This window comes from Onychomys torridus, chromosome 12, assembly GCF_903995425.1.
Source record: "Onychomys torridus chromosome 12, mOncTor1.1, whole genome shotgun sequence".
Lineage (NCBI taxonomy): Eukaryota > Metazoa > Chordata > Mammalia > Rodentia > Cricetidae > Onychomys > Onychomys torridus.
This window is the reverse complement of record NC_050454.1, coordinates 37,767,621-37,839,709: the sequence shown is the minus strand read 5'-3', so window position 1 is coordinate 37,839,709 and position 72,089 is coordinate 37,767,621. Positions and strand designations below refer to the sequence as shown.

At 36.8% G+C, this 72,089-nt stretch overlaps 3 protein-coding genes and 1 pseudogene across 3 annotated transcripts; 3 read left to right on the top strand and 1 right to left on the bottom strand.

Moving 5' to 3' along the window:
- The first annotated feature begins 13,945 nt into the window (after window positions 1-13,945).
- On the top strand, window positions 13,946-14,866 carry LOC118594124 (olfactory receptor 5AC1-like). The gene has a single exon (XM_036203940.1). It carries the CDS (start codon window positions 13,946-13,948, stop codon window positions 14,864-14,866), a length of 921 nt encoding a protein of 306 aa, XP_036059833.1.
- A 12,645-nt stretch (window positions 14,867-27,511) lies between these two features.
- LOC118594128 (olfactory receptor 5AC1-like) lies at window positions 27,512-28,447 on the top strand. Its single transcript, XM_036203945.1, has one exon. It carries the CDS (start codon window positions 27,521-27,523, stop codon window positions 28,445-28,447), a length of 927 nt encoding a protein of 308 aa, XP_036059838.1. The 5' UTR covers window positions 27,512-27,520.
- A 15,180-nt stretch (window positions 28,448-43,627) lies between these two features.
- Window positions 43,628-44,552, bottom strand: LOC118594115 (annotated as a pseudogene).
- A 12,153-nt stretch (window positions 44,553-56,705) lies between these two features.
- On the top strand, window positions 56,706-57,629 carry LOC118594116 (olfactory receptor 5AC1-like). Its single transcript, XM_036203913.1, has one exon. The coding sequence runs from the start codon at window positions 56,706-56,708 to the stop codon at window positions 57,627-57,629; it is 924 nt and encodes a 307-aa protein (XP_036059806.1).
- The last annotated feature ends 14,460 nt before the right edge of the window (window positions 57,630-72,089 follow it).

Below are 72,089 nucleotides of genomic sequence, written 5' to 3'. Positions count from 1 at the left end.
TAAAAGCCAGGGTAACATGTCTCAGCCAGAGTACAAGCTATCCTACAGAGCAGACCCTGAATATTCCAAGATAGCTGAAACACAGGAAGACCTTAAAACAGCTTTTATGAATATGATAGAGGTCCTCAAAGAAGAAGAAGTCCATTAAAGAGGGCCATTACAAACAAACATGGTTGAAAGAAACTAACAAAACTGCTTAAGATCTGAAAATAGACATAGACACAATAAAGAAAGCTCAAACTAAGGAATTCTGGCAGTGAAAACTTTGGGATCTGAAAAGAAACTTACAGAGTCAAATTTCACCAACAGAATACAAGAGATGGAAGAATCTTGGGCACTGAAGATACAATAGAAGAAATGGGTGCACCAGTCAAAGAAAATGATAAATCTAAAAGACTTCTGATATAATGTCCAGGAAATCTGGGACATTATGAAAAGATCTAGGAATACTAAGAATAGTGGGAGGAGAAGAATACAGGCTCAAAGACCCAGAAAATATTATCAGCAAAATCATAGGAGAAAATTTTCCTAACCTAAAGGAGAGACCTATTCAGAGACAAGAAGGATGCAGCTCACCAAATATGTTGAACCAGGTAAGGAAAAATCCTTGACACATAATAATCAAGACATTAAACATGGGGGCTGGAAAGATAGCTCAGTGGTTAAGGACCCAGGTTCAAATCCCAGCACCCACATGGCAGCTAACAACTGTCTGTAAACTCAAAGATCTGACCTGCAGGCAAAACACCAATGCACATAAAATAAAAGTAAATAAATTAAAAAAAGACATTAAACACACAGAACAAAAAAATATTAAAAGCTGCAAGGCAAACAAACAAACAAAAACCAAAAAAGAAACCCAAAAACCCCCAAAACAACCAACTAACATACAAGGCAGACCTATTAGAATTATACCTGACTTCTCAATGGAGACTCTAAAAATCAGAAGAGCCTGGAGAGATGTACTGCAGAATCTAAGAAACCACAGATTCCAGCCTAGATTACTCTACCCAGTATTTTTAAATGTGAATTAGTGTTTTGCCATGAGAATTTTCGGTCCCCTGAAACTGGAGTTATAGGTAGTTTTGAGTGCTGGGAGTTGAACCCAAGTCCTCTGGAAGAGCAGCCAATGCTCTTAACTGCTGAGCCATCTCTGCAGCACCCCAACAAAATTTTTAAGCAAAATATATGGGGAAAATAAGATATTCCATGATAAAGTCAAATTTAAATAATATTTATCTACAAATCCAGCCTTACAGAAGGTGCTAGAAGGAAATCTCCAACCTAAGGATGTTGGGGAATATTATTTCAGAGTGTGCTGCATTTTTCTACTGCTTTTATTAACAATTAAGGATATGTCTAATTAAATAAAATTAACCTGCAGTAGGAGGCTGGATATCAAGTAGCTAACCTTCTCTGTTTGCTGGCATCTTCCAAAAAACCAATGTCCTTCTCTCAGCTCCCACTTAAAAAACCTTGCTACATGTGCTTCCACCCTGCCACTTCCTGTCAGATACTTGCTAACTCAGCCTTCTGCTCACAGGTTAATTTTACTTTATCAAACACATCTTTAAATTGTTCACAAAAGCAGTAGGAAAAAATGTAACACACTTTAAAATAACATTCCCCAACATTTCTCCTTTTTTTCTAAATAGGCTTAAAAGTTTTTTTTTTTTTTCCTAAAAGAATTTCCCCCATTTTTTTCTAAATGAAAGGTTTTAACCTTAACATACTAAGACTCTATACAATTAGAACAATTATCAAGTAAAGATTACATTCACAATGTACTAAATTCCAATTCATTATGTCTGGTAAATTTAAAGAAAATACTCCATAATTTATCCTATCTTAAATCCAAAATTTTATATCTAATTTACTTTCTATCATATCTAAGGACAACTACAACTATAGTTATCTAGTCTTCAACTCCATCAAAGGCCCAAAAAGGATATAATATTGTCTGAGTAAACAAAAAGAACATTGCAAACAGCTTCTAAAAACTCTAGAAATGACAGAGACATATGACTGCCTGGACAGTCACCCAAAGATCCTCTTTAACATTGGGGCATCCATCTTCAGACTACAGGTCCATAGTATATGGCAGACTTTTTAATGAAGCAGGAAATTTGAAAGACTCTCCCACCTATATTGACAAAGCTTGTCAGTCACTTTCCTCTGTGTCCTGCAGAATATCTGTCAGACTTTTCTGTGAAGCAGGGATTTTAAGGACTGTTCTGCCTTGTTTTGGCCAAGTTCAATAGTCTTTTTCCTGTAGGTCCTGCATGTCCAGTCTGCACAGCATATTGTCAACAGTCAAAGGCAAGAACAGTTTCTTTGCCCAGTGGCTAACTTTGCCACAGTGAAAGCAAATTCCATATATGGAGTTTCTTCAATGCCCATTAGCTCTGAAGTGAATTGATGCTGCCAGGAGCAGATGTGTCTCATTGTCATGGAAAACTTTGGGTTCACAAAACATTTTAAATGACATATTCTGTAGGTCTTTGAAGTGTTTGAAAACCATGTATCTATCTAAAATATACCTATTTAATCTAGAAAATATATCTAATGTGACTGCAAGTTTGATTATTATAGATTTACTACTAACCTCAATTCTTAATTATTCATTGCAATTTTACCTTTTTTTTTTTTTTTTTTTTTTTTTTTTTTGTGAGACACCGTTTCTGTGAAGCCCTGACTGTCCTGGATCTTGCTCTGTAGAACAGGCTGGCACTGAACTCACAGAGATCCACCTGGCTCTGCCTCTGCCACCACCGCCTGGCTCATTGCATTTTTAAATGACCTACATAGGCACAATATGCCCCCCCTCAAGAATACAAACATATATACAGTGTAACAAAAATAACTTTAAATTTATATCAATATACTATATTGACCTACGTGATAAACATCCACAACCTACCAAATAACCAAAGATGACCCACCCCATCTCTTGGAAATGTGGGTGTAGTATTCTTCAAACTGCTTCCTATTGTCTGTGGAAAAAGCATCTTTAGCGTCCCTGGGAAAATTTGAGATAATGGCCAAGTTCTGGGAAGATCAGCTATAACCTTTGTTGATAGATATCACCTGTCAAGGAGGTCTCACTTGGTCACACCTGATTCCCAAAGGATCCACAGTCTCTCATCTCCTATGGGAACAAAACTCCAAAGCATTTTTTGATCTCCATTTGACAAATATAATTTTCTACTTATTTTTTAAAGTTAAGTTATTTCTAAAGTTTCTGAATTGCTTCAGTTAGCAGTCTAGTTCACAATCTCACATCTCTGAGCAGTTATTGTCTGCTTGTCAGCATTCAAAAACATTCAAAATCAACACAATAACGTACAGGATTCAGACTCCCTGTATATTTACCATCTTATGTGGCTTTTTTCTTTTATATTACTTTTACTGTTTCCTTAAAGACTTCATTATTTTTAAACTATTTATTTATTTCTATGACTGTTAATACCCTTTTTCTTTCTTTCTTAAGCCTATACACATTGTTCAACACACTGAAACCTGCTTAGAGGTTTTTGTTTTTTCATCTGGACCTCTTTTACTGTGTATTCCTTAGCCTTTTTTTGATCTTGTGAGCAAAGTTTTAAACTGCTAACCTACACCTGAATCCTCCACAAGGCTCTCTAGGCTGGCTCTGCCCACCTACAGCTCTCATCCTTATCAGAGATGTGCGACCAGGAACTGCATTCAGCCATTCTAGATGTAGGAATCAGGTTTTACTAAGATTGCCATTTTTTAAATTTAGCACTGCCAGCTGAACAGCAGTACCTCTTTTGGGGGGCCTGTCACCCAGCCCTCAAATAAATTATACATAGAGTCTTGTAACTACTTATGAATGCCCGGCCTAAGCTTGGCTTGTATCTTGGCAGCCTTTCTTAACTTTAAATTATTCCATCTACTTTTTGCCTCTGAGCTTTTTCCTTTTCTTCTGTGTATCTTACTTTCACTCTTACTCTGTGACTGGGTGGCTGGCCCCGAGCATCCTCCTCTCCTTTTCTCTTGCTCTTTCTTCTTCTCTTTCCTCCCAGATTTCTCCTTTTTATTCTCTCTTCCTGCCATCTCTGTCTGTCCTTTCCCCTGCCTCACAATTGGCCAGTCAGCTCTTTATTAGACCATCTGGTGTTTTAGACAGGCAAAGTAACACAGCTTCACAGAGTTAAACAAATGTAACTTGAACAAATGCAACACTCCTTAAAATAATATGCTATAACATAAGGAAGTTAACTATACCCATGAAGACACAGAAAATAATCTCACACCTGAAAACTCAAAAGAAATACACACACACACACACACACACACACACACACACACACATATACACACACTCACACCCAACCCCACCACCATCGTCAACAACAGAATAACAGTAATCTATAATCATTGATGTCTCTCAATATCAATGATCTCAATTTTCTAATAAAAAGACAGACTAACAGAATGGGTAATAAAACAGGATTCATAATTCTGCTGCATCCCAGCAACAGGCTTCAATACCAAAGATAGACACTATAGTTTAAATCACATCCTGATCTTCACATACTGATAGTGGAAGACTTTAATACCCCACTCTCATCACTGGACAGGTCATCCAGACAAAAACTAAACACAGATATACTGGAACTAACAGACATTATATGTCAAATGGACCTAACAGAGTTTCACATGACATTTAACCCAACACAAAATCATATAAGTTTCAATCTATATCCCATGAAATATCCTACAAAATTGATCACAAATTCAGACACAAAGCAAGTCTCAACAGATACAAAAAGAATGAAACAACTCTCTGCATACTATCAGACCAACATGGGTTAAAGCTGGATATCAATGACAACAGAAAAGATAGAAAACTTACAAAATCATGGAAACTGAGCAGCTCTTTCCTGAATGAAAAATGGTCAAATAGAAAGAAAGAAAGATTTCCTAGAATTCAATGAAATAAATACACAGCATACCAAAATATATGGGGCATAATGAAGGCTGTGCTAAGTGGACAGTTCATACCAGTAAGTGCTTACATAAAAAAAATTGAAGAAGTCTCATACTGGCAACTTAACTTCATATCTGAAAGCTCTAGAACAAAAAAGAAGTAAGCACACCTAAGAGGAGTTGATCGCAAAAAACAATTAGAGGGCTGAAACCAATAAAATAGAAACAAAGAAAACAATACAAACAATTAACAAAACAAAAAGTTGGCTCTTTGAGAAACTCAACAAGATAGATAAACCCTTATCCTTGTATGTTTAGTGTTTTGACTATTGTGTGGAAAGCGGATTTTCTTTTATGATCCAATCTATTTGGTGTTCTATAAGCTTCTTGTACTTTTATTTGCCTTTCCTTCTTTAGGTTAAGAAAATTTTCTTCTATAATTTTGCTACATATGTTTTCTGGGTTTTTTGACCTGGAATTCGTCTCCTTTTTCCTCCTTTTCATAGTGTCCCAGATTTATTGGATATTTTATGTTAGAAATTTTTTAGATTTAACATTTTCTTTGATTTATGGATCTACTTCTTCTATCCTATCTTCAATGCCAGAGAATCTCTCTTTCATTTCTTTCAATCTGTTGGTGATGCTTGTATCTGTAGTTCCCTTTTGCTTACTCAGATTTTCCATTCCCAGAATTACCTCAGTTTGTGTTTTCTTTATTGCTTCTACAATTAATACTGTTTAATGAATATTTTTATTGTTAAAACTCCATGTTTGAATAGTTCTTATAAACCTAAACCTGACCAATATTGTAAAGCACTGAGGTACTTGTTATTCTAAAACTCTTTTCTAAGAAGTAACAAAACCACCAGACACCCTCCACTGGATAAGGAAATGTGCCTTGTTTCTCGGTATCCAGTGACTGCCCTATATCTGTAAAATAAATCCAACCTTCTCCACCACATGCATGTAAACCCACAACTCACTTAAAACTCAAGTTAAACTACAGAAACATTCCCAGAAGGAAAAGACCTCAGACATTTTACAGCTTTGGAATGTGATAGAATAAGACCCCCTGCAAGTCTATTTGTGTGCTGCCATTGTTGACTGCACCAGACTCTGTTGAAATTGAATGTCGTATCCCTTAATGTACATGTACAAAAGGTCAGTGAATAAGTGAAATTTTCCCTATGTGGTTATGTTAATGATGAGGCTGATACAGTAGCTATTTTGTCTCACTAGGAAGACAGTTATTAATTCACCACACAGGACAGACTTAATGAACATGTTCTCCTCAGCTATACTTTACATTGGTTCTCATCCACAATGTTAATAATATCTGTTGTAATTATTTTAGGGTTTATCCTATAATTAAGTGGTGAAACTGTTTACGTTGAACTTGCTCATCAGAATTATAGAAGGTTCTTGTATACTTTTAATCATTACTAGTTCCATAACCAATGAAATTTCTTGTACTAAATGTTCTTTTTTTATTTTTCAAGACAGGGATTTTCTATGTAACAGCCCTGGCTGATCTCTAACTCTCTTTGTAGACCAGATTGGTCTCAAACTCACAAAGATCTGCCTGCCTCTGTCACCCAAGTGCTGGGATTAAAGGCGTGTGCCACCACAGCCCAGCAAACGTTCTTTAATCCAAATTTCTAAAGGAAATCTTTCAATCCACTCAAACTTTAAACTGCTTGTTCATTTAGTTCTTCAGGAAATCAAAAAAATGTGATTGGAAACTGTCCATTTAACACATAAAAGCTTAACTTTACCAACAAGGAACAGAGCTACATCTAATGCAGCATCTTTGCACAGGACGAACTTTTAAAAACTGCTATTGTCCTGTTGGATTGGGGCCAGCAGCTCTCACTCTTCGGATATTGAACAGATATCAGACCAAATGAAACCAGCCATCCTCATTCACTTATTTCCTTAAGACCCTTTAGTATTAACTATCTCTTTTGAAACTCTGAAATATATTCATGAATCTGATATTGATGCCTCACAGATGTTAGAAATATTATGAATATCAGTTTCTACAAATAACTTCAGCAACATGGCTACTTTCCTCCAAGGCTTTAAAAGTGATCTTTCTAGCTTTGGTTCTATAGTATTACAAGATACTTAAGTCTTACCCACTCTTGAAGTCCAACAAAGTACATTAAAGATACAGTAGTTAAGACCTAGACTAACCTCAACCAAGGCCATGGTCGTGAATGTAAGTCAGCATCACCACAGTTCACCATTTAGTGAATGATACATCACACATGATCATGAACATAAGATATGATTCATATATTCAAACTCTTTATTGATGATCTATAATAAGAGGTAATGCTATTGATTTCTAAAATAATAGTGCTCATTTAAATAATTATCCATCATTTCTCTCAGAAATGATTTTCTGACAAGAAAGCTAAATATTAGTCACAAAACATGATCCTAATGTTATTAAACTTGAATCTGTAGATTGCTATTATTAAGATGTTAATCCTACCAATCCATGAGCATGATAGACCTTTCCACCTTCTGATATTTTCTATTCTTAAAGACTTGAAGTTCTTGTCATATAGGTCTTTCATTTGTTTGATTAAAGTTACCCTAAGATATTTTATATTATTTGTGACTATTGTGAAGGGTATTGTTTCCCTGATTTCTTTCTTAGCCCATTTATTGTCTGTGTATAGAAGGGCTACTAATTTTTTAAATTAATCTTGTATCCAGACACATTGCTGAAGGTGTTTATCAGCTAAAGGAGTTCAATGGTAGAAAATTTGGGGTTGCTTATGCATATTATTTTATTATCTGAAAATAATGATGCTTTGACTTCTTTCTTTCCATTTTGTATCCCCTAGATCTCCTTTTGTTGTCTTATGACTCTAACTAAATCTTCAAGTACTATATTGAATAGTTATGGAGAGAATGGACAACCTTGTTTTGTTCCTGATTTTAGTGGAATTGCTTTGAATTTCTCTCCATTTAATTTGGTATTGGCCGTTGGTTTGCTATATAATGCTTTTATTATATTTAGGAATGTTCCTGTATCTCTGATCTCTCCAAGATTTTATCTTGAAGGGGTGTTTGATGGGGTAGCATTTTGAGGTCAGGTAGAAACCTAGTGGAAAAGAAACTCCCATAAATCTACAAGGATGACTCCAGTTAAGACTCTTAGCAATAGTGGATAGGTAGCCTGAACTGGCCATCTCCTATGATCATATTGCTAACTACCCCAATTGTCATCAGAGAGCCTTTACCTAGTGACTGATGGAAACAGATGCAAAGATCCATAGCCAAGCACTGGGTCAAGCTCAGGGAACCCAACTGAAGAGAGGGCAGAAGGATTATATGAGCCAGAGGAAGTCTAAGTCATCACAAAGGAACCAACAGAAACTAATAGGCTTATTGGAGCTCACAGACTCTGGACCCATAGCTAGGGAGCCTGCATTGGACCTACCTAGGCCCTCTACATATACGTGACAGTTGTGTAGCTTGATCTACCTACTTGTGAGACTCCTAGTGGTTGGAGCCTATTAGTCCCTAATGCATTAGCTGGCTTCCAGGAAACTATTCCTTAGACTGGGTTGCCTTTTCCAGGCTTAATACAAGGGGAAGATCTTATTCCTACCTTAACTTGATATGCCATGCTTTGTTAACAACCATGGGAGGCCTACCCCTTTTTGAACAGAAACAGAGGAGGATTGAATTGGGTGGGGTAAGGAAAAGAAGGGGAGGGAATGGGAGAGAGGATGGAGGGGAAAAATGTGGTCAGGATGTAAAGTAAATGAATAAATTTAATTAATAATAAAAAAGTACGAAAATTTTTTATTAAACTTTTGAAAATACTCATACCGTTTTTTTGAAACTTTGTGTTTTTGCCCCACCTGACTTTATTTCTTCTTCATTCTCTCTTTTTCTTTTTCTTTTAAAATTATAATATAATTATATAATTTCTCCTTCCATTTCCTCCCTCCAAACCCTCCTATGTACTCTTCCTTGCTTTTATTCAAATTTATGGCCTTTTTCATTAATTGATACTAATGGGGAAGACTATTTAACCCACTCTCAGCATTCCTCATTTGCCTATCATTCTTTGTGTAAGGTTGAGACCTCATGGGCTTTCCTTTATTCCCTTTAGAATGCCTGTTGTTGTTGTCCTTTTTTGGTTATGTTTTGACAGCCATATTGGTGAGACTTTATGGGTATTGCTTCTAGACAATACTAGGAGACATTTTCTTACAAAATACTCCCTGAAACTCTGGAAGTAATCACTCTGATTACACTTTTTTGGACCCCTCTTTCATAGTCTTCCCTGAGCCTTAGGTGTAGGTATGTTTTACAGATGTATTGCCTGGGTACTACATGTTGTGGTTTTCTGTAATGGTCTCTGTATGTTGTAAACAGAGATTTTCTTGATGGGGGATGAAGACTAAACTTATCTATATGTATGCTGACAACTGTTTAGAGTTTAGTTAGGTATTAGCTAGTTTAGCAAAGTAGTAGATGTAGGTTCATCCCCATGAGACTGCCAGCACCCTAATCCAGCAGGAAGTAGTATGAGAAGCTACACCCAAATTCCAAAAATATTGTTTATGGATTTTTATTTTTATTTAAAACAGGTTGATTATAAATAAAATCTCTTTCTAAAGAAGAAAAAGGGGATAGTATAGACAATGATAGGATGAAAGGATAGATTAATGAACCTACTTTTAAAGAACAACTTGTCTAGAAATGTTTTACATTGCTACAGATTTTAGTTTATTGATACAAGTTTAACATAATTTTGTTATACTGTATTTATATATATTTCTAGTCTTGTTTGAGGTATTATGTTTATGTAACTCATTTAGATTGTAATGGTTAATTAAGAAATACAGATTAATAATTAGTCTTCTCTGATAGTCAACCTTATAGTCATATTAAGTTTTCTAGGTATACCTAGATATAACTCAATTAGATAGGTAATCATTAAATACTTCAAAGACCTACAGAATATGGCACTTAAAATGTTTTAATAATTTAGACTTTCTGGGTAGTGAGACATGTCTGCTCTTGGCAGCACTGATTTACTTGAGAGAGGAGGATGGGCATCAAAGACACTCTACATGGAGGCAAAAATAGCTATTTGGGCAAGAAACTGTTCTTGCCTGGACTTCTTGATCTACTGGACATGCAGGACCCATAGGAAGGTGACCACTGAACTTTGCAAGGCAAGATGGTCTGTCAGATTCCTGCTTCACACAGGAAAATGCCAGCCCTTCTACAGGACACAGAGAGAAGCGACTGAGAGACTAGACATGTGGGCTGAAGACAAATGCCTCAACTTTACAGAGGAACTTTAGATGACTGCCCAGTCTGCCATCTGACTCTGTCTACTCTCATAAGATTCCCAAAAGTTGCTTGTGTCCTTCTCCCATTTCTCAGGTAGTATTATATCCTTCTGAGATCTTTGATATAGTTGAAGACTAGATAGTTATGATTTTCTTTGGTTATGATAAGAGAAAAGATAGATATAAAACTTTAGATTCACAAATATAGGATAGATAGAATATTTTCTTTGATTTTGACAAGTATAAATAGACTAGATATTATTTTCACTATAATTCTTGCTGGATAGTTTTTTTTTTATGTAATTTTACTATGTTAAAGTTAAAACCTTCCTGTTTGAAAAAAGGGAAGTGCTAGGGATGTTTTTCTGTATGCTGTGAATGTGTTGTTCTGACAAATAAAGTGCTGAGTGGACAGTAGCCAGGCAGGAAGTATAGTATAGGTGGGATAAGCAGAGAAGAGAAGGCTGGGAAGAGGTAGACTGAGTCAGGAGTCACCAGCAAGACACAGAAGAAGCAAGATGTAAAATACTGGTAAGCCACAAGCCATGTGGCAACTTATAGATTAATAGAAATGGGTTAATTTAAGCTATAAGAACTAGATAGCAAGAAGCCTGCCACAGCTGCCATACAATTTATAAGTTATATAATTCTCTGTGTGTTTATTTGGGTCTGAGTGGCTACAGGAGCTGAGTGGACACAGAAAAACTCTAGCTACAGTTTGCCTTCAAAACCCATGACTTCACTAATCCTGGGTATTTAGCTAGGTTTCTGATATCATGGATTCCCCATTGTTGAGAATGTCTTAAATCAAATTAGAGAAATGTTGGGTATTGCCAAGATATGCACATTACTACTGCATGCTTAATTTTATTGTGCCATGCTGTTCATTGTTGTGGTTCAGAAGCATCATAACTAGGTAGGACTTTACTTGATTTCCTCTTTTTGAAGCTTATATGGCATCATTTGGTAAATGAGAGCCCGTTCTTAGGGAGGAGGCTTTCAAGACAGTTCTAGCTCAAGCATTATGTCTTCAGTGGTAGGAGTTTACCATCTACCTCTGGGGTGCAACCAAAGGCAACATCAATAGCTTAAAATGTTTTAGAAACTGTGTTTTGGAAAATCCTTTGATAACTCTGACCAACAAATGAAATAAAGTCTTCTTATGTTGGGATATTTGTGAAAAGGCCTTTGGCTCTCAGAAGGGAACATTAAAATTCCAGACAGAAAATTTCATTTAAACTCTCTCTATAGTTATACACAGGCTAGGAAAGTTTTAGTCTCATCAATAGTAAATGAGGGTTCCCTTTCCTCACAGTCTTTCCAGTACTTGTCAGTTGTTTTATCCTAAGCCAAATTTAGTGGGAAGTCATTTACATCTAAATTACCAGAAGAATCTCAGTGGAATACATGTTTTCATTACCATTAGTTTGTAACGCTTTTGTTTTCAAAAGAAAGAAAACATGTGGAAACAATTGTTATAATAAGTTTTCTCATAGGGACTTCTTAATTTTTACGTACTATCTGGAGACTGTTTATTCAACTGGGATTCTTTCTTTTAGTAGTATTGAGGGAATTTCAGTATTAACTTCACAAGTAGTACTTAAGGTGAAAAAAAGTCATTCAATCCAATCTCTTCTCAAGGAAAATTAAAATGAAGACAAAAAATGCCTATGTTATCTTTGTTCTTCACCATAAGAGTTCTTCATGATGACTTAAATCTTATGGCATCCACATCCATACATCTCCTTACAGGAATTAGGTGAGGATATAGAATTTGATTTGGATGCAATTAAGTTTTTAAAGCAGAATCTTTTAATACTTAGAGTTTTTTTTCATAAAATTGCTAATTTCCAAGGGATATCTCTGTTGAGGGGGTTTATCTACAAAATGGAATAGAAAGAAGTACTGATTGGATAAACCCTGAAACATCTCGTCTGATCCTCTTAACCTTTATGTATACACACTTATGTGCTTGTAGACCAGAAATTTGAAGTCAATTATGTGAATGTTTGAAGAACTCCATGCTTAGCCTTTTCACTATGCTGTTTGTTGACATCAATGAAAACCATAGACTTATTGATTCCTGAGTGTATGCTTCTTGCTGAAGCCAAAGCTTTGCAGAGAAAAATTTAAAACAAGATTCATGACTTGGATTATGAGAGATAACACAGTAATTTGGAGGTGTAATTGAGACTCAAAGATTTTGAAAGTTTTGCCTTGTTTATCTTTGTCATAGACATTTCCTATTAATTTGCTTTATTATGTTCTTCTCATCTGATTTTCTATTTAAATAAAATTTACAATTTGAACACTTAAATGTAATACACATAGTTGTTACACTTGGAATTTTTCCTACTGTGTCTTATTTCTTTATTATAAATTTTATTTTATTTTTGAGATACAATTATATTTTATTTAATCATTTATCCCCTTCCTTTCTCCACCCCTTTCCATATACTTCTTACCTCTGCTCTATTCCCAATTCATGGCTTCTTTTTCTTTAATTGTTGTTATTCACACACACACACACACACACACACACACACACACACACATATATTCCTAGTTTTATAAATATATTTATACATAATTAGTACATAAAAACAATGTTCTCAATTTATATAATGTACTTTCATGTATGTGTTTTCAAGGCCATTTAGTATTGGATAACTAATCGGTATGTTCTTCCAAATAGAAGACTGTTTTTCCCACTCAGCATTCCTTATTTGCATGAAGCCATTTGTTGCAGAGTTGTGGCTTCTTTTTTATATTCTAACTTTGATAATCCCTTTTGTACTGTTATAGGAGCAACTGGAGAAATGCCACAATCTTTTTAGAAGCATGTGTAATTAAACTATTAAAAGACATTGTCAGTTGAATGCTTTATAGAACTGGCAAGTGTAAGAACAGTTCTTGAATTGATCTTTAATATGCAAACAAATCACTAGTGTATGTATGAGCATGTGTGTTTCCTCTTATAACAGTTATTTTAACTTCTTAGTTACATCACCTCAGTTTTGATTCTATGTCATAAGCTAAGAATGGCAGTATCATAATATAGAAGATATCAAATAATTAGTTTCCTAAATGAGCCAATCATTGGTCAATATAATTTTATAGAAGAAATTAAAAACATTTGTCTGAAATAAGAGTTTTATTTATTATCATTTTGTTTGTCTTAGGAAACAATGATATATTTTATTAAAGCTAAATTTTTTTTGTTTTTGTTATTCAGTATAAAGAATGTAAGCAGTAGTTGAAAAACTGATTATGTGGTTTTGTACTTTTATCAGTATTGTTTAAAGTAACTGTAGTGCATATGCATTAAGTAATTTCCATTCCTACTTGGGGATAAAACATTAAAGCTATCTATATAACTTAGAGTGACTATGACAGTACTCTAAGACCTTATTGGTGTTTTTAGGCTATTCCTTAATATTTCTCATAAAAAATATCATTAAAATTCGCTGTACCTCAAAATCATTCTAAAAATCTTTGTATGTTAAGTGTATTTGTAAAAACAAATATTCCATACTCACATGGATTGATTAATGATTATCTGAGAGATAAGATGTGATGCTGACATCAACTCCATCTTATTTTAATCTTGCTCATTATTTATTCATCTAAATCTCTTTTCAGTGAGCAGCCTGAGGGATGTTATGGAGGTAAACAAGACCCAGCTGACTGAGTTTGTTCTCAGAGGAATAACAGATCGTCCAGAGCTGCAAGTGCCCCTCTTCCTGGTGTTCTTCTTCATCTATGTCATCACCATGGTGGGCAACCTTGGTTTAATCTTTCTCATCTGGAAGGATCCCCATCTTCACACTCCTATGTACTTTTTCCTTGGAAGTTTAGCCTTTGCAGATGCCTGTACTTCATCCTCAGTGACTCCCAGGATGCTTGTCAATATCTTAGACAGGGGTAGAATGATTTCCCTCTTTGAATGCATGGCCCAATATTATGTTTTTGGATCCAGTGCAACTACAGAATGTTTCCTCCTGGTAGCAATGGCCTACGACCGCTATGTAGCCATATGCAACCCTCTGTTCTATCTTGTGGTGATGTCCAACAGAGTGTGCACTTGCCTGATAAGTGTTTCATACATAATTGGTTTTCTGCATCCACTTGTCCATGTAGGATTATTGTTTAGATTAACATTTTGCAAGTCCAATATAATAGATCATTTCTACTGTGAGATCTTGCCACTTTATACGCTGTCTTGCACTGACCCATCTATAAATGCATTAGTGGTTTTCATTTTTTCTGCTGTCATACAAGCTATTACCTTTATGAGTATCATAGTCTCCTATGCCTGTGTCCTCTTTTCTATCCTGAAAATGAAGACTGAGAGGGGCAGAAGCAAAGCCTTCTCCACCTGCAGCGCCCATCTGCTCTCTGTCTCTTTGTTCTATGGCACTCTTTTCTTTATGTATGTGAGTCCTGGGTCTGGGCCAAGTAAATATAAGGATAAGATATATTCTCTGTTCTACACTATTGTGATTCCTCTGCTAAACCCTTTTATTTACAGCTTAAGAAACAAGGAAGTTTTAGGTGCTCTGAGAAAACTCATAGAGCCATAAATGCTTTTCAGAAAATTATTTGGTGTTTAATATTTAAATACATCAAAATTTCTAATCTTGTATTATCACCTATAGTAGGCTAATATACTGCTAAATAATGAAATGTAATTAGTCTGTGTTATTGTCATAGAAATATAGATTTCCTAATCATTAATGCACACTTTAAAGGCAGATATCAATTATTTGTTATTTTAAATCCATACAGATAGATTAAAATTAACTCAGCAAATTAAATCACTTTGTAACATAACAAACTTTAGTGTTTACAGATGTACAAATTTTAAGAGTAGTTTGAATTTCTATTTGCAGAGGAAATCCTATATTTGTATAAATCCTTTGTTTAAAATCCATTTATACTCTCCAAAATATGCCCAATATGTTTTACTACTTTTAATGCATGTTTATTTAATGTTTAAAAGTGGCAAATGTAAGCTTATTTGTCACAGTTACAGGAAAACATATATTCCATATTTGCTGCTCAGAAAGTTTTGATTTTAAGTGAAGCCCTTAATCCATGTGGTAAATTTACTTATTGCTCACAGAATGTGTGTGTGTGTGTGTGTGTGTGTGTGTGTGTGTGTGTGTGAGAGAGAGAGAGAGAGAGAGAGAGAGAGAGAGAGAGAGAGAGAGAGAGAGAGAGATATGGAGGCCAGAAGAACATATAAGTTATCTTGCTTTCTCATTCCAAATTAGTGATTTTGAGACAGGATCTCTCACTTAATGTCAGGGTCCTGTTCAGCAAGTCCCAGTGATACTCTGGTCTGGTCTCCAGCCCTTACTATGCTTTGGTTACTGGTAATCCTGACTTTTTACATGGATACTGGGGATTCAGACTCAGGTTTGCACAACATGCTTGCACAGTAAACCCTATTACCTACTGATCCACCTTCCTAGCCCTCAAATCACCATTTATCTAAGGTTTAACAGTACTTTTAAGAGTTAGATATTTCTGTCACATTTATTAAAATAATCAAATTTTAACTTTTAAATAACTAAAATAGTTTAAAGTATTTTAATATAACACAATTCTGAATCATTTCAAAACTAATTCAATTTTTAAAAAATTTTACAGGTTTTCATACAATATATTTTGCTATATTCTTCTCCTCCCCCATCACTTCCAAGATATGCCTCACCTCCTTATCTACCCAAATTAATTTTTTTCCTCATAAAACAAAACAATAGGAAAACAGCAACTAAGACAACACACTCAAAAATATATAATTTAGCAAGAGTTCTTCAAGCAGGAAAAATTGTTCCAAGCTTAATATTCTCTACTGCTGAGGCAATGACATTCTGACTAGGGAAGATTTCAACCCTGTAGGAAACATGAATTTAGCATTAAGACATTTTAATTATGTCCTCATGCTACTTGAATAAATTCTACTCAGTGTGTTTCAAATAATCCACTCCATAGATTAATAGACAGTAAAAATCTTTGTTTTTCACACTAGTCTTTTCTTTTAAAATAAATATAGAACCTTAATTTTGTAAGTGTAAATCAGGATTAATTTTTATTTAATTTTGACCAAAGGAATATTTACTAGCCTTTAATTTAGTGAACTTAATCACATACACTCTATCTTTACATTTTATCTTTTATGCAATATACAACAGAGTTAACCCTCCTAGTTTCATTCTTACACACTTACATTTTGGAAAAATCATTTACTGTTAGAGACAAACTAATTTACAATCTAAAATTCTTTTCTATTCCAAAGTGCTTCCTTTTCCTGTTAGTATTAATCAAAATATGTTTCACAACTATCATTTTATTTTTCTTTCTACATTAGATGGTCCTATTCTGTCTTTATTTGATTGAAAATGGACTCTTTTCTTATATAACACATCCTAATTATAGTTTCCCTTCCCTCTACTCCTCCCAGTTTCTCCCCACCTCCCCCCCACCAGATACACTCCCTTCCTGTCTCTCCTTAGAAAAGAACAGGATTCTAATAGATAACAATAAAAAAAATGCCAAAATACAATAAAAAGATGATGCAAAAACTTTCATAAGAAGCTGGACACAGCAACCCAACAGAAGGAAAAGAGTCCCAAGATCAGGTACAAGAGTCAGATACCCACTTGTTCTCATGGTCAGGAGTCCTATAAAGACTCTAAACTAATAGCTATAATATATGAAGAGGACCTAGTGCAGACTGATATAGGCCCTATGCTTCCTACATCAGTCTCTGTGAGCTCATAGCTTAAAGAATTCAGAGGAACTTGGTCTTCTGGTCTCCATCCTTTCTGACTGAAAATCTTTCCACATCCTCTTCCAGGGGATTGCCTGAACTCTGAGAGGAGGGATCTGATGGAGACTTCCAATTCCACTCTCTCTCTCTGCATAATGTCTGGCTGTGGGTCTATGTACACGTTCCCATCTGCTTTCAGAGGAAGCCACTCTTATGGTCACTGGATAAGGCATTGATCTACATGTATAGCAGAATAACATTTAGTTATTAATCATTTTATTCTTTTTAATGTTTATTTTTTGATAAGTTGTATGATATTTTGCTTGTTTACTGACAAATAAACCTTGCCTTTAGATCAGAGGGTGGAGCTAGCCACTAGTTAACCATAGAGGCCAGGTGATGGTGGCACATGCCTTTAATCCTAGCATTTGGGTAGCTGACACCTTTAACCCCAGCTTTGGAAGATCACAACTTTGATCTCAGCATTTGGGAGGCTAATGTCTTTGATCCCAGCACTTAGGAGCTGGAGATAGGAATATAAGGTGGGTGGAGATATGATCTTGGTCCCCTTTCAGTCTGAGGATTTGAAGAGGTAAGATGTCACTAGAGGTTGCTCCTTTGCTTCTCTGATCTTTCAGATTATTACCCTGATATTTTTCTGGTTTTTATTGGTAATACTAATTAGGATCTCACTTCATTTGGTACCACACATAGGGCATGAATTCACAAAAAAGCCACTTGCCCTTGGCTTTGTAGCCACTGGCAGAGTCCTAAGCTGCATGCGAGGGCTCCTTCCAGAGTGACCACCTCACTGGATAGGTTTTCCTCTTTTTTTTCTCTAAGCCCTTTGAGTGAGTCTGGGATTTTTCTATTTCAGCCTCTTTATAGCAAATGCCACAGGCACTTGGGCTCCAAACACCACTCCCGTTAGCTGCTTTTGCACGTTCCCCCATGCAGATGTCTGGCTCTTTGGCTTCTTCCCTCCCATGGGTTGTGGGCTTTCCCTGGACCCTTCCTTAGGCTACTGACACACAATGAGCAGTAGCTGACTTCAGCCAGGCTGAGCACCACCTATGATCTCTACTCAGATGTGCTACACCTCATATTTCACCATCAACATCAGAAGATTTGGTGTGACAATTAGGAATTCTTAAAGGGGGAATTAGATAAACAGAAAGTTTTTCCCTATATTAAAAAATGTGAAACAATATTATGATGGAGGGAGTGAGATTTCTGTATGATTACACACTGGATGGTTTAAAATGGAACAATTAAATGAGAGGATAATTAACTTAGCTGTGATTTACATAATGTTAATTGAAATCATTATTGGCTTGACAATTCTTGTTTTATCCCTAAAAAGTTGGTTGATATGAGTGCCAAGATACAGCAGGGCTTTGAAGAGGTTACTACTGATAATATGCAAAACTTAAAAAAAAGTTACTATTCAAAAGATACAAGCCCTAGAAAAGGTTACTAGTGATAATGTGAAAGTCTTACAAATAATTACTAAGGAGATTAATACAATTTTGACTGATAAGATAAAAGCTCTAGAAATATTTACTGCTAAAGAGAGCAAAAAGGTGTCTGATAATATGCAAACCTTAGAAAAACTTACTCTTCAAATGTTACAAGCCTTAGAAAAACTTACTAAAACAAATAAAAGAGATATTTAGGCACAGAAACAGAAAAATTTAAAGGAGAACCAACCTCCCCACTACATTATAAAATTAAAGAGGAATATCCCAAGGTTATCAAACAACCAACTTTAATCCAGTCACCACCCAGGAACAACCACCAAATGACAGATATCCCCAAGACTATGGAAGCACTCACTAGACTCACTAGACTCCTGCAACAATGTTAGACTTGAGGAGAGTTAAGGAAGTCATAGTCTCATATGGTATGCATTCACCTTTTGTGAAGCAGATGTTAAATTCATGGTCAACTAGTAAGAGAATTGTTCCATGAGACTAGAAAGACTTGGTTACAACAGTATTGGAACCTGGTCATCAATTAGAGTGGAGGGCTTGGTGGAAAGATGAGGCTAGGACCATTGAACAATGAAGTAGGGCTGGAGGTATTGAAATCTCCCAAGGCCAACTTCTTGGAGAGGACAATTATGGGGATGTACAAAGACACTTTATATATGATGAATACACCCTGGCTGTATGATGTGCAGCAGCTTTGAATGCTTAGGATAGAACTGAAGAAATTGGAAAGAGAACTGAGTCACTTACTAAAGTTATACAAGGCCCGAAAGAAACCTTTACTGATTCTTTACTAAGATTGACTTCAGCTGTAAATAGAATGATACCAAATTCATAAGTTAGACAAATAATAGTTGAATCATTGGCTTTTGAAAATGCTGATTCACAATGCAAAAGGATAATTAGGCCTTTAAAGGCAAGATCGACACCCATAAAGGAATGGATCCAAGATACACTCAGTATTGAATCTCATAATCATGATGATGCTTGAATCAGAGAGATGATTTCCATAGGTTTGGAGAAAAATCAAAATGTCTGTATTTTAATTGTTGCAAACAAGGTCACCTAAAAAAGGACTGTAGACAGGGCACTCCTAGAAACAATGTTTTTTCCTAGCAAAAATCCAAACAGAAGGCCCCTGCCTTCTAAAGTATGCAGAAAGAGTGACAAAGAACAAGATTGTACAAATGAATGCAGATCAACAAGAGACAGACAGGGAAATACTTTGTCATCATAAAATGCCTTGGGGGGGCTCCCACAGGCCCCCATGTCAAATTTGATTTAGTCATTTCCTGTCACAGTGGGGAAAACTCCTACCCAGAGCAATTAAAGAATCTAATGCTTATTGTAAAATACCATACTGCTCTGGATGATAGAACTGCTTTAGAAGATAAAACAAAAATTCAGGAGCAACCATAAAGTGAATATTTTGGCAGACTTCTATAAGTGATCAAAGACCAAAGCTATAGGTACCAACAAATAATATTTTAATCAAAGAGCTTGTAGACACAGGGGGCAGATGTAACAATAATTGCACCCAAATCTTGGCATCCAAATTGGCCTCTTCAGGAGGTAAATGTTCAGCTTTTAGGGATTTGAACTTTGTCTCAGGTAAAATAAAGTATGAGCTAGGTTGAATGTATATGGCAGAAGGCCAGAGAGGAAAAGAAAAGCCATATGTGGTTAACATAGCAATGAATAATATTTCTTCAATCTCAGAAATAATTAATAAACTGACATGTTTCTGAGAAAAATACTAGAAGGTATTATCAAGAACAGTCACTGATCAATCAGGTTGTACAAAAACAAGGCACACCAACTGTTGATCTTTCAAGTTACTAACAGCCCTTCCTTTAAACTGACTGACTAAAGTGTCTGGGTGAAACAATGGCCTTGGACATCAGAAAAATTACAGGCCTTAGAACAGTTGGTACAGCTGTTCTAAATGCTAAACACATTGAAAAATCAAACAGTCCTTGTAATTCTCCAGTATTTTAATTAAAAAGAAATCTGGAAACTGGAGAATGGTAACAGATCTAAGAACCTATTGATAAGGTAAATCAGTCATTGGATTCTTTACAGCCTGGAATTCCTTGTATTCTCTATTATCTAAAGGATGATCTATTATAGTTATTGATTTAAAAGACTGTTTATTCACTATACATTTACAAGAAAAGGATAGAGAAAAATTTGCCTTCAAGGTGTCTACATATAATAATTCTCAGCCTATTAAGAGATATCAATAGAAGATTCTCCCACAAGGAATGTCAAATAGTCCCACCCTGTGCCTATATTTTGTACAATAGCTGTTGGAAATGACTATTGTACAGTTTCCTCTATCTATAATTTACCACAGTATGGACAATATCTTATTGTCTGATTCAAATGTAGATACTTTAGAGAAAATATTTGAAGAAATAAAGAAAAATTTGCCTTATTGGCGATTACTATTGGTCCTGAAAAAATAAAAAGAAGAGATTCTATTTATTATTATTATTATTATTATTATTATTATTATTATTACCTAGGATATAAAATAGACTTACAAAAAGCCCAACTCTAAAAGGAACAAATTAGGAGAGATCAATTGTGTACTCTTAGTGACTTTCAAAAATTACTGGGAGTCATTAGCTATCTATAGCTGACAATTGCATTAACAACTCAAGAAGTTAGTAATTTGTTTCAAACATTAAAATGTGACAAGGATTTCAGTAGAGAATTATCAGTTAAAGGTGAGAGAGAATTAGCTTTAATGGAAAAGAAATTATAGGATGCACATGTGGATCCTTTGGATCCTCAGCTTAATTGCAACCTGGTTAATTTACTCTCTACACCTTCCCCTATATGGATTTTAAAGCAAAGGGATGATATTATCTTAGATATGGGACAGAAGAAGACCAAAATTGAGGGACTATTGTCACAAATTTCTTACCCTTCAAACATACTTTGACTCTTTAAATCTTTTATTTAGGTATAGTACTATCTTAAAATTTAAACTTTCTGTTTTGATATTAATGATGTTTAAGTATTCTACAGTGAATGATAAACTTTCCTAACAGCAATCTCTGAAGTCTCCAAAAAGATGATGAGGGCCCCACAATGATGATTCCACCTGGATTTTGGTAATGCCACTAAGCTGATAAAAGATTGACTTTGGACTACATACTGCTCAGGACAATTTCAAGGTGGCTAGCAGAGATGGCCCAGCCTCACAGACTACTCTAGCCAGGACTTGAGACAAGCCCTGCACTTTCCCATCACACAGACACTGGAGAGCAAATGTTACAGCCAGCTCTCCCAGGACTTGACAATTAACCCAATTTTTTCAGGGTCCTCTAAAGAAGCTGTCACCCCCAGACAGCAGGAAGTAATTTTAAGAATACAATGCCCATATTCCCAAGAGGTGGGGTGATTTTTTTTCTTTTTTCTTTTTTCTTTCTTTTTTTTTTTTTTTTTTTTTTTTTTTGCTGTTCAGTGGGTATGGATATTTGTTATTGCTTAGAGGGGTTGGTTACAAGTTGTTATTGATAATGGTCAGGAAAAAAGGTTAATAAAGGAGATTAGATTTAGAAATCATTTTCTAAAAAGAAAAAGGTGGGATATAGACATAGGATTAAAAAGGTAGATTATTGTATCTACTTTTAAACCAAAAAAGCAACTACTAGTTTTAAATATTTTACATTGACATGGATTTTTGTACATTGATACAAATTTAAGGTTGTTTTTGTTAGAACATTCTGTACATACATTTCTACTCTTGTTCTTGTTGTATTGTATCTATACAGCTCATTTAACAATGTAATATAAATTTTTGGTACCTGTAACAGGAAAACCAGCATTCACAGTTCTAGTCATAGGTGTTTATCTTTTAACAAGAAATTTATCTAATTTTTAAAAACGTTTGAAGTCTAAATATAATGGGAACCTAGAAGCTGCCTTTGTTAAAAACATCACCTTCTTTTTTTGGGCCTTGTACTTTGGGTCAGATTCCTGTTGATTCTATAGGCATGCGAATCATGGCTGTTCATACTGCTCATTTTATTTCCCTTTAAAACTGAAGTGTGAGAGACAAGCTCTTTCAAATCTTCAGTCACCTTGTAATCCAGGAATAGGAAAGCTTCACAAGATGGACCATCTTCCATATGAGAGTAATTATCTCTGAAGGAGAGTCCTCACTCTGGGAATCAGGAATTATCCATTGAGAACCAGATTGTCCCTTTGAGTAGTAGGGACTTCTCACCTTGTATGGTTAGAACAGAAACAATGGTCAATGTGCCCACATCTTTAACAGTATGCCTAATTATGTATATCTCTTGACCTTTGTTTCAACTGTTTTCTATTCAAATTCAAAGCTCATGTAAGTATCCCTAGATGTATTTTGAGTTACTTAATCACGACCATGGCTACATTGATCAAATTTACTCTCCTTGGTAGTTACTGTTATTTAACTCTTCATTGATGTGTTTGAACTGGTGCCAAAGCTTGATTGTTGATGTTGGTAGAGCAGGAGCCTTTGTCTTAAAATATAGTCAAATTACAAATGAAAAGGAATTTGAGGTGATTTAAAAATCTAAATGTATAAGAGTGCTGATTTATAAACATTTTAGTGAAATGAGAACACTGTTCAAACATAAGCACACATATGTAGGCATACCCCTAAATGTCATGATCTCTGTTAAGACAGACCATTGAAGAAAAGATCCTAATACCACCTACTTGGATGAAAACCTTTAATTATGGAGTTTCTTAAGTCATCAGAAATCTGGATTTGAAAATCAGTTTTAGATTAACTCATTGGTTTGCAGAATCATGCTAATACATTCCAAATATTTTACGTAGTAATTGTAAGGATATTAGGTTAGATACATAGTGGGGCATTAAAGATAATTAAGGTGACTGAAGTTAGCCACTTAAATTTCTAGCCAATAGTAATTTCATGTACAAAACCCATGGTCAAGTATTTCCTTCTGGCTTTATTCAGGTGAGAAAATAGACACTGTAGAAAGTCAAGTTGGGAAAATCGTTGAATGGTAAAATCAAGCCCAGTGGGTCTCTAAATTGGTGAGGTTGAATTTACCTCCTGTTAGAAACAAAAATATTGCACTTACATAAACAATAACTGAGCTTCTTTCAATCTACTAAGATATTATAAAAGAACAACAAAGCAATTAACAGTGCAGTAAAATGATATACAGATATATTGAAAAATCCTTTTAACTGTGTTCAGCAAATTATTATGTATATTTCTCAACATCTGGTCTAGGATTATTAAGAATATTAGTTGTTATGTTAGGAACAAGAAGAAGAGGAGAGTTTGCATTTGGAATGGTGGTAAAAGGTGGTGGTATATTATTTAACTACCATTCTTAGTGTGGAAATTGGATTTGATGGCTCTGTTGTAAGAGAGAATGCTAGGAGGTTATGTAAGTCCAAGCAAGTAATAAATAGTTTCTGACCTGACTTTTGAGTTTAATCATAGACAAGGAAACAAATCTATGGATACAATATAGCCTTCAGTTAACAAAGTCTAGAAGAGTTGGTTTCCTAAGAAAAACACAGGAGGAAAGTTAGGCTTAGGAATGGGGTAGAGAAATACCATCTCAGGTTTGAACTTGTTAAATGTCAAGCACCTTTGGGATTTTCACATGAAAATAAAGTTAATTAGGCAATTTCGATTGTGATCAATTATGGAAAATAACAGGAAGGGAAACAAACTCACTGTAAACTCATCATAGCTGCTAAACAAGCCCCTACAGAGTTTCTGAGGACACATGCGTACTCCTAATTGTAGCTTTGTGTAGATGATTTAATGATTCTGGGCAATGCCCAGTAGAACAATGCTGACTTCATCCTATTGAGAGTCTCTTGGAAATACTCAAGGAACTTCAACATTATTTAAAGGGTGGGTTCACAGTAGGTGAAAGAAATGCTATTCTGCTCCAGTTTGGAGTTTTTGAGGAACAAATTGTATACAAATAACACTACCTCGTTCTGTACTTTGCACGGTAATTCCAGAGAATGAGCATGGTTCCAGTTTTCCATTGTTCTCCAGGGATTGGGTGAGAGTGGAGATATTTTCATAATTCCCACTGTTATAGAGATGCACTTTTTTTCTGTTAGAGAACAGCAACAACAACAATAAAACCCAAACAGCTTGAGGCACATAAATTGATGCTCATTTGCTGGTGTTCCACTAATATTTCATGATGGAAGGGACAGCATTGCTAAGAAATTTTCATTAATTAATAGAGTAGTGAAACCTAGGAGATACTTTTCCCTCCTTGTATATTTTATACACAAATTCACAAGGCTTATTTGCATTTACCTCAAATGAATTCTACATGATATGAAACTGAGAATATCAATAATTTGAGGATATGAAGAATCTTAATTCTTAGAGTATATGTATCTAATAAGTTATAATAATCAGCACTTGGTTCTCTTTTAAATAATAGAGTCCTTGTAGATACTTAAAAGAATTCCACATTGCTCCCATTCTCACATTTTCAGTGAAGACAGAACATCCAGTGTTCATTTCCCATGCTGATAATTGTTCTGACAGCTGATATTTTAAAATTAGATGAACATAGGTTTTCTATTATTATAATTAAAATTTGTCTTAAGTATTGAGTATTCTTATCAAATTATTTGTGCTTTCTACAAATGGAACCATAATAGCACTTATTTTTGCATTTATTTTTCCTTAAAAAATACTCATCCAAAAACTAGACATCTTTCAGAAATTGTCGAGCATGAAAAATGTCACAATTCATGTTTACATTACATGTCCTTTCACGGCAGGGTCAGAAATAAACAACACAGGAATAAGTTTCATCAGAACATTGCTGGACAAGTAACTTTCTTTTTTTTGCCAATCTAACAGATTCTCTACCTTATATAATTAAAGGTAAGTCCTAGGTTTTTAGAAAAGGTATCTACTCTCTATGCTAAAAGTATTCCTCACTTAAAATATCTTAGCCAGTTCTTCTCAACCTATGGATTGTGTACCCTACCTAAGTCCATAGGAAAACACAGATGTTTACACTACAATTGGTAACAGTAGCAAGATTACAGTTATGAAGTAACATTGAAAATAATTATATAGTTGGGGTCACCACAACATGAAGAACTGTATTAAAGGGTCACAGCATTTGGAAGGTTGAGAACCACAGGTAAGCAAATGTATTTCTTTTCCTAGGGCTTATTGCCAACTTGGCTGAGTTTTAGGTGCAAAATTAAAGGTGAAGAGCTCCTGGTTTATAGTTGGATTTTCAGTTCAGAAATTCCCAAAGGCAGCAACAGGAAGTCAGTGTTCTTATGCTTCCACCTATATTCTACACCATTAACATGTAAAGGCCATTCTTTCTGATAACTGTACACAATACACACATACACATGCATGCATACCTACTACTTGATTGTTCATGAAATGATTCAAGCTTTATGAGATTCTCTCCTGTTGGGGCTCTCAATTGGATTTATTGCTTGTGTTTTTTCATCTCCTCCCTTTCTTTCCTGTATTTCCCATCACAAAACAAAACAACAACCCCATCCGCCAAAGACACTAGAGTGTATTTAGAATTTTTTACCAACATGTAAAATATATTTTAAAATGCTTGTTTTTACACAAAATTGTTGGCTCTGACAATAATGAGATTATAATTATTTTCATTTGTCTATATGTCACTCCTGAGATTTGATGCTTTCTGTCGATCTCCAATGTAATTGCTATTTCTTCTTTCATCACTGAATTTTAGTCCATATTATGAACTTTTTTTCCTACTACCTTCATCCTGGATATATGTGTCCCTTCCCACCTTGAAAAATAATGCATTACATAGGAGAGGAGAGGAGAGGAGAGGAGAGAGAGAGAGAGAGAGAGAGAGAGAGAGAGAGAGAGAGAAGGATTAATCCTTGTGTATTTAATTTATGCTTTTATTTGTAGGGTATAGAAAAAGAATATATGAGAGGTATTTTCATTTGAAATGGATTTTCAGAAATCCATTTCAGTAAACCTGTAGCGCTGTTATTTGCACAATTAGTATATGAGAATATCATTTTTATCATCTTCACTTATAGTGGATAGTTTATACATTTTAACTTCTGATGTGTTATATATGTAAAGGGATCTCTCTCTCTCTCTTTGTGTGTGTGTGTGTGTGTGTGTGTGTGTGTGTGTGTGTGTGTGTGTGAATTGTATGCTCCAAATTAGCCATCTTTTATTTTGTTGTGGTCAGAATATGGATATAAATCTTTATATTACTTTCATATATACACTAAAATACGATTTTCAAATTTATTATATGTTCTTTGTCTATAAGTAGCATTTGTTGTTGTTGCTGCTGTTCATTGTATGCTGTTTCCTCCTTGGATAATAGGGCTAAGCTGCCCCTTTTTTTGCTATGTGTTAATTTTTAAATTTTGTGTTTCATGGTGTGAAAGTGGAGCCTAGTTTATTATTTCCAGACACATAGCTGGCAGTTACAGCCATTCTTTTCAGGCTAGATCTAAATTTTTATTGGTTCATATCAGTCATATACACACTAAAATTTATTTTTATCTCTCTGTTCTGACCTCTTAGGCTCTTGTCTTAGTGTTTTGTTCATTAAGCCTTTAACTTAGTTCACTATATATATTAAGTATGCTTGACTGCTCTTACTCCTTATATTAACCTTAGGAATGGAAACCAATTTTTCATATGAACCTTAAGATGAATATATGCAGGTATATAAAACCTTGCTAGACTGAAAAGTAAAGTATTGGTATTAAGTTTACATGTTGCTTTATAGTTACTTTTTTATTATAGGAAACTTTAAGTGAATATTTAAGTAAGGAAATGAAAGCAAACATTTAATACTACTGGAGAAGCATCACATAGGAATATATTTGTAACACAAAAGTCCCCCCATCTTACAATTCTATCTGGTTGTTTTTCACCTTTTCTATCTTAGTGACTGTCCAGGTTAGATATGGCAGAAAGAAACCAGACTCTGGTGACAGAGTTTGTTCTCACAGGACTCACTGAGCTACCGGAGTTACAGGTGCCCCTCTTCTTGGTGTTCCTCATCATCTACTTTGTCACCATGGTGGGCAACCTTGGACTGATTGCTCTCATCTGGAAGGACACTCACCTTCATTCTACTCCCATGTACTTATTCCTCAGCAGTTTAGCGTTTGCTGACGCATGCACTTCATCTTCTGTGACCCCCAAGATGCTTGTTAATTTTTTATCTACAGATCATCAGATATCCCTGAGTGACTGCTTCGCCCAATTTTATTTTTTTTGCTCCAGTGCAACCACAGAATGCTTCCTCCTGCTAGTGATGGCCTATGACCGCTATGTAGCCATATGCAACCCCCTGCTTTATCCAGTGGTGATGTCCAATAAGCTCTGTACTCAGCTTATAACTGTTACATATTTTATAGGTATCCTGAATTCAACAATTCATGTGGGGTTGTTAGTTAGATTAACCTTCTGCAGGTCCAATGTTATACATTATTTCTACTGTGAAATTGTACAATTATTCACAGTTTCTTGCACTGATCCTACTCTTAATATGCTTGTGGTTTTCATCTGCTCAATATTTATACAAGCTTTCACATTTATAAACATTGTAGTCTCTTATACCCGTGTGCTGTTTGCCATCTTGAAAAAGAAGTCTGAGAAGGGCCTAAGCAAAGCTTTCTCTACCTGCAGTGCGCACCTGCTCTCTGTCTTTTTGTTCTATGGAAATCTGTTCCTCATTTATATCCGTCCTGGGTCTGGACCAGCTGAAGATAAGGAAAAACTGTATTCTTTATTTTACACAATAATAATCCCCTTGCTAAATCCATTTATTTATAGTTTGAGGAATAAAGAAGTTCTAGGAGCTCTGAGAAGACTGAGAAAGAAATGAACACAGTTGACAGGAACTTGTGGGAGCTCATGGTTTCAGGACCAACAGCGGGGGAGCCTGCATGGGACTGCTTAGGCCCTCTGCATGTGGGTGACAGTTGTGTAGCTTGGTCTGTTTGTGGGATCCCCTAGCATTGGGATCAGGACATGTGCCTCGCACATGAGCTGGCTGTTTAGAACCTATTCCCCATGCTGGGATGCCTCACCCAGCCTTGTTGCAGAGCGAGGATCTTGGTCCTGCCTCAGGTTGTTTTGTTGACTCCCATGGGAAGCCTGCCCCTTTCTAAACTGAGGAGGAGTGGATTGGGAGGGTAGACTGGAGGTCGGGGGAAGGAATGGCAAGAGAGGAGGGAGGGGAAACTGTGGCTGGAATGTAAAATAAATGAAAAAAAATTAATTAAAAAACACTCGAGGAAAAAGAAATAAACATTTGTGACAAGTTTCAAGTGTTTTTTCTTTACTATATAACAAGAACAAAACACAAACAAACAAACAACAAACCCCAAGTTCACTGTATGAGCCACTACTCTGCTCTTTTAGCACAGAGCTCTTACTCAGGATGTTTTGTGAGATCCATATGAAGGCAGACAGTTTCATGTTTGGGTCCAGTGCTATGTGCACATTCCCTTGCATAAGAGTGTACGGCTAGATAGTCAACATTGTCTATAGCCACCTTGTTTAGGAACACTGTGCTCCATTATACATCAGCATTCTAATTTTTGAGGGCTAGCTATTTTCTAGGGACTTCCATAATTATAAGCTGCCATTGGTATTTGACTGATAAATAATGAGAAACATCAACTGAAATAAATGAATAAGTACTTAGCCACTAGGGTAAAAGTGAACAACTGAACTGTCACTTATACCTGCTGGGAGAGGGGAAATCAGATGGGAATAAATACAGAGACCTACAGCCAGGCATTAGTCAGAGTGTAAGACCTTGGAATACTGAGCCCTAAATGAGATGTTTTCATCAAATCCCTCCTTCAGAGTTCAAAGAGTCTCATGGAACAGGAGGCAGAAAGAGTGTAAGAGCCAGAGGCCATGGAGGGTAAGAAAACAAGGCCCTCTCAACCAGCGTGAGCCAAGCTCACATGAACTCAGACTGAAGTAGCATAAAATGTGCCTGCACAGGTCTGCACCAGGTCCTCTGTGTGTTTATTTTGGCTTCCAGTTTAGTGTTTTTATGGGATTCCTGACTTTGCAAAGAATGGGTCTCTCATTCTTCTGCCTTCTTTTGGGCTCTTTTCCTTCTGTTCATTTGTCTTGTCTGAGTTTAATGTGATAGTTTTTGTCTTATTGTATTTGATTTTGTTATATTTAAAAAAAATGAATGAATGAGTGAATGAACCCTTACCTAAAGTAAGGGTTAACAACTGAACTGTCACTTATACCTGCTAGGAGAGGGGAAATCAGTTTTCTCAAGTAGAATGACACTGAGTGGTCAACTGCTACCAGAGTATGTTCAGGAGTAGTTGACCAACAAGAGTTGTCTTCTGACCTCTACAGGTACACAGAGGCAAGTGCGTGCTCACTTATGTACACACACACACGCACACACACACACACACACACGCACACACGCACATGCACACGCACATGCACACGCACACATATATATATACATATATATGTATATATATATATGCAAATAAATACATGTCATTAAAATTTTAAATATTTGCAGTTGAATAGATAAATAGGATTAGTTTGGCCTAAAGTGTTGAACATCAAAATTATTAATAGCTTTTATAACTGCTCTACATGCTACTTTTGTCAATAACATTGCATGTAGCCCAATTCTCAATAATTTTATGTTTAAAAACATTTAAATGTAACAAAAGAGTTGTACACATTAGCCCTATGATTGCATTGTTGTTTCTATCAATTTTTGTGGAAATTTGCATGCAAGCTTCAGGGAAACTCAATCTGGTATGACAAACTGGCATGTGAAGATAGAAAGGTAAAACTTGCCATTTACCAACATAAATCCATATACATACATATGTGTGTGTGTGTGTGTGTGTGTGTGTGTGTATGTGATCATGTTTCCCAGAAAATTTATGCTTGAGTATTCACAGGCACATTTGCATGTCTTACGTTTAGATGCAGCCTTAGACAGTGCAGCTCCTCTTTTTCTAAAACAAGTATGTTTCTCAGTTTGAAGGGAAATGCTACACAACAGTTGATGAAAAGGATGCTTTTTAATCTACCTCCTGTAAATAATATATCATTTTAGATAAAAAAATCCCAATTATATAGAATGTTCTATTCAAACCAGATTCTCCATAGTCTTATGACTTAAATCTATATATCATATGTAAGATATTAATGTATGTGTGTAAACAGTTTTTTGTACAGTCTTAAGAATAATTTCTACAGGACACCTAAGGAGCTGATAGGGTGTGGGAAACAAGGATCTTAAGGGAAGCAGGAAAATAGAACACAGGTAGTATGAAGGAAAATGGAGAGAGATTTGGATAGGGAAGGGCTTGGAAGTAGGGTAGGGGAGAGAAGGACATGAGGGGAGAAATAACTAATATTAAAGATGTTTGAAAAGGCCATGTGATAACCGATTTTATAAGCACACACACACATATATTCATGCATATATATGTAAAAGCAGGATAGAGGACTCTTGCTGAGTTTCAGGATAGAGGGATAGACATATTGGACTTAAGGATTTGGCTTTTTCTTAGCAGAGCAGCTAGAAACTATTTGAGTGTTTAGATGGAGACACAGAAACAGGTTTTTCAGCGGTAGCAACCTCAGTTGTTGGGCATTTTATCAAGATGACACTGACCACAGATACAGAGAATTTCCACAGAGAAAGTTGGAAAACAGACACACATTATCAAATGTTTACTTTAATGTACCAAGGAGATGACAAGGACCTCTGAAAATTTGAGACTCAGACAGTTTCAATAGACAGAGAGGTAAAAACAATAGTTCACAGAGTGCTTTAGAAATTCTGAGGAGTTCAGCATCAAAGACAACTCTCAAGGCTGCCTAAAAATAGATTTCAGTTAACTAGGTTCAGCCATACCACATTATAAATTAAAAAGTTAACAGTTTATGATAACTATATGCAATTCACTCTTGACAACTAGAAACAAATGAGAATAAGCTGGGTAGATGATGATGACATTGAGAGACAATGGAGACTGAAGAAGAGGGTCAATGAATTCGTATTTAGACATTTGATTTTGGTGAATGATTGACATTTCAGAGCAGATTAATATGTTGTTGGGACACAGCAACTTGAAGAGAAATAAGAGAAAGGACAGTGGTATATCTTCCAAAGAGCACAGGGGAGTGTTGACTTGAGGCTAAACCCATCCTGTTACTCTACATTGTGAAAAATCTGTTTCTGTCTGTCTGTTAGTTTGTTTTTGCTACACACTGTGCCTGACCTTAAGAGATAATTTTCTAAACAGTCTTTGATTCCATTTAGAAAATGGAGGATAATTCTCCATCTTGTCAGACATGTAAACCACAGCACTTTCTGATACCACTCACAAGTCAGAGAGTGGCAAGTATCTTATGCTTTGTAGAAGAAGTTCCATATCATAACATTAGCAGTGTAAATTGATATTAAAAAATATTTTATTAATTCTTTGAGAATTTCATTGTTGTAATTTTTTTCCTTTTAAAAAATTTATTATATTTGTGTTTTAATTTTACATATCAGCCATGGGTTCCCCTGTTCTACCCCCTCCTGCCCCCACCCCCACCTTCCCTCCAGCCCCTCCCCTCCATTCTCATCTCCTCCAGGGCCAAGACTCCACTGAGGATTCATTAAACCTGGTGGATTCAGTACAGGCAGGTCCAGTCACCTCCTTCCAGGCTGAGCAAAGTGTCCCTGTGTAAGCCCAAGGTTCCAAACAGCCAGCTCATGCACTAAGGACAGGTCCAGGTCCGATTGCCTGGGTGCCTCCCAAACAGTTCAAGCTATTCAGTTATCTTACTTATCCAGAGGGCCTGATCCAGCTGGGGGCTCCACAGCCTTTGGTTCATAATTCATGTGCTTCCATTCATTTGGCTATTTGTCCCTGGGCTTTTCCAATCTTGGTCTCAACAGTCCCTCCTCTTTCTCGACAATTGGACTCCTGGAGCTCCACCTGGGGCCTGGCTGAGGATCTCTGGATCCACTTCCATCAGTTATTGGATGAGAGTTCCAAGATGACCACTAGGGTGTTTAGCCATCTGATCACCAGACTAGGTCAGATCAGGCTTTCTCTCAACCATTGCCAGCAGTCTACAGAGGATGTATCATTGTGGATTTCAGGGGACCTCTCCAGCACTCTGCCTATTCCTGTTCTCATGTGGTCATCATTTATCATGGTCTGTTATTCCTTGATCTCCCTTTCTGTTCTTGATCCAGCTGGGATCTCCTGCTCCCCTAAGCTTTCTTTCCCTCAAAACTTGCCCTTCATTACTCCCACTCTCGTCCAGGTTGTTCATGTAAATCTCATCCATTTCTCTGTCATTGGGCGATCCCTGTGTCTTTCCTCGGGTCCTGTTTTCTAGGTAGCCTCCCTGGAGTTGTGTAGCAATCTAGTCAACTTTGTTTTACATCTAGTATCCTATTAAGAGTGAGTACATACCATGTTCATCCTTCTGGGTCTGGGTTATCTCACTCAGCATGACTTTTTCTAGATCCATCCATTTGCCTGCAAACCTCATGATGTCATTGTTTTTCTCTGCTGAGTAGTACTCCATTGTGTATATGTACCATATTTTCTTTATCCATTCTTCAGCTGAAGGGCATCTAGATTGTTTCCAGGTTCTATATAGCCCATTTTTAATTGGACTGTTGGTCATTTTGATGTCTAATTTCTTGAGTACTTTATATATTCTGGATATCAGCCCTCTGTCAGATGTGGGGTTGGTCAAGACCTTTTCCCATTCTGTAGGCTGTCACTTTGCCTTGTTGACTGTGTCCTTTGCTTTACAAAAGCTTCTCAGTTTCAACAGGTCCCATTGATTCATTGTTTCTCTCAGTGTCTGTGCTACTGGTGTTATATTTAGAAAGTGATCTCCAATGCCAATGCGTTCAAGAGTACTTCCTACTGTTTCTTCTATCAGGTTCAGAGTAACTGGGTTTATGTTGAGGTCTTTGATCCACTTGGACTTAAGTTTTGTGCACAGTGACAGATATGGATCTATTTGCAGCTTTCTACACATTGAGATCCAGTTATGCCAGCACCATTTGTTGAAGATGCTTTTTTTTCCCATTGTACATTTTTGGCTTCTTTGTCAAAAATTATATGTTCATAGGTGTGCAGGTTAATGTCAGGTTCTTCAGTTCGATTCCATTGGTTCACATGTTGGTTTTTATGCCAGTACCAAGCTGTTTTTTATTATGGTTGCTCTATAGTAGAGCTTGAGGTCGGGGATCATGATGCCTCCAGAGGTTGTTTTATTTACAGGATTCTTTTTGTTATCCTGGGTTTTTTGTTTTTCCATATGAAGTTGAGTATTATTCTTTCCAGATCTGTGAAGAATTGTGTTGGTAATTTGATGGGGATTGTGTTGAATCTGTAGATTGCTTTTGGTAAAATGGCCATTTTTACTATGTTAATCCTGCCTATCCATGAGCATGGGAGGTCTTTCCATTTTCTGACATCTTCTTCAATTTCTTTTTTCAGGGACTTAAAGTTCTTGTCATATAGGTCCTTCACATGCTTAGTTAGAGTAACCCCAAGGTCTTTTATATCACTTGTGGCTATTATAAAGGGTTATGTATCTCTAAATTCTCAGCCTGTTTGTCTATTGTATATAGGAGGGCTACTGATTTTTTTTTGAGTTGATCTTGTATCCTGCTATGTTGCTGAAGGTTTTTATTAGATGTATCAGTTCCTTGGTTGAATTTTTGGGGTCACTCGTATATACTATCATGTCGTCTGCAAATAGGGAAAGCTTGACTTCTTCCTTTCCAATTTGTATCCCCTTAATCTCCTTATGTTGTCTTATAGCTCTGGCTAGAACTTCAAGTACTATATTGAATAAGTATGGAGAGAGGGCACAGCCTTGTCTTGTCCCTGATTTTAGTGGTATTGCTTTGAGTTTCTCTCCACTTAATCTGATATTGGCTGTTGGCTTGCTATAGATTGCCGTTATTATGTTTAGGTATGTTCCCTGTATTCCTGATTGCTCCAAGACCTTTATCATGAAGGGGTGTTGGATTTTGTCAAATGCCTTTTCTGCATCTAGAGAGATGATCATGTGGATTTTTCTTTGAGTTTGTTTATATGGTGCATTACATTGATGGACTTTCATATGTTGAACTACCCTTGCATCCCTGGGATGAAGCCTACTTGATCATGGTGGATAATTGTTTTGATGTGTTCTTGGAGTCTGTTTGCCAGTATTTTATTGAGTATTTTTGCATCAATGTTCATGAGGGAGATTGGTCTGTAGTTCTCTTTCTTTGTTGCATTTGTTTGGTTTACGAATCAGGGTAATTGTAGCCTCATAGATTGAGTTAGGTAATATACCTACTGCTTCTATTGTGTGGAACAATTTAAAGAGTATTGGTATTAACTCTTCTTTGAAGATCTGGTAGAATTCTGCAGTGAAACCATCTGGTCCTGGGATTTTTTTTGGTTGGGAGACTTTTAATGATTGATTATATTTCCTTAGGGTTTATTGGACTATTTAAATGTTTTATCTGGTCTCAATTTAACTTAGGTATGTGGTGCCTATCCAGAAAATTATCCATTTCTTTTAGATTTTCCAGTTTTGTGGAGTAGAGGTTTTTGAAGTATGACCTGATGATTGTCTGGATTTCCTCATTGTCTATTGTTATGTCCCCCTTTGCATTTCTGATTTTGTTAATTTCAATGCTCTCTCTCTGTCTTTTGGTTAGTTTGGATAAGGGCTTGTCTATCTTGTTGATCTTCTCAATGAACCAACTCTTTGTTTCATTAATCCTTTTTATTGTTCTCTTTATTTCTATTTTATTGATTTCAGCTCTCATTTTGATAATTTCCTGGCATCTGTTCCTCCTTGGAGACTTTGCTTCTTCCTGTTCAAGGGCTTTCAGGTGTGCTGTCAAGTCACTAGCATGAGATTTCTCCACCTTCTTTCTGTGGGCATTTAGTGCTATGAATTTTCCTCTTAGCACTGCTTTCATAGTATCCCTTAAGTTTGGGTATGTGGTGTATTCATTTTCACGATCTCTAGAAAGTCTTTAATTTCTTTCTTTATTTCTTCCTTAACCCATAGGTGATTCAGTTGAGCATTATTCAGTTTCCATGAGATTATAGGATTTTTGTAGTTTTTTCTGTTGTTGAAATCTAACTTTAAACCACGGTGGTCTGACAGAACACAGGAGGTTATTCCAATTGTTTTGCGTCTGTTGAGATTTGCTTTGTGGCCCAGCATGTGGTCGATTTTAGAGAAGGTTCCATGGGGTGCTGAGAAGAAGGTATATTCTTTTTTGTTTGGGTGGAATGTTCTGTAGATATCGATCAAGTCCATTTGAGCCATAACATCAGTTAGGACCATTATGTCTCTGTTAAGTTTCAATTTGGCTGATCTGTCCTGAGGTGAAAGTGGGGTGTTGAAGTCTCCCACTATTAATGTGTGGGGTTTTATATGTGATTTAAGCTTATAGTAATGTTTCTTTTACATATGTGGGTGCCCTTGTGTTTGGGGCATAAATGTTCAGAATTGAAACTTCATCTTGTTGGATCTTTCCAGTGATGAGTATGTAATGTCCTTCATCATCTCTTTTGATTGACTTTAGTTTGAAGTCTATTTTGCTGGATATTAGGATGGCTACACCACCTTGTTTCTTAAGACCATTTGATTGGAAAGTCTTTTCCCAGCCTTTTAGTCTTAGGAGGTGTCTATCTTTCAATGTGAGGTGTGTTTCTTGTATGCAGCAGAAAGATGGATCCTGTTTTTGTATCCATTCTGTTATTCTGTGTCTTTTTATAGGTGAATTAAGTCCATTGATATTAAGGGATATTAATTACCAGTGATTGTTTGTTCCTGTTATTATTTTTATTATTTGGAGGTAGTGTGTGTGTACTCTCTTCTTTGGGGTTACTGCTGTGGTGTTATCTATTGCCTGTGTTTTCATGAGTATATCTGCCTTCCTTAAGTTGGAATTTTCCTTCTACTGCTTTCTGTAGGGCTTGGTTTTGGATAAGTATTGTTTAAATCTGGTTTTGTCTTGGAAGGTCTTGTTCACTCCATCTATGATGATTGAGAGTTTTGCTGGGTATATTAGTCTAGGCTGGCATCCATGGTCTCTTAGTGTCTGCATTATATCTGTCCAGGTCCTTCTGGCTTTCAAAGTCTCCACTGAGAAATCGGGTGTTATTCTGATGGGTTTGCCTTTATAAGTGACTTGGCCTTTTTCCTTTGCTGCCCTTAATATTCTTTCTTTATTATGTATGTTTAGTTGTTTAATTATTATGTGGCGAGGGGACTTTTTTGGGGGTCTAGTCTGTTTGGTGTTCTATAGGCTTCTTGTATCTTCATAGGCATTTCGTACTTTAAGGTGGGAAAGTTTTCTTCTATGATCTTGTTAAATATATTTTCTGTGCCTTTGAGTTGGTATTCTTTTCCTTCCTCTATCCCTATTATTCGTAGGTTTGGTCATTTCATGGTGTCCCAAATTTCTTGGACATTTTGGGTCATGACTTTGTTGGTTTTAGTGTTTTCTTTGACTGATGAATCTAGTTCTTCTAATGTATCTTCAACACCAGAGGTCCTCTCTTCCATCTCTTGCATTCTGTTGGTTATACTTGCCTCTGAAGTTCCTGTTTGTTTACTCAGATTTTCTATTTTCAGCATTCCTTCTGTTAGTGTCTTCTTCATTCTTTCTATTTCCCTCTTCAGGTTTTGGATTGTCTCCCTTGTTTCTTTGCTGATTTTCTTTCAGGGACTTATTGTTTTCTTCTGCTTTTATTGTCCTTTCCTCTAGTTTTTTATAGCATTCTTCCCATTTTTTGTTTGTCTGTTCCTCTACTTTATTTTTGATTTCTTCTATGTAAGGCTCTAGCCTCTTCATGATGTTACTTATAAGGTTGTTTTCTTCTTCTTCTTCCATTCCGTGACGTTCAGGTCTAGCTGTTGGAGAAGGGCTAGGTTCTGGTGATGCTGTATTGCTCTTTATTTTGTTGTATGTACTTCTGCCTTGGCATCTGCCCATCTCCTTGTGGGTTTGTTCTTGGTCTTATGAGTGTACTTGGTCCAGACAGAGCTGACAGATTTAGGGAGCCTCTCTCTGGTCCAGATGGAAGCTCTGGGCCAGATGGGAGCTCTGGTCCAGATGAGAGTGCTGGCCGGATAGGAGCTGCTGTGCTGGACTCTGAGTCTCAGGAAGTCCCTGGGATCTCCTTATCTTGTCCAGATGGGAGCTCCTCTTGTCCAGATGGGAGTTCTGGGACAGGATGGAAGCCCTGGTCCAGATGGGAGTTCCTGGGCAGATAGGAGCTGGGGGCTTTCTCGTCCAGATGGGAGATCTGAGACAGGATGGAATACTGGACACTGGTCTCTAAGTCTCCAGAAGTGGCTGGGGTCTCCAGCAGATGGGTGTGGGGGCAAGGTGTTGAGGTTGTAGTGTCCACCAGAGGGTCTCTCTGGTATCTGGTCCAGATGGGAGTTCCTGGGCGGATGGGAGCTGGGGGCTGGTCTCTGAGTCTCAGGAAGTGTTTGGGGTCTCGGGCAAATGGGTGTGGGGGCAGGGTGTGGAGACTGCAGGGTCTGCCTGCAGTTTTGGAAAAATGGAGCCTTACCACAGGGCCCGCTGATTGGCCAGAAACTGGGGCCAAGTTGGGCATGTCCTCCCAGAATGGTGCCCAGGGGTGGGCCAGGTTCACATTTTTGACCTCTTAGTTTTCTAATCATGAGTTCTTGGTCAGATTTGTAATACATGTTTATTTCTGTTGGAATGGGCCTTAAATTCAATTTGCAAGTTGTTGGTTACCACCATAACATTCATGCCACTTTTACACCCATGGGTGTATCTTGCCATGATGTTGGGGAATATTATTTTAAAGTGTGTTACTTTTGTTCATGTTGCATTTGTTTAAGTCTGTGAAGATGTGTTACTGTACCTGAATAAAACATCTGATGATCTAATAAAGAACTGAATGGCCAATGGCAAGGCAAGAGAAAGGATAAGCATGGCTAGTAGGCAGAGAGACTATATAGAAGGAGAAATCTGGGTGTTCAGGGATTAAGGTATGAGAGAAGAAAGAGAGGAGGACTTCAGAGACCAGCCAACCAGCCAACCAGCTACATGCCAGACACAGAATAAGAAGGAGAGAAAAGCTATACATGAATAGAGCAAGATAAAAGATCCTGAGGCCAAAGTTAGATGGGCTAATTTAAGTTAAGGAAAGATGGCTAGAAATAAGCCAAGCTAAGGCTGTGCACTTATTATTAAGAATAAGTCTCCATACGTGATTTATTTGGGAGCTGGGTGTCAGGCCCCCAAGTGTAAAGAGCAAAAAAAAAAGTAAAAACCAAAAATCAAAAACCAAAAAACCACCACCACCATGCTGGTTGTTATTGAAGCTCACAGTGTCCATAGCTGACTAAGGCTATTGATGGATTTTCCCTATGGTACAGCAGTCTGCACAGAATTTTCCATTTATTTGTGAGCTAGGCAGCAGGAAGGAATGTTTCTGGTCAGTATTGACCGGATTGCTGTATCTTCAGCAGTTGGGTCTTTTCATCAAGTTTTTGTTGACAACCAAAAGCAGTAAGAATAATCTATATTGTTTTGGAGTCTCTGGAACATACTCTGAAAACAACTTGAGGGGTGGTATCCCATATGTAGCACTGGGCTTTTTTTTTTTTTTTTTAAAGATTGATTTATTCATTATGTGTACAGAAGAGGGCGCCAGATCTCATTACAGATGGTTGTAAGTCACCATGTGGTTGCTGGGAATTGAACTCAGGACCTCTGGAAGAGCAGTCAGTGCTCTTAACCTCTGAGCTATCTCTCTAGCCCAGCACTGAGCTTTTTATTTGGGAACCTATGGCTTCTGGAAGGAGTGTAATCCCCTGTATAGTGTAACTCCTTTTAAAATCTTATAAAATATGATGTTCCCACATAGTATTTTCAAACACCCTGAGATAGTTACTATATCCCTAAGTCCCATCTATGCTAAAGTTTTAATAAATTCTGATATTACAAAAGAAAAAAATGTGTTATTTATATTTCTGGTATAAAATGCTCATGAGAGGCAGTTGGTCACTTCTCTGATGGTAAGCTGTCATGACTCATAGTATGTCTGAATGAATGTACTGGGTTTCTCTGCATATGTTTATGATTAGTTTCTAACTCAGAAGAACAAATTTGCCTTTGTTTTATAAGGTGTTTGTAGGGTGTTGTGGAATAATCTTTTGCATACTGTGAAGGTGTGTCACTCTGATTGGTTTAATAAAAAGCTGAACGGCAAGTAGCTAGGCAGGATATCCAGGCACAGAGGACACTGGAAGAAGAGCAGTGATGCCAGAAGACCTAGGACAAGCAGCATGGGCGTTACAAACTAAAGGTAAACAAGCCACATAAAAGAATGTAGATTAAAATGTATGGGTTAATTTAAGTTATAAAAGCTAGTTCATGCCTTGAGAGCTATGCTGAGTTACATCATCCCCCAAATTAAAAATTATCAAATGCACAAGGCCACCAAGTCTAAGCTATCAGCTGAGATTTCATAATTAATAATAAGCCTCCATGTCATAATTTGGGAGCTGGGTGGCGGGACAGAGAAAGACCCACTACAAGGAAACAAAGAAGTCCTGAGTGGGTGAAAAACAGAGTAACTCTGTATTTTGATGTGGGCATCACCTTTTGAAGACAGCAAGATAAACTGACCCATGGGAAGTTAGCAAAGCTATTTCTCAAATGGGCCATGCTCAAGAGGAATTGAAAAGATTTCCTCAGGAGTCTGAATCTGAGTGCTTGGGAATGATTGAGTGCAAAGACTATCAACTCTGGCTTCTGCCTTTTGGATATTTACAACCTATTTACATATATAGAAACCTCCTACAGAGACTATCTTGGGTGATATTTTATTTGGGTACCCCAATAAAGCTTACATGGAGATCAGAGGAAAAACTCAGCCACTATATAAAACATAGAGGTCAGAAGGTGGTAGCTCATGCCTTTAATCCTAGCATCCAGAAGGCAGAGATCCATTTGGATCTCTGTTAGTTCAAGGTCACATGGGGACAGAGCTAGGCATGGTGACACATGCCTTTAATTACCAGCACTAGTTAACCATAGACATCTGGAAGTCTGTACAGACAGACAGGAAATGTTAGAATGGGACAGAAAGAGGAAGCAATGTAGTTGGGCAGATAGAGGAAGTAAGATATCAGGGCACAGAATGTATATAGGCATGAGTATACAGGAAGTATCTCTCTCTTTGGCTGAGGATTTCTAAGAGTAAGAATGTGGTTGACTTCTTTCTGCTTCTCTGATCTCTCAGTTTTCACCCCAATATCTGGCTTTAGATTTTTTTTATTGATAAAACCATTTAGCAACTCATCATACATAGGGCACCCCCAATGTTTATGGCTTCTTTGTTCCCTTGTAGTGAGTCTTTCTCTGTCCTGCCACCCAGCTCCCAAATTATGACTTGGAGGCTAATTATTAATTATGAAAGCTCACCTGGTATCTTAGACTTGATGGTCTAGTGTATTTGTTAATTTTTAATTTTTATCACCTAAAATTAGCTATTGAATGTGTATACAAGCTGTGTAGTACAAAGCAGCTAAAGAATTGGAGCTGGAAAGAATAAAATGAGTAACCCTCAGCATATATGTGAGTTTTCATTCCCTCAGATAGGTATGGATTATTTCTAAGTCCCACTACTCTGAAGGGATTCTCTTTACAAGCCTGGAGCAGTTCTGGGAGCTGATCTCTAAGGCTGCAATACCCAACCACAAGTAAAGCCAAGATTACCTGTGATTAAGCTTTTTTTCTGTGAAGTTCTATGATATCCGAACATTTTTGTTAAAAGAATTCTCAAATAATTATATTTGCAAATTTTAGAAGAATTCTCTTTTTATGTGGATGAGTGTTTACCTTCATGCATGTGTATGTACCATGTGCATGTTTGATGCTGACAGGAGTCAGGACAAGTCTGTGATCTCCTAGAAACTGGAGTTACATGATGTTGTGAGCTGTAAATGAATGTGGAGAACTGAACCCAGGTCCTCCGCAAAAGCAACAAGTGCTCTTAACAAAGTGTATTTGTGTAATTTTAGTGATAGTAAAAGGCATACTGAGCTAGGCAGTGGTGGCACACTCCTTTAGTACCAGCACTCAGGAGGCTGAGACAGGCAGATCTCTGAGTTCAAGGTCAGCCTGCTCTACAGATGGAGTTCCAAGACAGACAGGGCAACACAGGGAAACACTGTCACCAAAAGAGAGAGAAAGAGAGAGAGACAGAGAGAGACAGAGAGAGACAGAGACAGAGAGAGACAGAGAGAGAGACAGAGAGAGAGAGACAAAGAGACAGAGAGAGACAGAGAGAGAGAGACAGAGACAGAGACAAAGACAGAGACAGAGAGATGGACAGAGAGATATTTTCATAATATAGATTTTAAGTAGGTACTCTAATTAAAAGTTGTTATAGCACATATGGGAAGAAAGAATTCAATATTGTTAAAATTGCCTGCCATGTACAAATAGTTTTTCTTTTGGTTTTTAAAGATAGTTGTTTCTCTATGTGGCCCTGACTGCCCTAGAACATTACTCTGTAGGCCAGGCCGACCTCAAATTCAGAGACCTGCCTGCCTCTGCCTCCCAAGTCCTGGGATTAAAGTCATGTGCCACTATGTCTAGCTACAAATAATGTATAAAAGACAATGAATTTAGTTATGTGGAATATTTTTAAAGACCTTTAGCTACAGAGAAAATAAGGGTATTTATTTTAGGATGAGATGCACACATTGACTTTTTTCCTAATAATGTGCATAGTCAACAGGGTTAAGTTATAAAATATATCATATACCTACATCTTTAAAAGATAATACAGCTAAGTATTTATAGGAAAGATTCAGTATTGTTGGAACCACTGACATTGCAAGAGATATGCTGTTTCCAAATAGTAGAAGAAGGCATACCTGCTAGCCATCTAATAACTTAAATTTAATTCCTTTGATGTGATTATTTCTCACAAATAAATATGCTGAAATAATACATTTTTAAAAAAGGAATGAATCATATATGTCTACAAAATAACACTCATAAAAACTGCAATTTTACAGTGCATTATCATCAATTAATTTACATATAATCTGTATAACCTGCAATCATTATCTATCTACAGTTGAGAATTCATTGGCACAACTTTACAGTTTTAAAATTTGGGTTCCAGACAGTCTCTTAAATTCCACCTGCCAACTCTTACTGAAATTGATCACAAAAATAATGTAATTGCTCAGAAGCTCTATGGAATTGCTTTTCACCACAACAAATTTTATAAATTAGTGAGTACATATTCACTGTCATTGATTAGAAATAGCATCCTGGGCTTTAAAAACAAGATATTACAAATTCTGTTGCTGAACATTTTTACTTATGGCTACCCCATTTTTCTTCCCACACCCATCAATACCATTTTTATTTTCAATTCAACTTTTCTTTTTTCCTGTTATTTAATAGTACATTTCTTCTAGGGTATGCATTCCACCATGAAACAGGGTTTTATTTTCATCAGTCTACCAATACTGCTTAGTGTGGTAAAGGATCAAAAACCATATTAACTTCCACGTTTAGAGGGCTAAATTATTCATTCTTACAAAGTGATAATTAGGTTTGCTAACAATGGTTAGAGTTATGTCTCAGCAAATGTGTCTAGGGATGTCTCAGTAAAACCGAATTTACATCTAAAAATTTGGAAAGGACAAAGAAAATAGATAATTTGAAAAGCTAAAAGCTCAGATAAACTATAGCGTATTATTTATAGACAAGATGCTTATGAATTGGGCTACCACAACTTCACTGACCCATATGAAAGAAACTCACAGGGCATCAGATACAAAATTCAAAGAAGTATGTGCCCAGCAGAGGGTACTGACCCATCAGTGAAAGGCCAGAGTTCTGGTCGTATTCAGGAACCATTTTCTTTTCTGTTGAAGTTGTCATCTTATTCTTCATATAGTGTGAGGGGTAAATATCTGAAAACCTGCACAACTCTTATTTCCTTACGACTCTTCTAAGGGCACCTATAACCTCTTTGTTCCTCAGACTGTAAACAAATGGATTGAGCAGGGGAATTATTACTGTATAAAATAAAGAAAGCATCTTCTCCTTGTCTCCAACTGGTCCAGACCCAGGGCAAACATAGATGAGAAAAAGAGTTCCATAGAACAAGGAGACAGACAGCAGGTGGGCACTGCAGGTGGAGAAGGCTTTGCTCTTGCCCTTCTCAGACTTCTTGTTCAGGATGGCAAAGAGGACACGGACATAGGAGACCATGATGGTTAGAAAGGTGAAGGCTTGTATAGAAACTGAAAAAAACTAAAAGCACAACCATGTTTACTGAAGAATCAATGCAAGAAATGTTGAAAAGCTGTAAAATTTCACAATAATAATATTGTATAATGTTGGATCTGCAGAAAGTCAATCTAAATAACAAACCCACATGAACTGCCAAGTGCAGAGTACCAAGTAAGTATGTCACAGCTATAAACTGAGTACAGAGTCTATTGGACATCAACACTGGATAAAGCAGGGGGTTGCATATGGCCACATAGCGGTCATAGGCCATCACTGACAGGAGAAAACATTCTGTGGTTGCACTGGAACCCATAAAATAAAACTGAGCAAAGCACTCAACCAGGGATATCTCATGATTTTTAGATAAAAAGTTGATAAGCATCTTGGGAGTCACAGAGGATGAAGTGCATGAGTCCGCAAAGGCTAAGCTGCTGAGGAATAAGTACATGGGAGTGTGAAGGTGAGGGTCCTTCCAGATGAGAGCAATCAATCCAAGATTGCCCACCATAGTGATGAGGTAGATGATGAGGAACAGTAGGAACAGGGCAGCCTTTAGCGTGGGATGATCTGTGAGTCCTGTGAGGATAAACTCAGTCACCAGAGTATGGTTTTCTTCTGTCATGATTTTCACTGACCTGAATAATCACTAAAAGGAAAGAATCAGTAAATATAGAGTTTCAAATCTCTCTCTCTCTATATATATATATATATATATATAGATAGATAGATAGATAGATAGATAGATAGATAGATAGGTAAGTAGATATCCTTGTCAATGGAATATTACAAATGAATGTTTTTTTATAACAGGACTTACAAAACAGTGGTCATTGTCTACGTTAATATGCATCGGAAATTCTGCATAATAAATTTTTTAAAACAATAATACAACTAAAGTAATATGTGCATTTAGTGGAAATCCTTTTAAGTTTATTTTGGAGGGAGGGTTTCTCTGGGTAACTGCCTCAGTTGTCCTTGAACTCACTCTATAGACCAGGTTGGCCTTGAACTAACAGGGATATGCTTGCCTCTGCCTCTCAGGTGCTGGGATTAAAGGCATGAGCCACCACCACCCAGCTGTGGAAATCCTTCTAAACCTTATAAATACAGTATGTGTTTTCCATATTTTGAACTACATAACTTGTTAAAACTCACATGACTGAAACATATTGCTTTATCAAGAGTATAAACAGTAAGATCAGTTGAGTGTATCTTAACTGATATGAAACTGTAGCTCAAAGATTTAATAATCAAGATATTCAGACATTGCATAATAGAGAAGTGGGTAAAGAATTAGAAAAGATTCAACAATTCATGCTCTTGCAGACCCTCCTCTTTCTCGACAGTTGGACACCTGGAGCTCCACCTGGGGCCTGGCTGAGGATCTCTGCATCCACTTCCATCAGTTAATGGACGAGAGTTCCAGCACGACAGTACAGGAGCTGGGGGGAAGGTGGGGGTGGGGGCGGGAGGGGGGAGGACAGGGGAACCCATGGCTGATGTATAAAATTTAAAACACATAGTAGTAAAGATAAAAAAAAGAATTAGAAAAGATCTCAGCTTCTAACATAACGGGAATAAAACATGAGCAAATATGTGTTTTCATACAGTAGGAGAGGGTACCTGATGTGGAGGATTACTCTGTAACTGTCAGCTATACATCTGGAAACACAGAATGAAATTCCTACTATATACCATGCATATACACACGGGAAATGAACACATACACACCTCCTCATGTTTGTGATTAGCATAAATTAAAGTATATCAAAATGCTCACTGAACACTAAGGTGAGGAAATGGATGCTTTCCCATATAACTTGTGGAATATTAATATTTGGGAAACAACTTTATAAAATTCAATTTATTTGAGTAAAATATACTTACTAGTCAATCTACCATTCTTTCAGTTATACTTTAGAAATCTAAGCCCTATTGGATAAAAGCAGATAAACAAAGAATATGCAATTTATTTCTGGAGTAAAGAACAAAAACAGATGGATATGTCATGGTACATTTAAAAAATCAGCCACACGAAAGAACTATTATTAACTGTATTGAGAATTACCAGAATGACTATTATCTCAGAAGACCTAAATGTATAGAAATAAAAATTGCTGTGATCACACTGTAGCCAAATAAGCTATGATTTATAAAATATCCTCTTACCTTCAAAAATATAGATAAAATACAATAAATTTATAATCCTGATTTTTATGGCCTGTGAGTAGAGGCGTGGATGAGAGAAGGAGAGGTGGGCAAGAAGGATAAGTCAACTAGGAATTTCATAAGAACAGATTCATATAAATTATATTTTACACAAAGTTGTATCTATGTGTGTATGTTCACATCAATATGCATACGTTAAATGGTGGGTGAAAGAATTGTCTCAAACACGTTAATAGTTTATAAACTTAAAAACAATGAAGTCCTGATACTGTCTTTTTCAGGAGATATTTTGTAATGGGAAAATTAATAAGTAAAATTATATATTGTTATGACTAAAAATAAATAAAATGTAGAAATAACCACCAGTAAATTGTCATATTCCTTTAGATGTTATAGGTAAGGAAATTTTCAGCATTGAGAATAGATATAAGTTTGTAACACTCCAAACTTATCTATGATTATATATGTAGGGATTTTAGGGAAAATATTTTAGATAACTTTCAATTTCAATAACGTTCTTACTAAGATATCCCCTGGGTGAATCCTGTGTGCACCTGCTTAGAATATAAATTTAGACTTTTAAAATTGTATGAATAAGGGGATTTTTTGACATTGTGTAGTATCTGTAAGGACTTCAAAAAGTTTTATATGAAAAATTTAAATTAAAATGAACAAATAAAATTAAAAAGATTGTTTCCCTATATACAAATACTAAAATATGTATGGGTGCTAAAAGTTGGAGAAATTGACTTTCATATAACTTTAAAATGAAATCAAGTTTTGTTCTAAGAATTGAATATCAGCATAAGGAATGATTTTTTAGCTTCTGTTCTAACAGAAAATGAAACAAACATTTGAGAATGTTTACATTGATATGCACACAGAGTCCTACACATACAGCAGGACAAAATATGAGATAAAAATTCCACCCTAAGATATTTGGCCAGATGTAACTATTCCAAATGTCTTGAGTTATTGCTGTGTATAATTCAGCTTAGAAGTAATCATTTTAACTTAACAGTTGAAATAAGAACACGATAATAATTGTTTAACTCAACAGTTACATGATGCACTAGGAGACAAGTGGAGTCTGTGGCAGTGGCTTTCTCATGACTCTATGAATTTGTAGAAACTTTAGTTCACTCAACCACAACCACTTAAGACAGAATTTCTCATTCAGAAATACTACAGATTAATGAGATTCACAGCATAATCACATCTCAATTAAGAAAACCTTTCACACTACAAAATATCCTCAGAGTACATTGAGTTTTTCTTCTCATCGTTCAATTTTTGGCCTTCGTGTTCCGAATCAGTGGGAACATTCTCAACAACGGTGTTACTGTTGCAGAAATAATCCCAATTGATACATATTCTTTTCAGACTACCTTTTGCGTGTGTCTGTCTCCATTTCAGTTGCTGATTTTTATAAAACCATATAGAAATTTTAATGTCTTATGAAAATATTTTGTACAAGTTACAAAGGTGCAATAAACAATAATCCAAAAGTTTGCTTTCTCACCCAATTCCTGTAAAACACCAGGCAACCGGAAAAATACTAATTTTCTGAAACTTATGTTAAATGTATGGGGGAAGGTAGTATTATCTGTGAGCCAAGCTCCCCCTAGAAACACAAAAATGGAGAGACTTCGAATCTTCTCTTCCACTGCAAATAGATTCTTTAAAGCATCTTCAAATTCTCTAAAGCTCCCAAAGCATTCCCAGCAGGATAAAGTAAAGTTGTTCCACTGGGCATTGAGAACAAGTTATCATATCATTCCCATAACTAGTTGCAACAATAAAAATGCATTGTGTCCTCAGAGTTCACAGGGGAGACTGTTTTATAAAAATGTCACTGAGCAAAAACGTTTTCCCTCCAAACCCAATGTACTTTCAGTGTCCTTAGTTCAGAAACAGGGCCACCAAACAAGAAGACACACAAGCCATAAACAAGGGACACATTCTTGACATAGTCTAAGCTTAACTCTGTTGTTTCAATAAAGGCCAACCCATCTTGGCTTGAATTATTTTATACCTAGAGCTTTCTAAGTGTAAGATCACAGTTCACTTCAGAATCAGTGCTATAATTTCCACTGCCCAGACATATACACAATTCCCTAATAACATCAATTCCTGTAGCAGAGCCATCAAACTCTCATGATGTCCTTGAGAAAATTTACATATCTTCACCACTACCAATATATTCTTCTCATGTAAAATGTCTAACTTTCTGTGAAGATAAAATTACAAATAAATTAATATGCTCAAATACCATTATCAAAAAAAGAGAAATATTAATTAAATATTTTTGTCTATCTACAAATTATTTACAATACTATATGTATTTTCTTTCCACCCTAATGTCTTAGTTTTTTGACAGCATGGGACTTAGTTCTCAACTTAGTTCTCTTTTAGTGGAACTTTAATTCTCCATTTTTTTTTATTTTACAGTTTTTTGTTTGTTTGCTCGCTTGCTTGGTTTATTATTATTATTGTTAATATGTGTTTTAATTTTATGCCATGGGTTCCACTGTCCTCCCCCATCCCGCCCCCACCCTCATCTTCCCCCCAGCCCCTCCCCTCCATTCCTTTGTCCTCCAGGACCGAGACACCCCTGGGGACTCATTTAACCTGGTGGATTCAGTATAGGCAGGTCCAGTCCCCTCCTTCCAGGCTGAGCATGTGTCCCTGTGTAAGCCCAAGGTTCCAAACAGCCAGCTCACGCACTAAGGACAGGTTTTGGTCCTAGAGCCTAGATGCCTGCCAAACAGTTCAAGCTAATCAACTGTCTCACTTATCCAGAGGGCCTGATCCAGCTGGGGGCTCCACAGCCTTTGGTTCATAATTCATGTGCTTCCATTTGATTAGCTATTTGTCCCTGTGCTTTTTCCAATCTTTGATTCCACAATTCATGCTCTTGCAGTCCCTCCTTCTAGACAGTTGGACACCTGGAGCTCCATTTGGGACCTGGCCGAGGATCTCTGCATCCACTTCCATCAGTTATTGGATGAGAGTTCCAAGACGACTGCTAGGGTGTTTAGTCATCTGATCACCAGACTAGATCAGATCAGGCCCTCCCTTGACCACTGCCAGCAGTCTACAGAGGATGTATCATTGTGGATTTTTGGGGACCTCTCCAGCACTCTGCCTATTCCTGTTCTCATGTGGTCTTCATTTATCATGGTCTGTTATTCCTTGTTCACCCTTTCTGTTCTTGATCCAGCTGAGATCTCCTGCTCCCCTAAGCTTTCTTTCCTTCAAATCTTGCCCTTCATTACTCCCACTGTCATCTAGGTTATTCATGTAAATCTCAGATCTCAACATAAATCCAGTTACTCTGAACCTGATAGAAGAGAAAGTGGGAAGTACTCTTGAATGCATTGGCACTGGAGATCACTTTCTAAATATAACACCAGTAGTACAGACACTGAGAGAAACAATCAATCAGTGGGACCTATTGGAACTGAGAAGCTTTTGTAGAGCAAAGGACACGGTCAACAAGACAAAACGACAGCATACACAATGGGAAAAGGTCTTCACCAACCCCACATCTGACAGAGGGCTAATATCCAGAATATATAAAGAACTCAAGAAATTAGATGTCAAAATGCCCAACAGTCCAATTAAGAAATGTGCTGTAGAACTAAACAGAGAATTCTCCACAGAGGAAGTTCAAATGGCTGAAAGACATTTAAGGAATTGCTCAACATCCCTAATTATCCGGGAAATGCAAATCAAAATAACTCTGAGATACCACCTTACACCTGTCAGAATGGCTAAGATCAAAAGCACAGAAGACAGCTTATGCTGGATAGGATGTGGAGCAAGGGAACTCTCCTCCACTGCTGGTGGGAATGTAAGCTTGTACAGCTACTTTGGAAATCAATATGGCACTTCCTTAGAAAATTGGGAATCCATCTCCCCCAAGATCAAGCTATAGCACTCTTGGGCATATACCCAAGGAATGCTCAATCATATCACAAGGGCATTTTCTCAGCTATGTTCGTATCAGCTTTGTTTGTAATAGCCAGAACCTGGAAACAACCTAGATGCCCTTCAACTGAAGAATGGATAAATAAAATATGGTACATACACAATGGAGTACTACTCAGCAGAGAAAAACAATGACATCATGAGGTTTGCAGGCAAATGGATGGATCTAGAAAAAATCATCCTGAGTGAGGTAACCCAGACTCAGAAGGACAAACATGGTATGTACTCACTCATAGGAGGATACTTGATGTAGAACAAGGATGGCTGGACTGCTGCATGGCTCCAATGAGGCTGCCTGCAGGACGGGACCCTGGGAAAGACCCAGGGATCACCCAATGACAGAGAAATGGATGAGATCTGTATGAACAACCTGGACGACAGTGGAAGTAGTGAAGGGCAAGATTTGAGGGAAAGAAAGCTTAGGGGAGCAGGAGATCCCAGCTGGATCAAGAACAGAAAGGGAGAACAAGGAATAACAGACCATGATAAATGAAGACCACATGAGAACAGGAATAGGCAGAGTGTTGGAGAGGTCCCCATAAATCCACAATGATATATCCTCTGTAGACTGCTGGCAATGGTCGAGAGAAAGCCTGATCTGACCTAGTCCAGTGATCAGATGGCTGAACACCCTAACTCTTGTGCTGGAACTCTTGTCCAATAAATGATGGAAGTCGATGCAGAGATCCTCAGCCAGTCCACAGGTGGAGCTCCAGGTGTCCAACTGTCGAGAAAGAGGAAGGTCTGCAAGAGCGGGAATTGTTGAATCCAAGATTGCAAAAAGCACAAGGACAAATAGCCAAACGAATGGAAGCACATGAATTGTGCACCAGGGGCTGTGGGGCCTCCAGCTGGATCAGGCCCTCTGGATAAGTGAGACAATTGAATAGCTTGAACTGTTTGGGAGGCACCCAGTCTGTGGGACCAGGATCTCTCCTTGGTGCATGAGCTGGCTGTTTGAAACCTTGAGCTTAGGCAGGGACACTTGGCTCAGTCTGGGGGGAGGTGATGGGACCTGCCTGTACTGAATCCACCAGGTTTGAAAGGGTCCCCGGGTTGCCTTGATCCTGGAAGACATGGGAATGGGGGGAGGGGCTGGGCAGAGGGAGGGGGGAGGACAGGGGAGCCCATGGCTGATGTGTAAAGTTTGGAACACATATTAATAAAGAAAAAAAAAAAGATGACTAGACTGCTACACAACTCCAGGGAGACTACCTAGAAAACGGGACCCTAGGAAAGACCCAGGGATCACCCAATGACAGAGAAATGGATAATTCTCCATCTTACAGATAATATACAATAATAATAGGTAGTGATGATAATTATTTCTAATTAGAAAAAAAATCTTACTATACTTGGTGTATAGAGTCTACACTCCTCTCTAGTTACTCAAGCCAGGTCCACACCTGAAATACTTCAATGCCTTAGTCTTATCTGAATCAAGTTTCCTGTAGAAATAGTCCAGAAGAGTTTAAGTATGACCTGGATTTTAGCAGAAATATAAATGGCATATATCACATTCAATCTAAACTAAATCAATCTGTATGGCCACAGTTAACTGTAGGTAAGGCTGTTTCTAGAAAAGAATGCCATGAGTTTTGGTGATCAGATCATGCAGCAGGTTATTCTACTGTCTTGTTGTGTGTTTATTTTTCCTGTCTCAGCCATCTGGTCTACCATTCCTCTACACATAAGACACTCTCATCCTCTTCTGAATAAAGTCAAATTCACTTTTCCTTTCAAAGCCCTCTAGTCACATAGAGTAGGTGTCTAGATGAGATTGTAGTATGAATCTTAAAAGGTCTTACTAATAAAAACCAACCTGGAGGAGCCTGGTATTAGGTTGAATGCTGAAAGATCAGAGAAAAGAACAAGTCACCGCTAACCTCACCTTGCCAACTTCTCAGCTGATCCTGTTTCCATGAATCTTCAGACTGAAAGCTTCCGCATCCTCACGTGAATTGATCTCAGCTGAACTGCTGCTCAAAAGCCTAAAAGATTCAAAAGGGTCTAGTTCCTGGTCCTCACTCCTTATATACCTTTCTGCTTCATGCTATCACTTCCTGGGATTAAACACATGTGTGTCACTCTGCCTGGTTGTTTCCAGTGTGACTTTGAACTCACAGAGATCAGATGGATCTCTGCCTCTGGAAAGTTAGGATTAAAGGTGTGTGTGCCACTGTTTTTTGGCCTCTATGTCTATCTAGTGGTCGTTCTGTTCTCTGACTCCAGATAAGTTTCTTAGTGTACACAATATACTGGGGGACACAATATCACCACCTGAGACTTTTTTCCACTACTAGCTGTAGTTCTTGCATTTTTATTACTGTATTGATTACTTAGGTGGCTCTGAACAATGTTTGATGAAACACTTTAGTGTTGAAACTGTTTATTTAAACTTATGATTTCATTGAGTTCCATCAATCATTCTAAGACAGCAGGATGGGGGTGTCTGTCCATGTCATTTGGGAACATGAAACAGCAGCTGCTCCTTTCTTGTTTCCTTTCTTGAGCTTTCATTTTATGTTTGAAATTATAAGTACAACATTTTCCTTCCTTTTCCTCCCTCTAAAACCGCCCATTCTCCCCTACTCACGCTCTGTCAAATTCATTGAATTTTCTTCCATTATTGTTATTGCATACATATGTATGTGCAAGTGCATATAAATTCCTAAATATAAACCGTCCAGTCCAAATAAAATTGTAGGTATGCTTTAAAGGCTCACTGTTGGGCTCGGGATCACTGTAGCTGGAGTTTTTCTCTGGGTTTCACATTTTTGATAATGGTATTTGAGCATATTAATTTATTTGTAATTTTATCTTCACAGAAAGTTAGACATTTTACATGAGAAGAATATATTGGTGGTGGTGAAGATATGTAAATTTTCTCAAGGACATCATGAGAGTTTGATGGCTCTGCTACAGGAATTGATGTTATTAGGGAATTGTGTATATGTCTGGGCAGTGGAAATTATAGCACTGATTCTGAAGTGAACTGTGATCTTACACCTAGAAAGCTCTAGGTATAAAATAATTCAAGCCAAGATGGGTTGGCCTTTATTGAAACAACAGAGTTAAGCTTAGACTATGTCAAGAATGTGTCCCTTGTTTATGGCTTGTGTGTCTTCTTGTTTGGTGGCCCTGTTTCTGAACTAAGGACACTGAAAGTACATTGGGTTTGGAGGGAAAACGTTTTTGCTCAGTGACATTTTTATAAAACAGTCTCCCCTGTGAACTCTGAGGACACAATGCATTTTTATTGTTGCAACTAGTTATGGGAATGATATGATAACTTGTTCTCAATGCCCAGTGGAACAACTTTACTTTATCCTGCTGGGAATGCTTTGGGAGCTTTAGAGAATTTGAAGATGCTTTAAAGAATCTATTTGCAGTGGAAGAGAAGATTCGAAGTCTCTCCATTTTTGTGTTTCTAGGGGGAGCTTGGCTCACAGATAATACTACCTTCCCCCATACATTTAACATAAGTTTCAGAAAATTAGTATTTTTCCGGTTGCCTGGTGTTTTACAGGAATTGGGTGAGAAAGCAAACTTTTGGATTATTGTTTATTGCACCTTTGTAACTTGTACAAAATATTTTCATAAGACATTAAAATTTCTATATGGTTTTATAAAAATCAGCAACTGAAATGGAGACAGACACACGCAAAAGGTAGTCTGAAAAGAATATGTATCAATTGGGATTATTTCTGCAACAGTAACACCGTTGTTGAGAATGTTCCCACTGATTCGGAACACGAAGGCCAAAAATTGAACGATGAGAAGAAAAACTCAATGTACTCTGAGGATATTTTGTAGTGTGAAAGGTTTTCTTAATTGAGATGTGATTATGCTGTGAATCTCATTAATCTGTAGTATTTCTGAATGAGAAATTCTGTCTTAAGTGGTTGTGGTTGAGTGAACTAAAGTTTCTACAAATTCATAGAGTCATGAGAAAGCCACTGCCACAGACTCCACTTGTCTCCTAGTGCATCATGTAACTGTTGAGTTAAACAATTATTATCGTGTTCTTATTTCAACTGTTAAGTTAAAATGATTACTTCTAAGCTGAATTATACACAGCAATAACTCAAGACATTTGGAATAGTTACATCTGGCCAAATATCTTAGGGTGGAATTTTTATCTCATATTTTGTCCTGCTGTATGTGTAGGACTCTGTGTGCATATCAATGTAAACATTCTCAAATGTTTGTTTCATTTTCTGTTAGAACAGAAGCTAAAAAATCATTCCTTATGCTGATATTCAATTCTTAGAACAAAACTTGATTTCATTTTAAAGTTATATGAAAGTCAATTTCTCCAACTTTTAGCACCCATACATATTTTAGTATTTGTATATAGGGAAACAATCTTTTTAATTTTATTTGTTCATTTTAATTTAAATTTTTCATATAAAACTTTTTGAAGTCCTTACAGATACTACACAATGTCAAAAAATCCCCTTATTCATACAATTTTAAAAGTCTAAATTTATATTCTAAGCAGGTGCACACAGGATTCACCCAGGGGATATCTTAGTAAGAACGTTATTGAAATTGAAAGTTATCTAAAATATTTTCCCTAAAATCCCTACATATATAATCATAGATAAGTTTGGAGTGTTACAAACTTATATCTATTCTCAATGCTGAAAATTTCCTTACCTATAACATCTAAAGGAATATGACAATTTACTGGTGGTTATTTCTACATTTTATTTATTTTTAGTCATAACAATATATAATTTTACTTATTAATTTTCCCATTACAAAATATCTCCTGAAAAAGACAGTATCAGGACTTCATTGTTTTTAAGTTTATAAACTATTAACGTGTTTGAGACAATTCTTTCACCCACCATTTAACGTATGCATATTGATGTGAACATACACACATAGATACAATTTTGTGTAAAATATAATTTATATGAATCTGTTCTTATGAAATTCCTAGTTGACTTATCCTTCTTGCCCACCTCTCCTTCTCTCATCCACGCCTCTACTCACAGGCCATAAAAATCAGGATTATAAATTTATTGTATTTTATCTATATTTTTGAAGGTAAGAGGATATTTTATAAATCATAGCTTATTTGGCTACAGTGTGATCACAGCAATTTTTATTTCTATACATTTAGGTCTTCTGAGATAATAGTCATTCTGGTAATTCTCAATACAGTTAATAATAGTTCTTTCGTGTGGCTGATTTTTTAAATGTACCATGACATATCCATCTGTTTTTGTTCTTTACTCCAGAAATAAATTGCATATTCTTTGTTTATCTGCTTTTATCCAATAGGGCTTAGATTTCTAAAGTATAACTGAAAGAATGGTAGATTGACTAGTAAGTATATTTTACTCAAATAAATTGAATTTTATAAAGTTGTTTCCCAAATATTAATATTCCACAAGTTATATGGGAAAGCATCCATTTCCTCACCTTAGTGTTCAGTGAGCATTTTGATATACTTTAATTTATGCTAATCACAAACATGAGGAGGTGTGTATGTGTTCATTTCCCGTGTGTATATGCATGGTATATAGTAGGAATTTCATTCTGTGTTTCCAGATGTATAGCTGACAGTTACAGAGTAATCCTCCACATCAGGTACCCTCTCCTACTGTATGAAAACACATATTTGCTCATGTTTTATTCCCGTTATGTTAGAAGCTGAGATCTTTTCTAATTCTTTTTTTTATCTTTACTACTATGTGTTTTAAATTTTATACATCAGCCATGGGTTCCCCTGTCCTCCCCCCTCCCGCCCCCACCCCCACCTTCCCCCCAGCTCCTGTACTGTCGTGCTGGAACTCTCGTCCATTAACTGATGGAAGTGGATGCAGAGATCCTCAGCCAGGCCCCAGGTGGAGCTCCAGGTGTCCAACTGTCGAGAAAGAGGAGGGTCTGCAAGAGCATGAATTGTTGAATCTTTTCTAATTCTTTACCCACTTCTCTATTATGCAATGTCTGAATATCTTGATTATTAAATCTTTGAGCTACAGTTTCATATCAGTTAAGATACACTCAACTGATCTTACTGTTTATACTCTTGATAAAGCAATATGTTTCAGTCATGTGAGTTTTAACAAGTTATGTAGTTCAAAATATGGAAAACACATACTGTATTTATAAGGTTTAGAAGGATTTCCACAGCTGGGTGGTGGTGGCTCATGCCTTTAATCCCAGCACCTGAGAGGCAGAGGCAAGCATATCCCTGTTAGTTCAAGGCCAACCTGGTCTATAGAGTGAGTTCAAGGACAACTGAGGCAGTTACCCAGAGAAACCCTCCCTCCAAAATAAACTTAAAAGGATTTCCACTAAATGCACATATTACTTTAGTTGTATTATTGTTTTAAAAAATTTATTATGCAGAATTTCCAATGCATATTAAAGTAGACAATGACCACTGTTTTGTAAGTCCTGTTATAAAAAAACATTCATTTGGAATATACCATTGACAAGGATATCTACTTATCTATCTATCTATCTACCTACCTACCTATCTATCTATCTATCTATCTATCTATCTATCTATCTATCTTTATATAGAGAGAGATTTGAAACTCTGTATTTACTGATTCTTTCCTTTTAGTGATTGCTCAGGTCAGTGAAAATCATGACAGAAGAAAACTATACTCTGGTGACTGAGTTTATCCTCACAGGACTCACAGATCATCCCACGCTAAAGGCTGCCCTGTTCCTACTGTTCCTCATCATCTACCTCATCACTATGGTGGGCAATCTTGGATTGATTGCTCTCATCTGGAAGGACCCTCACCTTCACACTCCCATGTACTTATTCCTCAGCAGCTTAGCCTTTGCGGACTCATGCACTTCATCCTCTGTGACTCCCAAGATGCTTATCAACTTTTTATCTAAAAATCATGAGATATCCCTGGTTGAGTGCTTTGCTCAGTTTTATTTTATGGGTTCCAGTGCAACCACAGAATGTTTTCTCCTGTCAGTGATGGCCTATGACCGCTATGTGGCCATATGCAACCCCCTGCTTTATCCAGTGTTGATGTCCAATAGACTCTGTACTCAGTTTATAGCTGTGACATACTTACTTGGTACTCTGCACTTGGCAGTTCATGTGGGTTTGTTATTTAGATTGACTTTCTGCAGATCCAACATTATACAATATTATTATTGTGAAATTTTACAGCTTTTCAACATTTCTTGCATTGATTCTTCAGTAAACATGGTTGTGCTTTTAGTTTTTTCAGTTTCTATACAAGCCTTCACCTTTCTAACCATCATGGTCTCCTATGTCCGTGTCCTCTTTGCCATCCTGAACAAGAAGTCTGAGAAGGGCAAGAGCAAAGCCTTCTCCACCTGCAGTGCCCACCTGCTGTCTGTCTCCTTGTTCTATGGAACTCTTTTTCTCATCTATGTTTGCCCTGGGTCTGGACCAGTTGGAGACAAGGAGAAGATGCTTTCTTTATTTTATACAGTAATAATTCCCCTGCTCAATCCATTTGTTTACAGTCTGAGGAACAAAGAGGTTATAGGTGCCCTTAGAAGAGTCGTAAGGAAATAAGAGTTGTGCAGGTTTTCAGATATTTACCCCTCACACTATATGAAGAATAAGATGACAACTTCAACAGAAAAGAAAATGGTTCCTGAATACGACCAGAACTCTGGCCTTTCACTGATGGGTCAGTACCCTCTGCTGGGCACATACTTCTTTGAATTTTGCATCTGATGCCCTGTGAGTTTCTTTCATATGGGTCAGTGAAGTTGTTGTAGTCCAATTCATAAGCATCTTGTCTATAAATAATACGCTATAGTTTATCTGAGCTTCTAGCTTTTCAAATTATCTATTTTCTTTGTCCTTTCCAAATTTTTAGATGTAAATTCGGTTTTACTGAGACATCCCTAGACACATTTGCTGAGACATAACTCTAACCATTGTTAGCAAACCTAATTATCACTTTGTAAGAATGAATAATTTAACCCTCTAAACGTGGAAGTTAATATGGTTTTTGATCCTTTACCACACTAAGCAGTATTGGTAGACTGATGAAAATAAAACCCTGTTTCATGATGGAATGCATACCTGAGAATAAATGTACTATTAAATAACAGGAAGAAAGAAAAGTTGAATTGAAAATAAAAATGGTATTGATGGGTGTGGGAAGAAAAATGGGGTAGCCATAAGTAAAAATGTTCAGCAACAGAATTTGTCATATCTTGTTTTTAAAGCCCAGAATGCTATTTCTAATCAATGACAGTGAATATGTACTCACTAATTTATAAAATTTATTGTGCTAAAATGCAATTCCATAGAACTTCTGAGCAATTACATTATTGTTGTTATCAATTTCAGTAAGAGTTGGCAGGTGGAATTTAAGAGACTATCTGGAACCAAAATTTTAAAACTGTAAAGTTGTGCCAATGAATTCTCAACTGTAGATAGATAATGATTGCAAGTTATACAGATTATATGTAAATTAATTGATGATAATGCACTGCAAAATTGCATTTTCGTATGAGTGTTATTTTGTAGACATATATAATTCATTCTTTTAAAATAATAAATTATTTCAGCATATTTATTTGTGAGAAATAATCACATCAAAGGAATTAAATTTAAATTGTTAGACAGCTAACAGATATGCCTTGTTCTAGTGTTTGGAAGTAGCTTATCTCTTGTCATGACAGTGGTTCCAATAATATTGAATGTTTCCTATAAATACATAGCTATATGATATCTTTTAAAGATGTAGGTATATGATATATTTTATAACTTAACCCTGTTGACTATGCACATTATTAGGAAAAAAGTCAATGTGTGCATCTCATCCTAAAATAAATACCCTTATTTTCTCTGTAGCTAAAGGTCTTTAAAAATATTCCACATAACTAAATTCATTGTCTTTTATACATTATTTGTAGCTAGACATAGTGGCACATTAACTTTAATCCCCAGAATTGGAATTTGAGGTCAAGCCTGGACTACAGAGTTAATGTTCTAAAGACAGTCAGAGCTACATAGAGGAAACAACTATCTTTAAAACCAAAAGAAAAACTATTTGTACATGGCAGGCAATTTTAACAATATTGAATTCTTTCTAACCTTCCCATATGTGCTATAACATCTTTTAATTACAGTACCTACTTAAAATCTATATTATGAAAATATCTCTCTGTCTTTCTGTCTCTGTCTCTCTCTCTCTCTCTCTCTGTTTTCAAAACAGTATTTCTCTGTGTACCCCTGGCTGTCTTGGAACACCATCTGTAGAGCAGGCTGACCTTGAGAGAGATCTGCCTGTCTCATCCTCCCAAGGGCTTGGACTAAAGGAGTGTGCCACCACTGCCTAGCTCAATATGTCTTTTACTATCACTAAAATTACACAAATACACTTTGTTAAGAGCACTTATTTGTAGTTAGAGTTTTCCTGCCTGGCCCAGTCAAGACAAATCTCTCTTACCCGCCAGTCCCATAGTCTCTCAGACCCAACCAAGAAAGCACACAGAAACTTACATTGTTTACAAACTGTATGGCCATGGCAGGCTGCTTGTTATCTACCTTTTCTATCTTAAATTAACCCATTTCTGTTAGTCTATACTTTGCCACATGGCTTGTGGCTTACCGGTGTCTTTACATGTTGCTTTTCATGGCGGCGGCTGGCGGTGTCTCTCCCCAGTCTTCTACTTCCCAGAATTCTCTTCTCTCTTGTCCCGCCTATACTTCCTGCCTGGTCACTGGCCAATCAGAACTTTATTTACATAGAGCGATATCCACAGCACTTCCCCTTTTCTTTTTTTTTAAGGAAGGTTTTAACTTTTACATAGTACAATTATATATAACAAAACGATTATCAAGCAAGAATTATAGTTACAATATTAAAGAAGATATCCTATCTATCTTATATTTGTGAGTCTAAAGTTTTATTTCTAACTTATCTTGTATCATAACTGAGGAAATTATAACTATCTAGTCTTCAACCACATCAAAGACCTCAGAAGGATATAATATTACCTGAGAACCAGGAGAAGGATGTAAGCATTTTTCAGGAGCCTTATAAGAGTAGACAGAGACAGCTGGCAGCCTGGACAGTCATCTAATGTTCCTTTGTAGAGTTGGGGCATTTGTCTTCAGCCCACAGGGCTAGAGTCTCTTGGTCACTTCTCTCAGTGTCCTGTAGAATATCTGGCAGTTTCCTCTGTGAAGCAGGAACCTGAAGGACCGTTTTGTCAAGCAAAGTTTAGTGGTCACCTTTCTATGGGTCCTGCATGTCCAGTCGATCAAGCAGTCCAGGCAAGAACAGTTTCTTGTCCAAATGGCTATTTTTGTCAAGGTGAAGATAAACTCCATATGAATTGTCTTCAATGCCCCTCCTCCTCTCTGAAGTAAAACGGTGCTGCCAGGAGCAGACATGTCTCACTGTCCCGAAAGTCTAAATTTTAAAAATATTTTAAATGCCATATTCTGTAGGTCTTTGAAGTATTTGAAGATTACCTATCTATCTGAAATATCTCTTGTATACCTAGAAGACTTAACTAACATGGCTACAAGTATGATTATCCTAGATGACTAATTATTAATCTATTTTTAATTATCCATTACAATTTAAAATGAACTATACAAACATAATACCTTAAACATGAGTAGAAATATGCACACAGTATAACAAAATTAACTTTAAGTTTGTATCAATAGACTAAAGTCTATACCAATGTAAAACATTTTAAACAAGTTGTTGCTCTTTAGAAGTAAGTTCCTTAATCTACCCTTTTGTCCTATTATATCTATATCCTATCCCCTTTTCTTCTTTAGAAAGAGATCGCATTTATAATCAACCCGATTTAAATAAAAATATTGGTTTTTCTCTGCCCCACACCAGAGGGCTCTTCTGATTTGGGACACAAGAATCTCTTAACCTTTACTTTTAACAATATGTCTGGGTTTAGAGAAGGAGTGAGCCAATTCCATCTCCAAAGACAGCTTGATAATTTTGGGAATGTGGTAGTAGTTTTTCTTACTACTTCCTGCTGGAGGGGGGCGCTGTATCTCGCGGAGAGGAGGAACCACAGAAGCAGTGAAGGGTAAGGTTTTCCGCTTTTGCTCTGACCTCGTGGTTTTTAACTCTGCAATCGGTTCTGTGTTTCTTATTTAACAAGCTGGTTACATCTACACTTATTGCTTTTGCGGAGGACCTGGGTTTAGTTCTCCACATTTATTTACAGCTCACAACATCATGTAACTCCAGTTTCTAGGAGATCACAGACTTGTCCTGACTCCTGTCAGCATCAAACATGCACATGGTACATACACATGCATGAAGGTAAACATTCATCCACATAAAAAGGGAATTCTTTTAAAATTAAAATGTTTGGATATCATATTACTTCACAGAGAAAAGCTTAATAATTCACAGGTAATCTTGGCTTGACTTGTGTTTGGGTATTGCAGCCTTAGAGATCAGCTCCCAGAACTGCTTCAGGGTTGTAAAGAGAATCCCTTCAGAGTAGTGGGACTTAGAAACAATCCATACTTATCTAGGTAAATAAAAACTCACATATATGCTGAGGGTTACTCATTTTATTCTTTCCAGCTCCAATTCTCTAGCTGTTTTGTACTACACAGCTTGTATACACATTCAACAGCAAGTTTTAGGCAATAAAAAAAGATTACAAAAGCTACATGTGAGGGTCACATTGAACTCCTTGAGTAAATGATAAGGGACACATGCAAAATAAACTTTTCAGCTTTCTAATTAGTGGGCAGCTGCAGCTGTGGCTGTGAAAGGGTGTTTGGCTGCAACACTACCTCCTAAGGAGACAGAGTGTAAAGGGTTACAAATGAAAAGCTAAATTATAGAGAAATTAAACAAGAAGTAAAAATGTCGTGTACTAATCTACATATTTTAAGACTAACATTATAGTCTCACATTTTTTGATTAACAAAATGTAAAGATGTTTTCTCTCATAACAGGGAAGTGCAGCCTTGTGACTGGGAGTCCCTTCCCTGCAGTTTATGAGTAACCATGGCAACCCATGGGAGACAGGCTGTAAAACAAGGGGAAGGGGTGCCTGGTGATGGGCACTTCTGCACTTCCTGGTAAGGACTGACATTGAAAAGTGTCCCAAGCCTAAAAATATATTCTTATTCTACATACAACCTCAGATCACAAGGAGGGAACCTTTATCAAGGATGTGAGGCCAGACCATCCTCTGCAACCCTGGCTATTTGTGGAAATTTCCCACAGTTTATCTGGATGTAAAGCTGTTCCTCTCCAGACTTGGTTAATTGGTTAATTTCTTTTCCTGTAATCCACATAGATTTCAGGACTTACACATAAACAGTTAGTTAGCAGAGCCTTAAATCTTGAACCATAAACTGAGGTTAGAAGTTCATGCAGAGTGTTAATTGCTAAAGATTTTGGGTAGGGAGTTACACTTGTCCGTGTTATCAGCCAGACCTGGCAAGAGAAACTGGCACAGTAATTTATGTGCTCTGCATCTAAAACCCTTGGTTCAACAAATGATACACCTGTAACTCTGTCCTTGTGTGTTATCTGTCATGGTTATTGTATGGTCCATTCACAGAGAGTCTAGTTTGAATTTGCTCTGAGGTTTAAAATCAGCTAATTTCATGTACTTGCCTTGTCAACTAGCTAATGATAGAAAACAGACTCCTAAGTTTTTCACTGTTTTGTGGCACAAAGGCTTAACTAGGAGGGCTTATTTTACTCACCAAAATTACACAGTATAAGAAGAAGTCATCCCTCTAACAATTCACAGGAATAACAGTGCCCAATAATTGAGGATCACCCTGCCAATAATTGTGGGAAGAGTCCCATGGCTGTCTTAAGGGAGAATTGTGGTGGTACACACAAAAATTACAGACAGAAGCAATCATTCATTCATAGGCAGTGGTCTCATAAGCCTTGCTTAATGAGGTGTCTCCACCAGAGAATTATTCATCTGGTGGGTTGACCTTATGAATATTAGTTGTCACCTGCTGCATATTTTTGTGGGCTCCAGCAGTCGGGGCTATTTATTGTGGCAAATGATGGGTGTTATCAAAGAAAGCTAGATAATGGTTTCAAACCCTGCTGTAGTTGAATACAGTACAGGGACACAAGCTGATAGGGCATTCAGCTAATTAATTATACCACAGTGTATCATAAACAAATTGGAGGATTATCTAACACAAATGAAACCTATTATCCAGGATGGTACTCTGAAAACTGAGAAATAAACATTCCAGAAAAAGAATGCAATATTATTGCCTTGTGTTGTCTCACTCACAATGAATGGGAAAGAGCCCACTGGCTATCGTTTTACTTTTAAATTTATGTTTTGAGAATTTCACACACATGAGTAATATATTTACATCATCTACCCTTAACTTTCACCTTTCTTCCTCATCCCATATTCCTACAAATTCCTCTCATGTTTAAGAACTTTTTTATGATCATAATTGCCCCCCCTCCAGCCCATTTATTCTTGCTCTTACATACATGAGCTTATAGTTGACCACTTGGGATTGGCTAACCTATCAGTAGGTAGGCTTAGGCTTGCAGAAGAATGGTTGTGGATCTATTCTAGCCTCCATCTGCTGAAGGAAGATGCTCAGTTGCTGAGGGGTAAAAGCTAAACAAAGTTTCAGTAGTAGGTTCTCCTCTAGGACCTATGACATCTCCAGCCAGGTTGTTAGCTAAGTTTATAGTACCAGGCTGCAGTTCCCTCCTGAGAAGGCCTTATGTTCATTTAGACAGATGTTGGTTCTCCCCGCCCCCCCCCCCCCCCGACCCCAATAACACTAACACTGTTTTGCCATTGTGGGCATTTTACTAGGCTGGTCATTGTTTGTAGCTTTTAAAGCTGTGTAGGATTATTAATTGTTCTCTCCCTTGGAAACTTGCACAGAACCTTCAGATACTATGTTCTTTTGTCCTTAAAGGGATGCTTCCAAGTCACTTTCAACTGGATTCTTTGTATCGAAAGTGTGTGCTGATTTTAGCAACAGTGTCTTACCTTTAAATTCTGGGAGGCAATCAAGGGCAATGGCAATAGTGTATATTGTTTGGTGAATCTGTTTGACATGCTTCCCGCAACAACTCAAAGGGAGATTTACTAAGCCTGGGACCAGGTCTTTTGTTAGATAGTCTATGGTTCTTGAAGGAATCATTAGGGCCCTATGTAATGTAGTTCCATTTAAACTTTCCCCATGGCTTTTTCAAATACCCCAAGAGATACTTACCTAATATCTCCTTTTTCCCTTTCCCTCTGTATTAACCTCTATCTGCCCTCTCTAGTTACAATTTCCCTCTATTTTCCCTTAATAGCACCTGTGTCCCACTATCCTCATCTCTAGGATTCTTCTGTTGTCTTTCTCCCCTCATAGTCCTATTCTACTGGTGGCTTCTGTAGTTATCAGGATAAATACTCAAATCAAAAGCCTTTGAGGTAAGATCCACAGAGAGAGAACATGCGTGTGCATTGCAAATGAAATTTCTAGTTCCATTACTTTACCCACAAACTTCAGGATCTCAGTGTTCCTTTCAGTTGAGTAGAAATCCTCTGTGTACATGTACCACATTTTTATTATCCATTCATCAGTTGAAAGACATCTAGGTTGTTTCCAATTGTGGTTGAAGATTCTCAGTTTCCTTTTGCCCTTTCCACTGTGAACCAATCAATCTTAGTACTAACAGAGCTCTCCATTAGACACAATGCATGAAAGCTTTTCACTAAACTCAAACAGACTTTACAAATCCTCCCATCTTAGAACTTTATATCTGGTCTAACCTCTTCATATGTGCTGTTTATGAGTTGGGCAATTAGGTATTTTATCTTAATTCTATAGCACAGAAGAAATGGCAAATGTATACCTTATAACAGCATAACAGGGCACAGCAATATTGCTTAAAGCAACTGCAATAGATTTCAGGGATGTAGAATATTTTCAGAATTAGTTCAAGGAAATGTTTGATATATTCCAGATTGTCACACTACAGTGCTTCATCACAGCATTGGTGCTGGACATGCACATAGTGGTGACAAAGGTTTAAAGACAAAATATGAGATGCACAGTAAATGTCAACTCTCAGAGTCAAAATAATTTGGAGTTATTCACAAAATACATAGAAATGCATTTTCCAAAAACTTAAGATGTTGATTTAGTATAGTACATCACTGAGATGAGTGCATTTCATTTGCTTCAATCAGTTGGTAAAGCCCAGATTGAATGTAGTACTGTAAACAACAACAATAATGTAATTTTAAAGCATCCCAATAAAACTGCAGGAGGATGGAGGAAAGACCAAACCTGAAAGTGTCCAACATTTTTTGTCTTTCATTTTGTATTTCTCTGAGCTGGAATTGTCTTTACTCTTTTCTATGTCAGTCAGCATGTTTTCTATAACTTGATCTGGTAGTTCCATTAACAGACAGCATGAGAAAACCTTACATGTCCACAGAAAGGTAAATATGACCCTCTTTAAGGGAAGATCATACATAATTTTGCACTAATATTTTGTTTGTGATCTGACAAATAAAGCTTGCCTGAAGATCAGAATGTGGAGCTAAGCCAGTGGTTAGTTATAGAGCCAGGCATTGGTGGCACATGCCTTTAATCCCAGCAATCTGGAGGCAGAGGCACACAGAACTCTGTGAGTTCAAGGCTACCCTGGCCTACCCAAGATTGATCCAGTCTAGAAGAGAAACAGAGCTATGTGGTGGTGGCACACACCTTTAATCCCAGCACTTGGGAAGTTGAGACAGGAAGAGATATGGCTGAACAGAGAAAAAGAATATGAGGCAGAAGGAGACAGGAGCCCGGGCACCTTTCTGCTGAGGATTTTGTAGAGGTAAGAACTAGTAGCTGGTTGCTCTCCCTCTCTGATCTTTCAGCTTTCACCCTGATATCTGACTCTGGGTTTTTATTAATAGGACTAATTAGGATTCATGCTACATTTGTGTCTAACTTTGGGGGCACAAATTCACACAAAAAAGCTGTCTTCCTGTTGTGGATAAATTTCTAAATGGCTTTATTAAGTAAGAAACAGAGAGACAAATATAAGGGTGAAAGCCTTAGAGATCAGGGAAATAGTGAGAGCCACCAACCTTAACTCTCTAGCTCTGCAGCTACCAAAAGTGCTGAGCTATTTCTTGTCTTACCCGCTCTTTCATTGCTTTGCTATTCTGTCCTCTCATTGGCTCCTAACCCAGCTACCTTACTTCCTTGTCACTGCCTGTCTGTGCAGACTTCCAGGTCTTTATGGTTGATACTGGGATTAAAGGCTTATGTCACCATGCTTGGCTGTTCCCTAGTGTGTCCTTGAACACACAGAGACCCTGCCTGCCACGTGATTGAATTAAGGACATGTGCTACCACTGCCTAACTTCTATGTTTTCTTAAAAATGGTTGGCCTTTCCCCCCTTGATCTCCAGGCATGCTTTATTTATTGTCACACAAATAAAATATCACCACATTTCAGCACAAATAAAATATCACCACAGCCTTTGGCTTTGCAGCCACTGGCTGCACACAGCCAGAGTCATTAACCTTGCCAGCTAAGTTTCTTCTGCAGTCTATCTGCAGCAAATTCCATAGACTTTTGTGCTCCCAAAACTGCAGGAGTTAGCCACTTTCACATGTTTCCCCACACAGATGACTTGCTCTTTGGCTTCTTCTCTCTCAATAAGTTGTGAGCTCACCCTGGACCCCCTCCTTGAGTTGCTGCCATACTACGTAGCTGCCTTGAAACCCAGTCAGGCTTCTACTGTTCTACACAGAAGCACTCAGCCGCACATCTGAATTGTCATTGTTGGCAGATTGGTGGAAAAATTGGGAATTCTTTTTTTTTTTTCAAAACCATGTTTATCAACTATGACTATATCAAAGCTATATACATACAGAAGTAAATATTTACTGTCTCATAATATAATAAAAGTAGCATTATTTTCACATTTCACATATGTGGGTATAGTTATACATGTAATTCCTTAATTTGTGACCTCCCTGGGCTAATAATTTCAGGCTTTTCATCAGCTGAGAGTTGATTCAGTCAATGAAAAGAAATTCTACAGTTAGCTTTTCAGGTTTCTTAATAATACATCTAGTATACTTGTTTGGAACCACAATATAAACATTGAGAAATAGAATTTAACTTTGAAAAATAATTATACACCATTTCAAAGATAATGTCTTGTTATTAAGATCAATTGATGATTAAAGGGAGGAATCAGTTAAAAGAGAGCTTTTTCTACATTAAAATTGAGAAACGCTATTACAATGGAGAGAGTTAGTTCACTGTGATTACACAGTTCACAGTTTGAAAATGGAACAATTAGATGAGAGGATAATCAATTTAGATGGGATTTATATAATGTCAATTATAAATATTATTTGATTATTTTTGTTTTATCACTAAAAATTTTGGTTAAAATGAGTGCCAAGATACATGTTTTAGAAGAACTGACTCATTAAAACAGATTATAGAGATAGTCAGACCCAGACAGAGGAATTTAAAGGAGAACCAATCTGAGCATTGCATTATTAGGCTACAGAGGGACAGCCTAAGATTTTCAAGCAAACAACCTTAATTTATCCAGTAACCTTACAGGAAGTGCCAAATGATAGATATTGTCAAGGCTGTGTAAGAACTGAATGGACTCCTGTGAAAATGTTGGATTTGAGGAGATTCAAGGAAGCAATAGTCTTATATGGCATGCATTCACCTTTTTTTGTAGCAGATATTAAACTCATGGTCAACTTGTAATAGAATTATCCCTCAAGACTGGAGAGATTTGGTTACAGCTGTTTTGGAGCCAGGTCCTCAATTATAATGGAGGACCTGGTGGAAAGATGAGGCTAAGTCCATTGAACAATGAAGTAGGGCTAGAGATATGGAAATCTCCCCAAAACCAACTTATTGGAGAGGGAGATTATGCTAATGTAGAAAGGCAATGTTTATATGATGACCACACCTGATTTTAATGCCCTGCAACAACCTTGAATGCTTGGGACCAAACTGAAGATGTAGGAAAGAAAATTGAGTCATTTGCTAAAGTTATGCAGGGCCCAAAAGAAACCTTCACTGATTTCTTACAAAAATTGACTTCAGAAGTAAGTAGAATGATACCAAATTCAGAGGCTAGACAAATAATAATTGAATCTATGGCTTTTGAAAATACTAATGCACAATTCTAAGGCAAGATCAGTACCCTTGGAGGAATGGATCTGAGATACAATCAATATTAAACCTCATAGCAATGGTGATGCTTGGATAGGAGAGGTGATTTTCAGAGGTTTGAAGAAAAATTGAATTATCAAGTGTTTCAATTGTGGTAAACAATGTCTCCTAAAAAGGGATTGTAAACAGGGTATTACTAGAAAGATTGTTTTTTCTAGGAATAATCTGATCAGAAGGCCTCTCCCTTCTAAAGTATGCAAAAGGTGTGACAAAGCCAGACCTTGGACTAATGAATGTAGATCAACAAGGGAAAGTCAAGGTAACCCTTTGCCATTGGGAAATGCCTTGCAGGGCCTCTTGAAGGTCCTTCACCCTCCCTTATCTAATTCAGTTCAGTTGTTTCCTGTAATTATGGAGGAAACTCCTTCCCAGAGCAATTAGAGAACCTAATGCTTATTGTAAAAAACAAGAACAACAAAACAAAAAACAACAAACAACAACAACAAAAAAAAAACCCAACATACACTCTGGATCATAAAACAGCTTTAGAAGATAAAACAGGGGAATCAGGGGAAACCATAAATCAAAATTGGTAAAGATTAGATTTGAACAAGAGTTGATAGTTCATCAAACAGCAGGCTGTTCAATCTAAACTAACTTGTATGACTAACAAATGCTTTTCATTTGATCAGATATGACTTGCCAAAAGGGTAACTCCCCAGTTGGGGTTAGGGCAGGGCTTTATTTTTGTCTTTTCAAAAGAATGAAACATGAAACTAAGGAACCTGAAGACCACTGAAAAAAAGGGACATGTGAAGAAAAAAGACAAATCATTTAAAAAAAAATGTCCCAAGAAAAACAGTAAATTGTCCTATTAGTATACCACATCTACAACATGATAAAATTTCATATAGCTTCCCAAGTGTTTGTTTCTGCTTTTCTCTACAGACACATAATGCAAATGGTCTTTTTGTAGTCCCAGTTCAATTGAAAATTAAAATTGGTTTTGGAGTTGGTGTGTGGATCTCTTCTTCTCTAAACCCAAACATGCTTGTTAAAGTAAAATTCAAAAATCACTGTCTCGTGTTAGAAGAGTCACCTGATATGGACTAGAAGAAAAACCAAATTTAGGGACTATTCTATTACCACTAATCTCATAATCCTTTGGCTTTATTTTGACTCTTTAAAACTTTCCTTAAGGTATAAATATTATTTCAAAATTTATAAGATCAATATATATATTAGACTTTTTCATAATACTAATGGTCATATAGAGTACTAACTAATTCTAGAAAAAAATGGCTTCATCTAGTTTCCTGTACATGATTTTGGGTTTGAGTCTCTATCTATTTTCGTCAGTGAACCATGACCATGCCTAACAGAAAACTTTGAAGTCTCCAAAAGGATGATGGGACTCCAAAATGATGATTCCACATGGACAATGATAATGCCACTAAGCTAACAAATACCACCTAAAGATTGGCTTTGGACTACAAACTGCTCAGGCAATTTTGAGGTGGATAGCTGAGATGATCCAGCCTCACACACTTCTCTAGCCAGGACTTGAGACAACCCCTGCAGCTTCCCACTATGCAGAGACGGATTATGTAGAGACTGGACAACAAATGATACAGCTACCTCTCCCAGGACTTAATAAATAACCCAAATTTTTCTTTTCAGGATCCCCTAGAGATGCCATCATCGCCAGACCACAGGAAGCAAATTTAAGAATATGATAATCACATTTCCAAGAGGTGACTTGGGTGGTTTTTGGTCTGTGAATGGGTTATGGATATTTGTCATCATTTAGGGTGGTTGTTTATTAGGTATTAGTAATGATCAGGAAAAACACTAAACAAAGGAAATTAGATTCAGGGTTCTTGTTTTGAAAAGAAAAAAGGGAATATAGAGATAGGATAAAATGGTAGATTATTGAATCTACTTTAAAAAAGCAACTACTTGTTTTAAATATTTTATATTGATATGGATATTTGTATATTAATACAAAGTTGAGGGTTTTTTTTTAGAATATACTGTACATACATTCCTATCTTGTTCAAGGTTTTTCTAGTCCTTGAAAGTTATTATTACCAACTAATTAGGATGAATGGAATTGCAGATTAGTAGTCAGTTATCTATTATAGTCGAACTTGTAGTCATATTAAGTATATTTTCAAGGTCAAACAGATATATTTTAGAAATACAAGTCATCTTCAAACATTTCAGAAATCTACAGAATATGACATTTAAAATGTTTTAATAACATGGGTTTTTGTTTTTTGTTTTTAATGACAAGACATGTCTGGTCCTGGTAGCACTAATATACTTCAGAGAAGATGATAGCATTGAAGAATCTCCATATGGAGTATACTTTCCTTGAATCTGTTTTCTTTTCTTTTTTTTTTTTTGTTGTTGTTGAGACAGAGTTTCTCTGTATAACAGTACTGTCTGTCCTGGAACTCGCTTTGTACACCAGGCTAGCCTTAAACTCACACAGATTCATCTGCCTCTGCCTCTCAAGTGCTGGGATTAAAGTCATGTGCCACCACCTCCCAGCATTTAATTTACTTTCTTTGTGGCAAAATTTAGGCCCCAGGCAAGAAATACCCTTGTTTCGACTGCTGATAGTATGCTGTCCAAATGCTACAAACAGGGCACAAAAAAGGACTGTCTAACTTTTCTAAGACAGGGTAGAATAGCCGTTCAGAAAATGCTGCTTCACAGATATGCTAGGTCTGTAGGCCAAAGATGGATATCTCAACATTGCCAAGGAACCTTGGGTGACTTTCCAGGCAGCCAGCTCTTTCTGTCATTTCTCACATTTAGTTTTTCTTGTCCAGACTGAGAAAAGAAACTCACAAAACAGGTGTAAAATGTATAAGCTTGAGAGACATCAAAAGATATTTTAGATGAAAATGCAAGTCAGGATAGAAAATGAATTAGGTACAAGACTTTGGACTCACCAAGAAAGGACAGATAATGGAGTATTTTCTCTGAATTTGCCAAATGCAAATGGACAAGACATTGTTGATGGTATTTATTGCCTGTATCTATTATGTATAATTATTATACTTATTATATATAGTTTTTTGTATATTTGTTAAAACCCTTTTTATTTTAGATTAAAAAGGGGAAATATGATATCTGATAGCTGGACACTGGGTTTTTATTAATAAGATCAATTAGGATTCATGCTACACAATTTCAAAATATTTGAGGTAGTCTTTTCAAGTCAAGGAAGCATTTTTCAAATGTGCATTTTTTCCAGAGTCTGTTACATAACATTTAATCAAAATTTTGAAGCTTCATCAGGTAAAATCTTCCAGAAAAATGTAGTGCTCATTCATAATTTCATATGTTATGAACAGAATATGTTAGTATTTATTTTTTTAAGAATAAGCATGGTTGTCTAAAGATACCATTAAAGATCTCCTCATGAGGACTGTGAAGGCACACAGTGAAAAGTTTCATATCTCATGAGTATGTACTTGGCATTTTCATACAAAGTCAGGGATGATGGGTCTCATAGACACAACAGCTATTGTGAGGGTGATTCTCACTGCATTCCCTTCATCCATTCAGTCTCTGCACAATCACATAGGCTGCTGAGGGCTGTGGGAAAATACAGCAGGTGACAACTAGTATTTGTCAGGTTGACCCACCAGACAAATAACTCTCTGATGGGGAGCCCCACTAAGCAAAGTCCATGGGGTCACTGGCTGTGGAAACCAGTTGTTTTCTGTCTGTTACTTTCTCATGAGCTACCACAATACCTCCCTAAAAAGAAAAGCTGTGGGGTTCCTTCCACAGCCCATTGTTAGCGTGTTTTACATCTTTGGGTGCATACA

What these genes read in the sequence shown, in the direction of transcription:
- LOC118594124 (XM_036203940.1), top strand. Translation starts at nt 13,946, where the DNA reads ATGGAGGTAAACAAGACCCAGCTGACTGAGTTTGTTCTCAGAGGAATA.
- LOC118594128 (XM_036203945.1), top strand. Translation starts at nt 27,521, where the DNA reads ATGGCAGAAAGAAACCAGACTCTGGTGACAGAGTTTGTTCTCACAGGA.
- LOC118594116 (XM_036203913.1), top strand. Translation starts at nt 56,706, where the DNA reads ATGACAGAAGAAAACTATACTCTGGTGACTGAGTTTATCCTCACAGGA.